The sequence below is a fragment of the Ursus americanus genome, chromosome 19 (assembly GCF_024610735.1).
Source record: "Ursus americanus isolate L20-20 chromosome 19, mUrsAme1.1.p, whole genome shotgun sequence".
In the NCBI taxonomy this organism is placed as follows: Eukaryota; Metazoa; Chordata; class Mammalia; order Carnivora; family Ursidae; genus Ursus; species Ursus americanus.
The window spans coordinates 41,313,319-41,385,407 of record NC_142145.1 but is presented as its reverse complement, the minus strand read 5'-3'; the positions used below and the strand labels follow the sequence as shown (position 1 = coordinate 41,385,407).

Sequence of the window (72,089 nt, the reverse complement as noted above, 5' to 3'; positions counted from 1 at the left end):
AAATTCCACTTCACCTTCCTTTTGGGCAGAGCAAAAAAAAATAGCTTGATTGCTATCTTTGCACCATTGCCGAGAGTCCAGTTTCTCCTTCTCCCTCTTCTTCCTTTTGACAAACTTTTGCCCTCAAGTGGGAACAGAGAAGACTCCATTCTATACACTATAGATTATAGAAATGTCCACTGGGGAGACTCAGGTTTCAGTTACTTAGGGTGCAACAAAAAGATGAACACTGTTGGTAAGAGTTTTATAAAGGAATTGGGCTCCAGGGGCCCAGCTTGAAATGCTAAGGGAGAATAGAAATGAAAGTTGTGAGGGAGGGAAGGTGGAGGAAGAGTAGGGTACCTGCGTTTTATCTGGTCCCTTGAATTCAGCTAGCTATGTATCAAATCATTCTGAACACCTGAGATCTAAGAAAAGAAATGCTGCAACTCTACAAACAGAAAAGTGACCACTTTTTGCAAAGTAGGAGATGCATAGACATGAATCTGAGAGGATATTGAAGGATAAACCCTGGGGGGAGGGAGCCTCTGGCAGGCTACCAGAAACTGATACAGCAGTGGAGCACAAAATTGGAACTTTTGAAGTCTATTCTGGGGAGGCACATCCCTGCCTGAAAGATGCTCAGGTGGTGAAGGGGACCCGAATCCTTGGTGGAACAGTGTGGTCTCAGGATCTCCAGGGTCACAGAAAGAATAGGAAAGACTGAGTGCAGCAGAGTTCCTAAGCATTGGAGCAGAGAAGCAGGCTACAATTAGTGAACCCCAGAGTGGCTTCTCAGCTAGATGTTACCATAAACCATGAGCCACAGCATGATTGAACCATGCATGATCGGGGGACTGCTTTCCAAGCAGGGGCCCAGGAAGTAACAACCCCTGAGAGATCCACCTCCTTCCCCTGAGAAGAGTGGTGCAGGTGCACAGACTATTGGGCAAAGGCTCCCCAAGCAGCGGCCCAGTGAGCAGTGGGGCCACCATGAGACACTACACCCTCCCCTGGGAGGATTGGTGCGGGGGTACATTGCAGGAGTCTGGGGAGTTTGGTGCACATGAAAGGAATTAACTGCCTTTCCCTGAGAGTGCACTGAAGAGTAGGGGCTGCAATTGTTCAACTCCAGGGCTGGAGATCAGGGAGCTGTCATTTTTAATTTTTTTTCATCCTCTAAAGCTTCATGAAGAGCCTTCAGGGAACAAAAGCCACATAGAGCTACCCAAAGCAGCTTACACTGAGCCCAGCCCCCTGGCAAGGGGTGGTGCAGCTCTGCCCAAGCAAAGACATCTGAGAATCAGTTCAACAGGCCCCTCCCCCAGAAGACCAGCAGGATCCTCAGGTGAATACCAAGTTTATAGATCACTCAGAACCAAAGAACTCCTGTAATAGGGAAAAATAGTATATAGAATCAGAGGTTTTCTTCGCATGAGTCTTGTCTTTCAGTTTAAAATTTTCTTTTTCATTTTTTCCATTTCAACTTGTTGTTATTTTATCAACTCGTTGTTTTTAGGTCTTTTTTTTTTTTGAATTTTCATTTTTACATTTACATTTTATGGATATAGTCTTCATTGTTGGCTTCCTTTCACTGTATTCAATTTTATTTTTGTGTACACACACACACACACACACACACACACACACACACACATATATATATATATATATATATATATATATATATATATATATAATTTACAATTTTGGGATTTCGTGTCTTCTAACAAAGAGCCCGAGATACACCCAGGACCCAGTGGATAACCCTGTTTTGTCTGCCTATGAAATTATATTCTCTCCTTCCCTTCTTTCTTTCTTTCTTTCTTTCTTTCTTTCTTTCTTTCTTTCTTTCCTTCTTTCTTTCTTTCTTTCTTTCTTTCTTTCTCTTTTTTCTTTCTTTCTTTCTTTCTCTCTCTCTCTTTTTTTTTTTTTTTTGGTTTCTGACCTCTTTTAATTTGTCTAGTGTGTATTTCGCTTGGGTCATAGGTGATATTTTTGATTTTGTTCTTCCATTCATCCATTCTTCCCTGTGCAAAATGACTAGAAGGAGGAATTCACAACAAAAGAAAGAACCAGAGGTAATATTCTGCCACAGATGTAATCGATATGGATATAAGTTAAATGTCAGAGCTAGGATTCAGGATAACAATTATAAAGTTACTAGCTGAGCTTGAATAAAGCATAAAAGACACTAGAGAATCTCTTAGTGCTGAAATAAATTCTAATAAGTCCAAAATTAAAAATGCTTTAACAGATGCAGTCTAAAATGGGTGCTCTCACAGCTAGGGTAAATGAAGCATAAAAGAGAGTCAGTGACATAGAAGACAAGATGACGGTAAGGAAAGAAGCTAAGGAAAGGAGAAAAAAAATGACTAATGGACCATAAGGGGAGGCTTTGAGAAAACAGCGATACCATAAAGCAAAACAATATTAGAATTATTAGGATCCCAAAGGGAGAAGAAAGTGAGGGACAGAAAGTATATTTGAGCAATTCATAGCTGAGAACTTCCTTAATTTGAGGAGGGAAATAGGCATTCAGGTCTAGGAGGTAGAGAGAACCTCTTCGAAATCAATAAAAATAGACCAACACCCCAACATAAAATAGTAAAGCTTGCAATTTCAGAGATAAAGAGAGTATCCTGAAAATAGCTCCAGACAAGAACTCCTTAACCTACTGGGGTAGGAACATTGGACTGGCAGCAGAGACCTGGCTGGCATGATATAATCAGGGAATCAGAAAAACATGCAGCAAAGAATACTTTATCCAGTAAGTCTGTCATTCAGAATGGAAGGAGAGATAAAGAGCTTCCAGGATAAACAGAAACTAAAAGAATTTGTGATCACTAAACCAGCCCTGCAAGAAATACTAAAGGGGATCCTGTAAGCGAAGAGAGAGCCCAAAAGTAACTGAGATAATCTACAGAAACAGGGACTTTACAGGAAATACAATGGCACTAAATTCATATCTTTAAATAGTTACCCTAATGTAAATGGGCTAAATGCTCCAATCAAAAGACACAGGGTATCAGATTGGATAAAAAAGCATGACCCATCCATAGGCTGTCTATAAGACTCATGTTAGACCTAAAGTCACCTCCAGATTGAAAGTGAGGGGGTAGAGAACAATTTATCATGGTAATAGACATCAAAAGAAAGCTGGGGTAGCAATCCTCATATCAGACAAATTAGATTTTAAACCAAAGACTGTAATAAGGGATGAAGAGGGACACTATATCATACTTAAAGGGTCTATCCAACAGATAGATCTAACAATTATAAATATTTATGCTCCTAACTTGGGAGCAACCAATTATATAAACTAATAACCAAATTAAAGAAACACATTGATAATAGTACAATAATAGTAGGGGACTTCAACACCCCACTCACAGCAATGGACAGATCATCTAAGCAGAAGATCAACAAGGAAACAAGGGATTTGAATGACACACTGGACAAGATGAACTTCACAGTTATATACAGAGCATTCCATCCTAAAGCAACAGAATACACATTCTTCTCAAGTGCACATGGAACATTCTCCAGAATAGATCACATAGTGGGTCACAAATCAAGTCTCAATCAGTACCAAAAGATTGGGTCCTTCCCTTCACATTTTCAGACCACAATACCTTGAAATGAACTAAATCTCAAGGGGAAATTTGGAAGGAATTCAAATACTTGGAGGTTAAAGTGCATCCTACTAAAGAATGAATGGGTCAACCAGGAAGTTAAAGTAGAATTTTTAAAAATTCATGGAAACAAATGAAAATGAAAACACAACTGTTCAAAATCTTTGGGATACAGCAAAGGTGGTCCTAAGAGGGAACTACATAGCAATACAAGTGTTCAAAAACTTAGAAAAGTCTCAAATACATAAGCTAAACTTACACTTAAAGGAGCTGGAGAAAGAACAGCAAATAAAACCTAAACCAAGTTGGAGAAGAGAAATAATAAAGATTAAAGTAGAAATCAATGAAATAGAAACCAAAATAACAGTAGAACAGATCAATGAAACTAGAAGCTGGTTCTTTGAATGAATTAATAAGATCAATAAACCCCTAGCTAGACTTATCAAAAAGAAAAGAGAAAGGACCCAAATTAATAAAATCATAAATGAAAGAGGAGAGACCATGATTAACACCAAGGAAACACAAAGAATTGTAAGAACATATTGTGAGCAACTATATGTCAACAAATTAGGCAATCTGGAAAAAATGGATGCATTCCTGTAAACTTATAAACTACCAAAACTGAAACAGGAAGAAATGGAAAACCTGAACAGACCCATAACTAGCAAGGAAATTGAAGCAACAATCAAAATCCCCCAAAAAACAAGAGTTCAGGGCCGGATGGCTTCCCAGGGAAATTCTACCAAACATTTAAAGAAGAACTAATACCTATTCTTCTGAAGCTGTTTCAAAAAATAGAAAGGGAAGGAAAATTTCCAAACTTGTATTATGGGGCCAACATTACCTTGGTCCCCAAACCAGACAAAGATCCCACCAAAAAGGAGAATTACAGACCACTATCCCTGATGATTATGGGTGCCAAAATTCTCAACAAGATAATAGCCAATAGGATCCAACAGTACATTAAAAGGATTATTTACCATGACGAAGTGGGGTTTATTCCTGGGCTGCAAGGGTGGTTCGACATTCACAAATCAATCACTGTGATACTTCACGTTAATAAAAGAAAGGACAAGAACCATATGATCCTCTCAATTAATGCAGAAAAAACATTTGACAAAATACAGCATCTTTTCTTAATTAAAACTCTCCACAGTGTAGGGATAGAAGGAACATGCCTCAATATCAAAAACAATATATGAAAAGCCCACAGCAAATATCATTCTCAATGGGGAAAAACTGAGAGCTTTTCCCCTAAGGTCAGGAATATGGCTGGGATGCCCACTCTCTCCACTGTTGTTCAACACAGTACTATAAGTCAGCCTCAGCAATCAGACAACAAAAAGAAATAAAAGCATTCAAACTGGCAAAGAAGAATTCAAACTCTCACCATTTGCAGATGACACACTTACATGGAAAACCCAAAAGACTCCACCCCAAAATTGCTAGAAATCATACAGGAATTCATCAGGATATAAAATCAATGCACAGAAATCAGTTGCATTTCTATACACTAGCAATGAGACAGAAGAAAGAGAAATTAAGGATTCTATCCCATTTACAATTGCACCAAAAACCAGATGATACCTAGGAATAAACCTAACCAAAGAGGAAAAGGATCCGTACTCTAAAAACTACAGAACACTTAAGAAAGAAATTGAGGAACACACAAAGAAATGGAAAAACATCTGATGCTCATTGTTTGGAAGAATAAATATTGTTAAAATGTCTATGCTACCCAGAGCAATTTACACATTCAATGCAAACCCTTTCAAAATACCATTGATATTTTTCACAAAGCTGGAGCAAATAATCCTAAAATTTCTATGGAACCAGAAAAGACCCTGAACAGCCAGGGGAATGTTGAAAAAGAAAACCAAAGCTAGTGGCATCACAATGTTGGACTTCAAGCTCTATTACAAAGCTGTAATCATCAAGACAGTATGGTACTGGCACAAAAACAGACACATAGATCAATGGAACAGAATAGAGAACCGAGAAAGGGGCCCTCAACTTTATGGTTAACTAATCTTTGACAAAGCAGGAAAGAATATCCATGGAAGAAAGATGGTCTCTTCAATAAATGGTGCTGGGAAAATTGGACAGCCATATGTAGATGAAACTGGATCTTTTTCTTACACCATACACAAAGATAGACTCAAAACGGACGAAAGACTTAAAAGGGAACAGGAATCCATCCAAATCCTAGAGGAGAACACAGGTAGTAACTTCTGTGACCTTGGCTACAGCAACTTCTTGCTTGACATGTCTCCAAAGGCAAGGGAAACAAAAACAAAAATGAACTATTGGGACTTCATCAAGATAAAAAGCTTCTGCAGAGCAAAGGAAACAGTCAACAAAACTAAAAAGCAACCTATGGAATGGAAGAAGATATTTGCAAATGACATATCAGATAAAGGGCTAGTATTCAAGATCTATAAAGAACTCATCAAACTCAACATCTGAAGAACAAAGAATCCAGTCAATGGTCAGAAGAAATGAACAGACATTTCTTCAAAGAAGACGTACAAATGGCCAATAGGAACATGAAAAAATGCTCCACATCACTTGGCATCAGGGACATACAAATCAAAACCACAATGGGATACCACCTCACACCTGTCAGAATGATTAAAATTAACAAGACAGGAAACAATAAATGTTGGCGAGGATGCAGAGAAAGGGGAACTCTCTTACACCATTGGTGGGAAAGCAAGCTGGTGCAGCCACTCTAGAAAACAGTATGGAGGTTCCTCATGAAGTTAAAAATAGAGCTACCCTATGACCCAGCAATTGCACTAGTAGGTATTTACCCCAAAGATACAAATGTAGTGATCCAAAGGGGCACCTGCACCCCAATGTTCATAGCAGCAATGTCCACAATAACCAAACTGTGTGGAAAGAGCTGAAATATCCTTTGACAGATGAATGGATAAAGAAGATACATTGGAATACAATGGAATATACAATGGAATATTTCAGTGGAATATTACTCCACCATCAGAAAGGTTGAATACTTACCATTTCCATTGATGTGAATGGAACTGGAGGGTATTATGCTGAGTGAAATAAGTCAATCAGAGAAAGACAATTATCATATGGTTTCACCCATATGTGGACTATAAGCAACAGCACAAAGAATCATAGGGAAATGGAGGGAAAACTGAATGGGAAGTCATCAGAGAAGGAGAAAAACCATGAAACTCTTAACCATAGGAAACAGACTGAGGGTTGTTGGATAGGAGGTGGGTGGATGGATGGGGAACTGGGTGATGGGCATTAAGGTAGGCATGTGATGTGACGAACACTGGGTGTTATACACAACTGATGAATTATTGAACACTATCTCTGAGACTAATGATGTATTATATGTTGGCTAACTGAATTTAAATTAAAAAAAAAGGAAATGAAAAGTGGATCTAGATGTGGAGTTGGTGAGAAATGGAACGTCTGACTGAAACAACAAGTGATTAAATAGATTTACATTTTAGGAGACACCTGAAAAGAACAGAGATGAATGACATAGAGGTAACTATTTTAGTGTAATTGAAGGAACAGTATTCGGGACTGAGGCAAACACAAGCGGGATGCTGTTTAATAACTATATATAACACTGGCTAGTTGTTTAAGCTTATGAGCCACAGTTTTATCTGTGAAATTGGTATTAATCAATTAATTTTAATTGATTAGAAGAATTCAATCATATTATGCACATAAACACTTAGCAAGGTGCCTATTATGTTTTAAATCATTACAAATTTTCTGAAAGCAAATCTGATGGTTGTCTTCTTAGCAGCTAGGCCAGTGCCATGCAATTTCCTCACATGTGAAAGGAGGATCTTGGCAGATATTATTCTTTGTGGAATTAAAATTTGATGGCTTTCAAATCAGTGTGGCTCACTGAATTGTCTTTCTGCCAGATATCCCACCTGTTTTCATATCATTTCTCAGTTTGGGCCTCATTCTAATACATATGTAAATGAGATTGACTGCTCAGAAAAGAGAAATGGATCATTCAATCATTCATTTACTTAGTAGGTATTTATGGAGTGCCTAACATGCACTAAGAACCCTGTTGGGTAGGAAGACACCATAGTGATTAAAACACACATTTTCTCTGTTCTCACAGAGATTAGACTCTAAAGTTGAAGAAAGACAATCAAATCATCACATATGTTAAATTGGTTTTGTGATTTCTCTGAAGAGAAGAGCACAGTGTTTGGGGAACTCTAGGAGAGAGCTGGATATCCCATTAAGGAAGTCAGGGAGGGATCCCCGGGGGCTGAAGCCGCAATGCTTGAACTAAGATTTGAAGACTCATTTGGAGTTTACTAGGTGAAGACAAAGGGGAATTTCAACAAGAGAGAGCTGCATGTGAAAAGGACCCGTATAGAAAGTAACATGAAATTATGTAGAAGTGGCTGACAAGCAAAATATCTGAAATTTGCAGAGCAACATAGTTTAAAAGTTAAGAGAGGAACCAGGAGAAGGAGGGCAGTATAAAAACCACTGTATTCTGAGAGCATCAGAAATGGTTTAAGCATTTTAATCAGAAGTGGAGGATTATTTTTTCTGGCTTCAGTGTGTGGAATGGAATAAAGAAGGGTGCAGGGGGTATGCATGACAAGCAGAAGGCCATTTAAAAGTAGAGACAGCAACCAATGGAAGGGTGAGGAAGATGAAGATGGACATGGTACCAATCATGGGAATTAGAGTTTGAGACCCCTTTGGAAGATGCAAGAAGAGTTGTTAAATAGGCAACTATATCTATAAAATTGGAAGAAAACTGGAATGGTGATGGAAATGCAGAAGACATGCACATGTAGGTGGTATTTGAAGTCATGTGCATAGATGAGAATGAATAGTGAAGAAACAAGAGTAAGAAAAGGAGAAGGGCTGGACAACTTTAAGCTCTCACGTTTAGAAGCAAGAAAGAGGGCGTTGAGGGTGAGAGACAGGGAAAGAATACAGAGGTAGGAGGGAAACTAAGAGAGTCCAATGAACTTGTCTTCCAACGTCTAATAACCATCTGAATACCATTTCTGGTTAAGGCTGATCTAATTACGAGGAAGCCAGTTAAGGGTAAATAGCAAATTTGCTATAGAAAGTTTCTATATTCTTAAGGAAACATCTTGTTGGCATCAGCCTTGTATTTGCAACTATTTAGAAAACTTGACTACATGTAATGAGGTCTATGTGATAATGAGAAATTTGGAATAGAAGGCAAAATTTCTTTAGCAAAACTATATTTAACTGAATCAGTTTCTTGCCTATTATATATGTATTTTTATTATATTGTAAAATGTGTTTCTTTTGATGAATCTGTTATTTCTTCACTCTTCAGCATGTTTGATATCATAATAAACCTACGCAATTTTGAGCTTACCTTTCGTGACTGATTTAAATCCTACATTGTTGGGAGAATTTGGCTAATATATATTGTATATATATAAAACCAGCCATTTCTTCAAAGATCTCTGGTCCCTTTTGGTGGGGAATAAAATTTAGAATCCAAAAAGTAGGCGATAGGTATGTATATTAGGATAATTTTAATGCCAATCTTTGTTCTAGCCCATGGCAAATATATCAACCAACCAACAAATAAACAAAAATGCTAAATCTTAATTGATCTAATAAAAAATGGTAGAATTGAGGTAAACATTTTACATTTGCAAATGTGACAGGACATTCATTATTATAATTAAGCACATCAAAAAGTTTGTCAGCCTTGACCTAATGCTTATAAAAATCAAACTCATTTTCAACTTACATTTAGGTAGTTAGATTTTGAAATACTTAACCAGGACTTCAAAATTTTGAAAATTGAGTTTCTTCTCACCTTAACTGAATTAAAAAATGCTAGATAAATGTAAAGTTTTGTTAAAAACTTAAAAATACCATTTTTCTAAGAATCTAAATTCTTTCCAAGGCATGAACCAATTGTGGCATTTAAAATTAATAGCTTGGCTATACATATCTTTTGCAAATAATTAAATGTTTAAGTGTGTGTAAAATGTTGAACACATTTTTGCTAAGATCTGCACTGTTAGACTCAAACTAGCCTTTGCACTGAGATGAGAACATGAAAGTTGAGTTAACAAAATCAAAAATCTGGTTATAAAGTTAAAAACTCATTTATTAAAGAGGAATACTTTATGATAAATTGTTATTCTCAGTCTCTTAATATATCCCACTAACCAAGCTTTTATTGTTGTTGCTTATAGCCCTTAGCAATACTTGATAATATTCAATGATTACATTCATTTTTTATCACCTTTTTTCTCCATTAAAAGGTGTGTTTCAGGAGGGCTGGGCCTTTTATTTGTCTCCAGCACCTAAATAGTACCTGACCTATAGTAGCTTTTAAATACATAGTTGTTTGATGAATGAATCAATCATAATAGTGAAAAAAAAAAGGAAATTCTGGGTTGACTATGATCTGCTGTTGGAAAGATATGTAATGGGAAACTGTATTATGGAAGATCTGGAGAGTCAAAAGAAGATTAAGGGAGTGGGGTGAGTGTGTGGGGAGAATAGTTCAGGATATGAAGTTCAGGACGAATAGGTCAGGATATTTATCAAGATAAAGTAATGACTCAAGTTACTATTCTTTTGTATTCTCAAACGAAGTGTTCATATAGATAGAAGAGTGAAGATTTTTACTTTTAGGTTAGATTACTTTTTATCTTAAATAAGTAAAGGTTTAAACTGTAATTAGAAACGTAGTAAAATTAATGTGTGAGCATGAAACCATTAAGTACTTAAGGGGATTCTGGATCATAAGTGGAGGTCAAATTTTTAAAAAGAAAAGAAAAAAAGACTAACAAGTTATAACATCATGGTGCTACCATAATAGTATGTAATCTTTTATACATGCAAAAGAAATAAAAAAGAATGCTATCTATATACATTGCACTGCGTACACACACACACACACACACACACACACACACACACACACACAAACACACTTACGCTGTTGGGATTTTATATATTTTTTATAGAATTTAAATCTTTTGTTTCTACACGCATCTAGTCACCATGGCCAATTTTCAGGCAGCCATAATTACAGTTTTTCGCTCTTACTAAATTTCTTCCTACTTCCGGAAGACCAATATCTGTACCTCAGTGATTGTGAATATACTATTTCCTATAACTGGAAACAGTTTTCTTTTTCCTGTTTTGTTTGTTGGTTTTGTTTTTAATCTGGTGCCTTCCGAGGAGGATGCAGTGTCATCAGAGGATTGATATCTTTCCGAGATTACAAATAAGAAATCATGGCATATGTCCAAACAAGTCATCCCTGCACAAGGGGGATCTCAGCGCATAGGCAATGTTCAGAGACTAGGAAGAGCACTCATGAGAGGGATTTCAAAGGAAGTTGCTCAAAATAACAGCTCTGGCTTTATATAGGTTGTCTTCAACCTACAAAAATGGAGCTGAAATAGAGCAAATAATAGAGCTAACAGTAGCCTAGCATGGTCCAGAGCAAGTTTAATCAAAAGTAGGCAGTTGAATCATGGTGTACAGATGATTCTCAGCATTCCTGCCTGCTAGGGAGGAGGTTGCTGAAAGAGGGGGAGAAATGTCTTTGGCTGAGGTTGCCAAGGTGGAATTAAAATTTCTAAACCCTGAGTATTAGAGAGGAAAGTTACAGATTCTTTGAGTGTGTGTGGAGTTCTTCATTAATAAAGCAAACAATATATGGAAAATTGTTATCTTTTTTCCTGTTCATTAAAAAGTAATTACATCATTTCAGAGGCATTTATGGAAGGGAAAAACTAAAAACCCTCTTTGTAAAGGCATCCCTCTTCCCTTCATACCGCTGCTGGTCTGTGAAAGCTACAAATGCTTCTATCATGGCATTGATCACATTGCATTGCGATTATATATTTATATGTCTTTGTGAGATAGCACTGACCTTGCCTTATTTACTTCTTTTTAAGTTCCAGGGCTGAGCAGAGTACCTGGTACATAGAAAGCATTCGATGTGCTTTTGCTAAATCAATGAATTCTGTTTGCAGATATAAAAAAAAGGCAATTGTGCAAGAGGAAAGGTTACTTTTAGAGATGATGTTGTTTAAATGTTATGAGAATGAAGCCCAGAAACTGTCACTGTCTTTCAGAACATTTGGTATCAGGGAATCCTGATGATTTATAAGAGTGAGAATGCCAGAAATAGCTTTATATGAACAAGATGCAGGTATGAATCTTTCTGTGTTTGCTACCTAGTTCATTAACAGTTGTGAGTAGAAGAGGAAGGCTCATGGGGTACTTTGTAATGATAGTTGAAAGAAAAAGCTTCCATGTAATTTTTTCCCTCAAAGTACTATTTGAAGGTTACTGAGGTTTTTGCTAAGATTATAGAGAATAGCATGTTTCCTCTAGAACTGTGGAAACACTGGCTTGATATTGCTGGAAGCTCTTCCATGAACTTAGAGAAATTTCCTTTTGTCACTGCAAAGAATAGAATAAAAGATTTTAAGTAAAGAAAATTAAGTACTGAGAAGTATTTCCTGAGATTTGATGCCATGAGACATTCTGATTCCATAAAGTTCTAGCAACATATTCCCCAAATAAAGGGATTATAGTTACATCTCAGGGCATTTTTTCTTCTTTGGCATACCAGAATTTTCTTTCTCCCTAGTAGTATATAAAGTGTACTATAATTAGATATATAGCTTTTAGCTTATTATTATTGTTAATTAGATGCATTATTTTATTTGAACATAATTCCTTTTCACCAAGATTGGAAAATCCTCATTTGGAATACAGAACGCCCTTTCTCTGCATCTACATGATTCCCAAGACATACCTTAATTAGGCATTGATTCAACAGATCTTTATTGAGTGTGTGCTTTGAGTGTGTGTGTGTGTGTGTATATATATATATCATATATATAATTTATATTATTTACTATATAGAATATATATTACTATATATAGTACATATTGTAAAATATAATATATATATATATATACACAACACCGTACATATTATTGTCAGTTAATTTTTAGTAAGATATTCTTTAAAGAATGTGTGGTTATTAGAAGAAACAGATCTTAGTTTTTTTAAATAAACAAAATTTGAATTATGTAAAATGGTCACTAATTAAGAAAATATTGTTTAAAATGTAAAATGTCTGGATAAATTGTTTTCATCTAATTTGACAGAATAATTCCAATCAGCAAAAATCATTCTATTATAGAAAAAAAATCATACTAGCAAGTTTTATAAATGACTCACTGGAGCTATGTAAAAGCTACTTTTCTCCCGAAAGTCCAACATATTTTCCAGATATATGATCTGAATAAGAACAAATTAACTATCTGATAACAATGATTGGCAAAAAAATTTTGGATTTATTTAGGTTTCAACTCATATTCCTTTGACAGTTGAGACTATTAAAGAAATCTAATGGTAGCAGTGGATATATTTAACTTCCTCTCTATTTTTCTCTCACTCTTTCTGTAATAGCACTGGTTTTGAACAAACCTGTGTTGTGTTGGGACTGAACTACCATGGCTTATTTTCATCGTGCTACATACCTAGCAAGAACATGTTCACGTTTTTATCCACAAAATGAAGTATACTACGGTACTATTTAAAGCAGAGTAGTTTGAATACCAACCTGACCATTTCATAACTGTGCCAGGCCATAAATAAACCAACGTGTATGACCAAGAGAGCATCACCGAACCTCTCTCCCTCAGCCTACGGTACCTAACTTGGGCTTTATGAAGTGCTAAGATTTGGTCCTTGGCTGCTGTCTGAATGCCTTCAGTGACAGACTACGTCACAGTTTTAGAAGCAGCACTAACCTTCCAGCAACCCTGGGCTAGATGTTTATTCTTTTGAGCCCAAATGTATTTCTTGGTAATTTTCCCCCCATGGTTTCTAATGTTATCCCTTAATTCAGAGGCATGTTGAGTGGGTCTAACTCTCTGATTCAATCCACACGACAGCTTCTGAGATATTTGGATATGACCTTGGTTCCCTCTGGAAGGGAGCGGCACTGAGAGTGATGACCCGTCAGGAGGCCACAGCTCGTGTGTAGTTCTTGAGGTATGAGGGCTTGGGGGTTGGAGGAGGTACCGAGGGACCTCTGGGAAGTGGGAGGGTAATGTGAAGATCCTCGCCACCTGGGAAGGTACCATAAGGATAAGTGAAAGGGAACAGAGACTGCTAGGTGAGATGTTTAAAAAGCATACTTGGCTGACTTCACAATGTGTCTAAGACTATGTGTAAACTTTATCATGTTCAAGTGATAATGCATAATGACATTATGCATTACTATCTGTCTCTTCTTCCAATAAGAACACCCTAAACACATTATCAGAGCTCAAGGTAGAACCAAATATAATTCAAAATTGGCTACAAGGTCCATGTGTCATCAAGAAAAAGATAGTGGTCAAGGGATTGTACTCGGGGGTCAGGCTACCTGAATTCAAATCTGAAATCTACTATACAGGCTGTTTGATCTGTGGGTCTTAATCTCATTTATAAAAGGAGGATAATGATAGAACCTCTTCATCTTATAGTTGTAAGGGTTAAATGAGCTAATATAGTCACTGTCTATTCATTTCTTTCAATGTTATTATATGTCTTCTGTAAGCCAGGTATCCTATAGATAGGAAGGAAGCAGAATCATAAATTTGCTCTTGAATGTTAGACAAATGATATTATACCATACTTCTCTGTAACATTCTCCTTGGTTAATACTTTCAGTAACTTTATATTAAACCACAGATTTATGGAATGAAGTTAACTGGTTCCAGAATTTGTGATGAATTAATTTAGTTAACAAACCTTTCATGGCTCCATCAAAGTATTGATGCATTTTAGTTAGGAAGTGAAGAGAAGAAGTTTTTTTTGTTACTGAATTTTGTGTCAGATTTTCTTTGTTGTTTACTAGACTGTCTTTTTTTGAAAAATAAATCCCTAAAAAACCCTTGCTTTTAACATTACATCTTTTATAAGGAATGCCAAATATTTAAAAAAAAAATCTAGAGCTGAACCTAAATTGATTGAAATACATAAAATACATGAACAGTTTTTACAGTTTTTACCTTGTGTTACCAAGTTCATTTATTTCAATTGCAATGAGGTTCTCTCTCTTGTAAACAATGTTTCTGGAGTTGAATGACCTCTGTGGAGAAAAAGAAGAAAAAAAACCCTGTACAAACGCAGTTTATGTCCTTAACTTCTCCAGTAAATACCACATTTCATGAATAGTTCAGTATTAATGCCTCTTGGTTTTGTTTTCTTAACCAAGAAGTTGAAGACAAAATATCCTCTTATTGGCTTTCTTATTGTGTTAGACTGAACAACTTTAGTATTTGTGGCTTAGAATATCACTAGATATTTTTAAAATTTCAAAGACAACCCTTGTGATTGTTATTATTATTATTATTATTATTATTTTGCTAAGAAAATACATGGTTACCAGGCTTAAGTATGTATTTCAAGTATAAAGAATAATTGGGTACTAAGGTTTGCAAAAATTTGTGGAAAATGAAGAAAGGAGATCAAATGTGAGACTGTACATTCTCATGTTTTTGAGTGGATTTAAACCGAGGAAAGGGCAATTTCCATATAAGTGCCAAACAAGAGGCCAATAGTCCTTGCCCTCTACCTCAACCAAGACCCAGAAAACTACGGTAAATTGTATCTTACTGTTTTCATAGATAGAACGTAAGTGTTCATAAAGGTCCATAATATAGACATTTGCCCTTATGTTGCAAAAGAACTCAAATATCTGAACTAGGGAAGAGAATTTCATATTTGAACATGAATGTTAAAAAGATGATCCAGTTAAATCTTACAATTTTTTAAATATGACATATTTATTATTGTTTTGGAATGCTTTCTCAACTCATTTTGGAAGCTTGCCTTGAAGACTTTCTCCTTGCCCATAGAGAGAAGGGCACCAGTGAAGAGTTCTACTTAGAACCTTGTCAAGTCTCATTGTACCTTTTTATCAGTGTCCACAGTCTTCTATCCTTGCAGGACTATCTCACTTGACCTAGGATATCTTGAATATACAACTTTTTAGAGCACTGTAAGAAGCTTTCAAAATCACCAATTTCAACCATAATGTGGTCAAAGAGTCAAGTGAGCTCCATGTGCACAACGTAGCATGAATGTAGGGGCATGGGTAATGTAGTAGGTGAAAACTTGCACTACTACCTAGACATTGACTTGGGCAAGGCTACTTTTACAACTCACTAGGCTTCCGTACTCTCCTTATTTACTTAATGATTCATAAGAGCCAATGGAATGTCTCTAGTTTAATTTTTCCAAAGGCATAAGATGGCAAGCATAGAATTTCATAAAATCAAAGAAAGACAATGCAGTCCTAAAAACATCTGTGATCCAGATGTTTGTGAAACAATTCTTCACAGAGTCATAAGACTCACGGCCTGTCACTTTTGGAAAAGGTGTTTCTGTGAAGAAGTTATTGCTATTGTGACATAAGGGATTCCTAGAGAAGAGAAACAAATATGTGCCATTAAACCCAGAGATGCCTCTTTGTTCAACCCTTCTGTAATAAAGGGCTAAAGGGCTTTTATAGCTACCAACGGTAAGACGGATTTTCACAAGCAATCACAGGCACACACACAGGCACATACAAATAAAAATAGAGTAGTTGTGAAGTAGACAACGAGGTCAATATCAGATGTCTTACAGTTCTCAGAATGCGTGCTGTGGAATAGAGCATTGTAAAATTATGTGATGAAGCAGGCTGCGTGTGTAGAGTGCAGCACCCTCGGTGTCAGATAGAATGGGTCCTTTGAATAAGGGAAGTAAGATGAACAGGACTTAGAAAGTAGTAGGGAACGAGAAGTCATCAAATGTGGCAGAGGGGAAAACACAAAATCATCCATGTGTGGATTTGTAGGCATTCCAATTTCTACTAGATGCACATGACTGCTAAAGGCTTTCTTCTTTTTTTTCTTTTTAAGATTTTTATTTATATATTTGGCAGAGAGAGAGAGAGAGAGAGAGACAACCAGCGAGAGAGGGAACACAAGCAGGGGGAGTGGGAGAGGAAGAAGCAGGCTCCCAGCGGAGCAGGGACCCCGATGTGGGGCTCAATCCCAGGACCCTGGGATCATACCCTGAGTGGAAGACAGATGTTTAATGACTGAGCCACCCAGGCACCCCACGCTAAAGGCTTTCTAAGATAAGGAAGTGGCATGAGGCAAAATATAACTTAACTATACATTAAGTCTGGAGCTATTTATACAATAAGATAGATTTCTAATATTTATCATTTATCTTAATATTAACTGGCTATTTTATGCACAGCATACAACTCTGAATCATTCAAAGCGAAAGCCAAGCACCTTTCCTGTGCGATGTATATATAGTATTGCCTACTCACTGGCTGACGGGTTGGGTTGAGCTCCCTGTCGTTTCCTTTATGCTCTCTTGACAGTGAAGAAAAGCAAAATCTCAAAAAGAGTAAAACACTACCTCTCAGATGAAGGTTTTCCCTCCTCTCTCCCCTTCCCCCAATAAATACTGCTTAAACCACAACTGGACTAGTTGCACTCAAATATGTCAGAATACTTCTATATTTCAAACCATGTACATATTCTCAAGATGAAAATCTGTAAAGAATGATTTGTGCAGCAGCCCTTATAATAGCCCCCAAACTTGACAATTTCCTTTTGACCCAGGATCCAAAGAGTTGCATAGCTTTTCAATCTAATCAGACTCCTGGATGCCAGGGGAGACACCGCATTCCACCTTTAACTCGGACTGTAACTTGAATGCCAGCTGGGAGCTGACCCTACTTCTTACTCTCTTCCTCCGTTTGCATGATTCCAGAGTCTAGTCCTGAAAGCCAGTCCTTGATAGTTGCTTTCGCACTCTGTCCTGTTTTGTTTTGTTTTGTAGTATTTTGGCAAAGGATTAAACTCATGCAACCTCTAGAGACCTGTCCAGCCAGCTCACACGTAGGTCAGTATAGATCAGGAAATAGCAGCATCCAGAACTAGCCTGTCAGTGGTTTCTGCACCCAAATTTGTTGAAACCTATGCCCACGTCAAATTGTATGAGGCTTTGATCTTGGTTTTGCCTTGTGACATAAAAACATTGTATAACTGTGAGAGCATGTCTGGCTATATTCCTGTGAGTTTGTCATGTCACACATCTGCTAATACTGAGTATTCAAGAGGATTGGAGGTTGTCTTATGACCATTAGGTACTGTTGTAAAAAGTAAATTTCGGAGATTGAAAAAATTTTTTTGGTGTACACTACATCTTCCCAATCATTTGGGAAGCACATTTTATGTAAAATAGGATCAACCTTAGTTTTTAGTTCTGTACTGTCATATTGTTAGGTTCTTTTCAACTTTAATTGACTTTGAAGTTTCTTTGTGTTCTTTCAGTGTTCAAAGTAGAGAGAGTATTTTTCTTATTCATTAAATAACATTAATACATCTTTTTCTAAAAAATATAAATATAAGTTGATTAGCAAGATACAGAATATTAAGTACAACTTCTACACTAAAACATACATGGCATTAACAATAGAATTGTGTTTTCTCACGGAAGGATAATATTGTTTATTTAAACACTAAGTGGGAAAGGAACTATCCTTACGTACAAAAAAAAACATGAGGAAATAGCCTCTAGGTTACAACTAAATATCTATGAAATGTGAGTTAAAATAAACACGATTTTTTCAACAGGCATGCCCAATCCAGCCATAACATTTACAAATTGTTACCGTTATTTTGAACAAACTTAAGTTCAAAACTTTCTGTTTACATTTTGACACTATGGAAAACAGAGGTTCAGTTTTTATTAATAATTCAAATCTGAGAGACATTATGCATACTGTTGCTGGGTTCTTACAAAGTATGTTTACAGCACTATGTCATATTAGTGCTAAAATGTTATGCATAATTCACATGAAGATAGACATATACGGTCACTTTAAAGGTGTTTGAAACAATAATGGACAAGATTCTTTAGATGGGATATGTTCTAAAGAGTCAGGACTATTGTATTCAGTCTGACTCTTGAAAAATTTATTCAGTGGACATGATTGCACAACGTCTACATGCCAGGCTCTGTGACAGATGAAGAAGACATAATCTCTGGCCTTGATGAACCCATAATCTACTGGAATAGCTATGTACAGGAGCAATTGAAAAAAAAAATAATGCTCTAAGAGCTATTGTAGAGGTTTTCACAGGGTCTTAAAAGATGAGCATTAGAGAGAATGGCCTGAGGATGGTGATAAAAAGATGAGAGACAAAAAACAATACTGAAAGAAATTAAAGATTTCAAAGAGGGTGTAATTCGTCAAATGAATGCCATTGGTATTGGAAGAGCAGTTGAACAAAACAACAAAAAAGTAGCTGAGGCTGCATCTCTCACTTCATAGAAGTGATCTTGGAAATAGCAGGCAACACTTTGAGACTTCTTATTTGTAAATTGAGGTTAATACTGGTCATATCAATCATTCATTATAAAGATCAAACAAGACCATTAATACAAGTTGCCTAGCAGTAATCCTAACACATAGTAACCAACCACTAAATAAGTTTTTTTTTCTTTCCTCTGCCACTGAACATATGAGTGAATGAGCTTTCAGATGATTATAGCCACCAACCATGGAATCTTCCAGATGAGACAGATGAAGCCCCAGACCCTCTGCAGAAGAGAGACACATCATCTGTTATGCCCTGTCCAGTTTTTGACACTCAGAATCCATGGACATGGTAAATGATTGTTCTGTACCATACATTTTAGGTAACTTGTTATCCAGCATTAGATAACTATAACACTTCCCAACCACAAACCTTAACTCTAACCCTGGATTTATTAATAGAGACTGGAGATGAATAGGATCATTCAACATGAGTATAGTTTTGTAAGTACAATGTTCAAACAAGACTGGAAAGGTTGAGGTGCCTAATAGCAAATGGCTTAAATATGCACTTAGAGTCTCAGATCAATACAAAGAGTATAAAGTCAGGACTTGGAGAAAAGGCATGAGCCAGGAATGGAAGGTCTCCGTGTCAGTGCAGTAAGATTTAGGATTCTGTGGTCAGAGAATAGGATATTGAAGATTAAGACTTAGTGATGAACTAATTTTACCTAATCAAAAGTTTTCTTATCTTTATAAGATGCTGTGAAGTTAACTCAATTAGAGTTTATAAGGAGTTTTGAATACATTAGAAAAAAGTTATTGAAGAAAAGGGTATTATTAGCAATGTAGATTTTGTAATGGCATTTATTATTGCTCAGAGTAACAAATAATGATAATATATCTCTCTTAACTCTTTGCCATAGTCAAAGCTGTTCAGCAGAATATTTTTCCTTCTTTATTGTTCAAAAATAATTGAGATGAAAACACAGGAACAACGCCACCAGCATCAGTCTCCTGTCATGATAATCAACTACAACACATCAGGGAGTAGCCGAAAGCATGTTCTTAAAATAATGATTCTTGTTGTCTGTCTTTAGTGTGGGGAAAACAATGCCAAAAATAGCTGATATTTACAAAAGTGACCTGAGTGAGATATTTAACAACCTGCAATGAGTGCCAACTAATTTTCAGACTATGCATTATGAAAAAAAAAAAAAAAGAAATTACCATACAATATACCACCTAGTGACTAAAGTTCTTTTTCACAACATCCATTATTGTACAATGCTAGGAAAAAAAATCTATCAAAAATAGGAAAACATGAAGTGCAGAGGCCAGTTGAATCCAGTTGAGCATGTATGGTAGTAGATAAGAACAACTGATGAATTAAAACAAAAAGGAAAATTCTGGAGAAAAGGACCGATGTTAACTGTGGGTGTAAGAGTCGGTCAGGAAAGAGGAATGGATGATGGAGGATAAACGTTCAGGGTGAAAGCTTCACACTGGACAAGAAACTATTATTCTTTTATGTCAGTGAACAAAGAAGAGCTGTAAATGAATTTAATACACTGAGTGAAGAAGTTGATGGGAGTGAATCACAAATGCTGTCCTCTGTCATCTCAAAAAGAATGTTAACAAACATGATTGAGCAAAAACTACATGCCAGGCTCCGTGATTCAATCGCAAAGGTTAAGCATTCTGCAAAAGCTCTTATGTGTCAAGAAGACCATCAAGAATAATCTCAAAACAGGATTGTGTAAGAAATTCTATGTGATCAATAATATATAATCCTCCAATATCCAAAAATATATTGTCAAACTGAAGTAAATGCTTAAGACACGTTTCTAAGGGAAAAGGAAAAATAAAAAGAGATAGTATGTAGTGAGAGGTAATACACTAGCACATTTCAGAAGATAACACATGGGAATGTTGTGCATTCTAGAAAAGCTTGTGCAACTCTAAGTGTTGACCATGCCTACCGCTGAAAGAAGGTCCTTCTAGTCAGTTTGAAATTCTGTGATTTTGAGACACTTGTGTATCCTAAAGAGGGTCAGAGCCCTAGCCAAAAGCATTATCTGTCAGCTAAATATGCAGATACCCAATGACCATTGAGATTATCTCAAGACAGCTACCCGATAGAAGCCCACCATACAGAATGATCCAGCCAATTTTCTCTCAAATAATTTGATATCAAGAAATAAAGAGGAATCGTGGAATAGATATAGTAGTAGAAACAAAATGTTTAGCCACAGAGAAACAGAAGAAAAAGAAATAGAAACTGATCCAGAGATAGGCTGAATCATAAAAAAGCAGAGTCACTTGAAGAAGAGGCCACCCCCTTTCAAGCTGAAGACCTGATGGCAAGTCACCTGCCAGGCCATGGGTGTATTTAGGTGTCACTATTTCCAAAATGACAATCTGTGCCATGCACAGACTATGGAGGTGTGTGGGTGGGTGTAAACAGGCACATAATGAGGTTATCAATACAAAACTCCATAACCTGGGATAATCTGCAGTACCTTCAGTGTACGTCAAATAGTAGGGTTTGTGTCGAATCAAGTTCTTGATTGAATAACTGAATTACAAAGTGCAAGATGCCCAAGAATCATGAGGTTTGGATCCTATGCATATTCTGGCTGCACAACTATTTCCTGCTACATGAAATTAACTAATGAGTTGCTTATACCTTTCAATCCAGTCCTTCCACATTCTTTTATAAGGACATGAGCTGGCCTTTGAAAAACTATAGTCATTTAAAGTATATTTATATTAATAAAAATGATAAGGTGATTTTCAGCAACTATGGGATGGTTAAATAAATAACAACGTACCCAAATGATAAATTTTATGCATATGTTAAATCAGGTTTGGGAAGTATACCCATTGAAAATGGTATCATGTTCACAATATAATAGTACATGAAAATAATGAATATAATTTTGTTACAAGTTTGTAAATATATAGAGATAATAATAGAAAAACACTGATGCTAATTAATGGTGGCAAATCCTGGACAGGATAATAGGCAATTTCCTTTCTTTATTTCTTATGTGTTTCCTTAACATTCTGTTAGGTACAGAACATATTTGATAATTATGAAGTACTACATAAAGTCACTTGACGCTAAAACTTGAAGTGCGAAAGAGAATGTCTTGCTTAAAGTACATGTTTCTAGCACAGTGGAAATTACCTGCTCAAATCCAACACGAATATTAGTTTCAATCTTTCTTCATCTCAGGATGACGTATCTCAAACTAATGTATGGTTTTAGGAGCTCCACTCCAGTTCTGCTAGATGGCCAGCAGTCCATTACAGTTTTCAGAGTAATCTTGGTTCTTTCTTATGCAAATCTTTAATTGGTGGACAGAGATTTAACATATAGGGTATCAAAATATTCCCAATGCATTAAAACCCATTAAAGGTCAAAATGATGGTAGACAAAGCACATTTCAACCACTGTTGTCATCAGCATGAAGGGAGTAACACTGTCTTCCAAGTCAGCGTCATCTCTTGTCTGGTTAGCACAATAACCTCTTATTTGACCTCCCTGCTTTGACGTTTGGCACCCTATGATCTGTCTCGACATGACAACCAGTGATTCTTTTCAATTATAAGGATTATTTCACTTCTCTACTCCAAACTCTGCCAAGGTCTCCCATTTCACTAAGAATAAAAACATGAATGCTACCAAAAGGTTTTACATGATCTGGCCCCTGTTTCTTCTCTGAACCATCACCTGCTCTGCTTTTTTTTTTCCTCACAGCTTTCTAGACACTCTGTGTTCCTCACTATTCCTTGAACACACTACGTGAACTCCTACACGAAGACGGCTGCCCTGACTGTTCTCTCTGCCAGGAATTCTCTTCAGCCAGCTGTCTGCGTGGCTGAAGCCTCATCTACTTCTAATTTTCTTTAAATGCTAGCTTCTCGATAAGGCCTTCAATGATAACCATTTCATAAATTTTAACGAGCCCCCACATTTCCTACAGTCCTGATTCCCATTACCCTGATCCACTTTTCATTTTTCTATAGAATTTAATAATTTTGATATTCAGAATAACTCATTTATTATGTCTACTATTCATTGTTTATCTCTAACTACTAGAATATAAATTCACAAAGGCCGTGATTTTTGTATGTTTTAATCACCAATGTACCCAAGTATGTCAGTGCATATCTGGCATTCACTAGGCACTTAAGAAATGTTTGACGAATAAGAGAGATATATCTTTCCGTGATGCTCCAAATAAAAGGAAAAATATAAATTTATTCAACTAGAAATAAGAAGGCACAGGTTTCCCAATGATATATTTACAGCTTTTGAAAAATATGTTATCACTTCGTATTCAAGATTATCCTAAATAACCTAGAAATTCCATTCCAACTTTTTGGAAGAAATAATTGCTGTGGCAGAATATCTAGATAACTCTAAAGTCTGTGCTCTCTCTGGTTGTGGTTAAGAAGAAACTGTTCAGCCAACAATTACGCTACTTTGCCATGGGAAAAAGTACCGGTGGAATTGGAGTGAAAGTAATGTGTATCATTTCCAAAACAAGATGGCTAAGTGAGTGCCCTTATTTCCAAACCATCTCTTTACTTGTTTGTCAGCTAGGAGTAGAGAACTCTGAGAGACTAAAGGATAGTATGTGACAGGATAAAAGGTCCTGGATCCCTGAATCACTACATAGAGGAAAACCACATGTCAATCATTAATACCTGCATTTCAATATTAGATAAGTGAGGAATATATACCTCTTGTGTTAAGTCATTGAAATTTGTGGATTTATATGGTATACCAGATGGCATGACCTTAAAGGCAAAAAGAGTTTAGTTAGGATATAGAGTTGGGCATTACAAATTTGTATATGATTACAATTACAGAATTCTCCATCTTTTAGAACTATGCAATTCAAGTGCCTAATCAGAAAAAAGAAATTTCCAGGATGACCCACTGTTGTTTAGTGATATTTGTACAATCAAATGGTTATGAAAGTTATTCATAAGAACAGGACACGTAGAAAGTCTGATTTTACAACTAAATTAATATGGAATATAAATATAAGGAAAAATAGATGTAATAGGTGAATTAGATGAGTGTGGTTGTTTGGAGGTCCTGGTAAAGGCTTCAGCCATGTTTAGTACACATTAGTAAAAGATTACATAAAGAAGCTATGTATGAAAGAGGCTCTAGTTTATGACTTTGAAGAGAATAATAGAATACTTCCATGTTACACTATCAGAAGAGAGTGATATATCTTCTCAAAGGCTGGTGACAACAAAGAGAGAAAAAGATTAATTTTAGTAATAAAGTGTATTTTCAATATAAATATTACAATTATTGAAAAGAAACATCTCTTTATGATGAAATAATTTTAAAAGAGTGAAATTGGTGTGGAATGGCAGAATTCTGTCATAGCGATTGCTAGGAAAAGAAATGTAGAGTGACTTATTTGAGTGGAAAGAAGCAAAAAGAAGAAAACTAAATGAATGGAAATTTGCCTGTAGAACCAGAAGCAATTAAGGTCTTGATTTCTTCAACTGAAGGGAGTCAAAGTTAGTTTTCATGAGGTAAAATATCTTCCACGGTAACCTCAAATTTTACTTTCTTTAAGATTTTATTTATTTGAGAGAGAGAGAGAGCAAACACTAGTGGGGGCAGGGGGAGGGGCAGAGGGAGAGGGAAAAGCAGACTCCCTACTAAGCAGGGAGCCAGACATAGAGCTTGATCCCAGGACCCCTTGATCATGACCTGAGCCAAAGACAGGTGCTTAACCAACTGAGCCACCCAGGTGCCCCTCAAATTTTAATAAATGTAATAAAATGAGTGTAGCCTCACAATAGGATTTTGCTTTAATTATTTGATCATGTCCCCAATGCACTTTTATTTCCTTAACAAATGGAACCTATTATGTATTATTGTAATTATATGTTTACTTATGTCTCCAATTCTGGACTATGACATCCCTTTGTGAACATAATAGATGCTTAGGATGTATTTTAAAAATAAATTAATAAATGACTAGAAGGACATATGAATGGATGAGTGTCTCCCAGAACATGTGCAAAATGAACTGATACAGATATTATTCTCAGACATATACAAAGAGAACTCATAAACTCATCTTTCAGATTCTAACCTGGGTCCCTTCACTCTCTGAGTTTTAAAGTTTCAAAAAGAAAAAGAAAAAAAAACAACAACAACAACAACAACAACAACAAGAGCTCCCCCCGCCTCAACCTAGCAAAAGTATGAACACTTTTTCTCAATATGATCTTCTGCTTAAGAGATGAAACTCTTGACCTTTTGTAGAGGAATGTACTATAAACAGAGGAATTAATTTGAATAAAGACTTGGGGATGCCACAACTATTTATAATTTAAGAAGACAGAAAATATAAAATTATATGGTAACTAGTTACTGTTTTAGAAACATCTGTAGATCAAAAGTTAGAAGATGTGAATTCTAGATATTGCACCAGGTAATTATAATGACATTTCACCACTTAGAGCTTATATGTTTTTAAAAAAATGAAGAGAAACAACACGGCAAATATTCTGCCCTAGTAATTTTCAGGTAATTAACCTACTAACAATAATTAAGTTTGTTTTATGATCTGAGTGCCATGAAAAACTCTTCAATCCAGTATTTAATCTAGTTTTGAATAGTAACCAAGTTTTATCATGCCCGCTGTTCTATAGCTATAGAAACTGGAGCTTACCAAGTTAAATAACTAGGCCAAGGCAATGCAACTAGTGATGCGGGATGAAGATTTGAAGTCAGTCTCTGGCATGAGACCCTGAGACTTTAACCGCTTTACAGCACTGCTTCTCTAATGCTAAAAAATATATGTGAAGATGTTCCTTCTCAATCTATGTACTCATGGTAGCCACATTTAAATCACCATAGAGAGTTACCTGCAATTTAGGTACTCATTTTTCTACTTAAACTGTTTCCAAAACCAAAACCAAACCAAACCAAACCAAAACAACTGTTTCCATTGCCTCCATCTCTAATGTCTACCTATATAGACATTAAATAACGATAAATATTTATGTTTCATATAAATATAAATTTTTTATAAAATTTTATTTAAAATTTATATAAAATTTTATATAAATATAAATAGTTTATATAAACTTTTGTATTTATTTATAAATAAATATAAAATATAAAAATAAATAACGATAAATAAAATGATAAATGCTATTTATCGTTCAAGACTTATGGCAAATACAATCTCCTTTATGAAGAAACCCCAGTTCACAAATCCTTAAAAAAAATTATCTCCTTAAATAATCACTACTAGCACTTTAAAAAATAACTTCTATAAAAGTAGTTCCTCCTTTGGCTAAGAGATTTTAGCCAAATAGATGTCTATCCAATAGGACTGTGATTGCCTAGAGGTCAGGAAAGGTGTCATGGGCAACCTTTTCCTTTTTTCCAGGTTTATTGAGATATAATTGACAAATAAAAATTGTATATATTTAGGCATACAACATGATGTTTCGATATACGTATACACTGTGAAATGATTGCCTCAATCAAGCTACTTAACGTATCTGTTACCTTAGTTACCTTGTGCGTGTGTGTGTGTGTGTATGTGTGTGCATGGTGAGAACACTTAAGATCTACTCATAGCAAACTTCAAGTATACAACACAGCATTATTAACTATAGTCACCAAGCTGTACGTTAGACCACCAGAACTTATTCATCCTACATAACTGAAACTTTGTATGCTTTGACCATCATCTCCCCATTTCCCACTACTCCAGGCCCCTGGCAAGCACCATTCTACTCTCTGCTTTTATGGATTTGACTTTTTTAGACTAGACATAATAGGAAATCATGTAGTATTTGTCTTTCTATGTCTGGCTTATTTCACTTAGCATAATATTCTTCATGTTCATCCATATTGTCACAAATAGCAGGATTTTCTTCTTTTTAAAGGCTGAATAATGTTCCATTGTGTATATACACACACATTCAATGGAACATACATTATGTATGTAATTATGCATATTATTATATACACAATGGAATATATACATATAATTTTCTTTATCCATTCTTCTGTCCACAGCACCGAGGTTGTTTCCATATCTTGCCTATTGTGAATAATGCTTCAATGAACACAGCAGTGCAGATATATCTTCAAGGTACTGGTTTCACTTCATTTAGATATATACCCAGAAGTGGGATCGCTGGATCATATAGTATTTCTAGTTGTAATTTTTGAGGAAACTGCATACTATTTCCATAACGGCTGTACCAGTTTTCATCCCCGCCAATACTATACAAAGGCTCTTAGTCATCTTTTTCATTATGTGGGGCTTTGCTCACAGTAGATAGGTGCCCAATGAATAAGTATTGAATAATTTTGAAAAAGTGTAAGTCCTAAGTAAACAGTAGATATTGTCAAGTCATATGTTTATTAATGGTTTAAACTATTCCTAGAATTCAGAATTTTAAAAATATATATTATGCATATTCCATAAAATGAAGTATATGCTATTTCCATTCTGCCATAGAGAAAAAGAAAGTCTGATGAAAACTCCCTCTATAAGACTATCGATTTACAATCTAAATATTAAGACAAAAAAAAAATCATTGCTCCACATCCTAGTTTACAGTCAATTAAAAAAAAAGTCTTCAGTTATTGAATAAAAAAAAATAAGATGCTCTGTCTGCTAATGCTAGGAAAATTGGCTTCACAGCTGGCTGACTGGTTCATTCAGCAAGAAATCGGTCAACTTTCAAAGACCTGAAAAATACATTTATACAGTGCCAGGAATAATAAAGTTGCCTCGCCAACTGGGAGTAAAGAACTCAGGCAATTAGAGTAACTTGGAAAAATAAGAACAAATCATATCCTCACTGACTCTCTCAAGCTCAACTAATACTACATCTAACACTTGGACCCATTTTGCTGAATTGTCTATTGTAAACTTTCACATTGTCATAAACATTTTGTCTTAAAACTCTTCACAGTCTATTAGCCTTCTCTTCAGTCATCTGTTCTTGATGTCCCTCCCAGGTTCTGCCAAGCTAATTCACCCTTGCAGCATACATGTTTCTTTCTTTTTTTCTTTTTTTTTTTTTTTTTGCCTTCAGGGGAAGGGAGTGCTTGGTGTTTGTCTAGGATATTATGACTACGATGTAGGATGTGCCTCCTACCAGGTGGGTGCAACATAAAATGTATCCTACTCTGTCCTGCTGGGACGTTGAGAGGAAGTTTGCCATTTATAGTGTTTTATATATTTCCTGTAAATGTGTAGGAAATGCTTGTTTGAAGTTCTGAAGCAAACTACCTTGATGTTCACACGGATGAGATAAACTATTTGATGAAAGAAATCATATTTGAGAAAGAATCCTATGAGAGGAAGGCAGACTCTTTATTTACATGAAGATCAAAGAAGCTTCACATGAATTGAGACTTCATATTTTTTTTTCACCTGGGTGATGTGGAAAGAATAATCTACACGGATGAAAGAGAAAAGTGCTAAGTCTTTAATGACTGTATTTTGGTTTTATGGATTAAAAAAAATTACTAAGCAAACTAAAGTAGTATACTTGTAAAATTTGGGGGGCTTTCTTCAGGAAATACTCTATATTTTCCATAATGATCAATATTAAATCGTAAGTGAATATATTAAGGTAAAATATGTTAGATATATTAAAATTGTAATTAAATATATTAAAATCATTGATATTATGTCTTTTAGTTTTTACAGAATAACCAACAATTGGGCTTATATGGAAAAAAAAAGAAAGCCACACTTAATAAATAAATGCTATCAATGATTAAAGACCTTTATAATCAAAGCCAGTAGAGTATTGTGCAGATGCCAGGATAATTTAATATAACAAACAGAATTCCTCTAAATGCCCAACACCATAATGATTTGCTGCCTAATATAATATTCTTTACTTTATAAAAGAATTAATGTTGCCCCCAAATGAGAAACTTAAGAGTGATCATTCATGTGAAGGGAAACCACACATTCTTAAATCATTAGCTTTTTTCTTCTGTTATGTAACTTACCTTCTTTTTCTCCCTTTTAAGGTTGACTGAGCTTTAAAGAATAGGAAGGAAGGCAAAAATGCAATCAACTTCAAAAATCGCCTTGGCACAGCAGAGCAAAATGCATCCAATTAAAACATTAAACAGTATGCTAATAATTATATTTCCTTTAGTGCCTTTTCATCAAGGATTGCAAAGTCAAATTTATAATTCCTCAATTATGCTTTGGACATCTCTAATTCTGATTGCTGGCAAGTCTTCGGCCCTTCCCCCTTCCTCATCTGCCCTGGAAATTCTAACTGAATTTATGGATAATCATTCTGCTTCCAAATCTGCAAGACTTGGGTTCTCCTTCATCTTCTTTGCCTTAGCCCAGCTAGCTGAGTGACTAATTCCTGGTAATTTGTAAGCAGAAGTTGGCCAATTTGAAAATGTTAAAAATTTGAATTATGGGCTTTTAAAAATGAATGAACTTTTATGATTTTCAGGCATAAGTGCTTAACTTGAAGTGCACTACCAAAATTCTGCCTTCACAAGCGAAAGGTGATTAGCAGGGAGCATTAGCAGTTAAGCATGCAAATTAGTGCTTTTAGGGCTCTTATAAACAATGGTATCTCTAATAGATTATCTGTAAATACGTGCCACTTCTTTCATAAATGTTCTTTAAAAAAAAACCCACAGATTTGTGAAGTTGTATTTGGCTTAAGCACTGTACACATTATCAAATTCCAAATTAGTTGAATCTAAGAAAATTTCACTGAATAATGTAGCCTTCTATATTGTACAATATATGATCTTTAATTTCTCAACAGGCCTTTCGTGGACCTCTATGACTAAATTTATTGTTCCTGCTTTAAAGAGCAATAATTATCCACATATATATTTTCTTCCTTCAGAACAAGAATTTTGTCTGCTCGTTTTGTTATGGCATTTTATTCATGAGGCTGGTTTTCAAGTATCAGAACTGATACTTCTTTTTTTCCTTGAAATTCCTTTACATGATTCAGATATTTGAAAAGCTTGCCTTAAACGAAATTAGAATCCTTTAAACCATAGTTTAAAAACAACTAAATGCAAAGCCCAAAATTATCTAAATTCTAAGTCCAAACCTATCATTAGCTATTCATGTTATCATTTAGCAATCCAGATAATGCACTGTCTTTATTTTTAAAACAAAGTGAATGACCTTAATATGTCTTTAAATATTAAAAGCCATACAGTTGAAAGTTAAAGCTTAATGTTATGTGGTTTGAGGTTCCTGATGCCTCGGTAACCAACAATCGTGTGGTATGCACTGAGGGCCATATGCTAATAGGACAATAAGCAAGAAATGGTCCTTCTTTCATTCATTCTTACATTGGTACGATTTTTACCTGTCCATCTATCTCTATATTATCTTCTTTGATTGCTCATAACAACTTACGAGACAGAAAGGAAAACTATTATTAGCCTCATTTAAAAGATAAAAGCAAGTAGTTTCAAAGAGATCAAGCATTTTTTAGAAAATTCTAGAGCTAGTGAGAGAGGCAGAATGAAAATTATGTAAGATGTTATTATTGTTACAAATTGATTAGCATGCACTGTTCTTGAATGACATTCTCTAGGCCTCTCTTCCTGAACCACATAATACTGTCCCACTGTGAAACAGGCATTACAATTTTGTATTTACTTCTAATGTATCTCAAAGGGAACCTTGTTTAATGATATAACATTTGTAAATCTCTTTGAATAAAGAAATCATTTAAATGCAAAGTACTCCTGAACATTATCCCCTTTACTCCCCCACTGGGTACATAAAAATCAAATAGGGCTGACTGTGATCTTTTAGGAACATAAAAGTGTCATAAATTGACTCCTTGCACCTTGCTGCACCACCCGCCGGAGAAACCACGCACCTCAGGCAGATCTCTAAGTGAGGTTACGATACCCAGGCCACAAGCCCTCCACAGAGCATTAGCGGGGGAAATTGACAAGCTGAAACACCGATCCTAAACTGGCACTTAGTCTCAAATCAGCAGGCACTGGGAATTAGTTTCTCACGCAGCTCAAGCAAACGCACGGACAGAGATCAGACTTGCACAGGAGGGGAAGGTATGGCTCTTGGAATCAAAAATGATGTTGCACAATTTCACTGCTCCTGCTGCCAGGGGCCATTGTACACACCTCCTCTCCCTCGTTTTCTCTTACTTTCTATTGCCACTTAATGTGTTGTTCCAGTAATCTAGTAGTGGCTTCCTAACGGGTTTGCAACTTGAATTTCTTTCCTTAATAAACGAAATTTCCCCAAATCCAACTGCCGTTGATTCTTTCGTTGTCTGGGATATTCCCCATGGAGCATCCAGTGTAATCCCAGAACTTCGGTTTAGGGTATAAAGAGCTTGACCAGCTATGCCGGACTGTCCTTTTTCACTCAGGCTGTTATTTTTGTTGCCCTTGGCTTATCAATGTTTCTAACGGATTGCTCATGCTTCCTCCATACTTATCTCATCTTTATCTACATACCAAATCTCCTACAAAGCCCCGTTTGGACTCATCCTTCATAGAATTACAAATTTTTAAACTATTGATGGAAAATGTATGTGCAGTGAAAGGCACAGGTCTTGAAAAGCTCAGTGAGTTTTGACAAAGGTATACATCGTATAAACAAGGATGCAGAACATCCCACCAATCCAGAAGGTTCTCACCCAGTAAATCCTCATAACACAGTAAGTTACCACTGTTCTGATTCTTATTTCCACAGATAATGTTTTCCTGGCCAACAACTTCATGAAAATGAAATCATAGATTTTTTTCTGTCTGCTTTTTTTTTTTTTTTCAATTCCATATAAATTTTAGATACTGTTTATCAGGTTGAGGACTTTTCTTCTATTTTTGGTTTGTGGAGGGCATTTGTCATGACTACACTTTAAATTTTGTTAAATGCTGTTTCTACATCTGTTGAGATGGTGACATGGTTTCCCTCCTTTCTTCATTTAATTTTTTATCATTTTTTTTGAATATTAAACCAATCTGCATGTATGGGATAAACCCAATTTTATATTGCTCTATTATCCTTTTGATTAGATTTGATTGTTGGATTTGATTACCTAAATTTTAAAAAATTTTTGTATAAGTGTGGGGCGCCTGGGTGGCTCAGCCGTTAAGCGTCTGCCTTCAGCTCAGGGCGTGATCCCGGCGTTATGGGATCGAGTCCCACATCAGGCTCCACCGCTGGGAGCCTGCTTCTTCCTCTCCCACTCCCCCTGCTGTGTTCCTTCTCTTGCTGGCTGTCTCTCTCTGTCAAATAAATAAAAATAAAATCTTAAAAAAAATTTTTTTTGTATAAGTGATCCATATGTATTTTTTGTTTGTTTGTTTAAATGATCCATGTATTTGTATAACTGATTCATGTTTTTTTTTTCTTGTATTGTCTTTCTCCAGTTTGGTATCATGGTAATCCTAGTCTCATAAAATCAGTTGGGAAGTGTTTCTTCTCTCTTCCTCTACTTACTAAAAGCGATTGTGTAAGATTGATATTATTTCTTACTTAAACATTTGACAGGAATCACCAGTGCTATCTTACTGGCTTAGAGTTTTCTTTGTGGGAAGGTTTTTTAATTACTGCTTATTTTCTTTAACAGATATAGGGCAAGCAGATATTATTTATTCTTGAGTCAGTTCTGATAATTTTTTATTTTCAAAATTGTTCTAATTGCATTGAAACTCATTAATATATTACCATAAAGTTGTTTGTCACATTCCTTCTCAATCACTTTTCTGTCTTTTTTAATTGTAACAAGGCCCCCTTTTTAATTGTGATATAGGTAATCTATGTTTTATCTGTCTTTTTATTAATCATTCTAGCGAGACCTTAAGCAATTATGTTTAAAAAAAAAAAACCCAATTTTTGATTTTCCTCATTGTGGTCCATTTTCTATTTTACTGATTTACAATCTTACCAATATTATTTTCTTCATACATAAATTTTTCTTCATATGGATTTAATTTGTACCTCTATTTTTAGCTTCTTTTTTTTTAAAAAGATTACATTTATTTATTTGTCAGAGAGAGAGCACAAGCAGGGGGAGCAACAGGCAGAGGGAGAAGCAGGCTTCCCGCTGAGTAAGGAGCTTGATGCTGGACTCCATCCCAGGACCCTGGGATCATGACCCTGGGATCATGACCTGAGCTAAAGGCAGACGCTTAACCAACTGAGCCACCCAGGCGTCCCTATTTTTAGCTTCTTAGTTGGAAAATTAAATCTTGATTTTGAACCTTTCTTCTTATCTCATGTAAGCATTTAAGATATAATTTTCTTTCCAAAATCTATTTTAACTGCAATTCACATAAACACGAGATTTATGTGAATTACAGATTATGTATATCATACATGCATAATATGTAACTATTTAATACATCTAAAGTATACTTTGTATTTTTATTTACATAAAATTCAAAATATTTTTAATTTTCCTTGTGATTTCTCCTTAGACCTTCGATGGTTTTTAAGTATTTTTAACACCTTACTATGTAATTCATATACCATATACATCACCTATTTGAAGTTTACAATTCAATGACTTTAGTATTATAAGGGTTGTGCATCTATAATTAGAAAAGAAACCCAGGACTTTTTCACTGCTACCATTGATTTCCCCTCCCAACAGCTCTGGGTAACTACTGATCTGCTTAGGATATATTTATCTATCTTTAACATTTCATGTGAATGGAATCATATAATATGTGGACTTTTTTCACTGGTTTCTTTCACTTAGCATGTTTTTAAAATTCAGTCATGTGATGGCTTGGTATATTTTATTTATCCATTCATCAGTTGATGGATACTTAGCCTGTTTCCACTTTTCAGATGTGATGAATAATGCTGCTGTCTACATTTGTGTACCATTTCTGCATATACATATATATTCATTTCTTTTGGATAAAACTGGATGTAAAATTGCCAGATCATATGGTAACTCCATGTTGAAGGAACTAACACACTGTCTTCCAAAAAAGCCAAATTATTTTACATTACCATCAGCAGTGCCCTGGGGGTTCCATTTCTCCATAGGTTCACCAACACTTGTTATTTTCTATCTTCTCGATTTTGACCATCCTACTGGCTGTGAAGTAATATCTCACTGTGGTTTTGATTTGTTTTTCCCTGATGATTAGTGATGTCTACATCATTTCATATCCTTATTGGTCATCTGTATACCTTCTTTGGAGAAATGTTGATTCAGACCTTTTGCTCATTTTTAAATTAGGTTGTTGTTTTTACTGAGTTATAAGAGTTGATATATATTCTTGATATAAATGCCTTATCAGATATATGATTTGTAAATATTTTATCTCATTCTGTGGGTTTTCTTTCATTTTATCCTTTGAAACACTGAAGTTACTAAATATGATGATGTCCAGCTGATCTGTTTCTTTAGTTGCTTGTGTTTTGTGGTGTCTTGTCTAAGAGTCCATGGTCAAATCTAAGATCTTGGTCTCTAGGTTTTAGTCAGTGGACTTCGGGTAAAACAAATTGCCCTCTATAATGTGGGTGGTACTCATCCAATCAGTTGAATATTTGAATATAACAAAAAGTCTGGATTCCCCTGAGCAACAGAGAATTTTCCAGAAGACTGTCTTTGGACTTCATTTGCAACATCAGGTCTTCCTGGTTCTCACAGCAGCTTGTCATCCTTCAGACACATATGGTAACATTAGCTCTTCTTGCTCTCCAGCCTACTGGCCCACCCTGCAGATTTTGAATTTGCCAGGCTCCATAATTATGCAAGCTAATTCCTTATAATGAAACTGTATATATGCACACACACATCCTATTGGTTCTGTTTCTCTGTAGATCCCTGACTAATACAAGTTTTGGTACAGAGAGTGGGTCTAGAGGAATAGAAATTTTGGGATGAATTTTCTGAATTGATTATGGGGCTTCCAAAATAGCTGTCTAATTTTATCAGCTATAAAGATAGTAATGTGCTGATATTTCATGGCATGATTTGGCAAAGGAGAGAAGTTCTTCTTTATCACCACTGGACACTTCCTTTTCTTTCTGTCTTTCTTTCTTTCTTTCTTTCTTTTTCTTTCTTTCTTTCTTTCTTTCTTTCTTTCTTTCTTTCTTTCTTTCCTTTTTTTTTTTTTTTGACAGAGAGGAGTGAGGGGAGGGACAGAGAGAGAGAGAGGGAGAGAGAGAATCTTAGGCAGTTTCCACATCCAGTGTGGAGCCCTTAAATAATGGCCTGAGCCGAAATCAAGGGCTGGACTCTTAACTGACTGAGCCGTGCAGGCACCCCACTGCTGGACCCTCCTAATCAAACACTTATAAGAAGCAAGGATCTGGGTGACAGTGTATTTTATATTTTTGAACATTTTTGTCAAACTAACAAATAAAATGAGACTAGCTAGTTGCTCCGAATGTTTCTGAACAAGGTGGGTAAGGAAAAGGATGTACTCAGGAATTAGAATTCCTAGCTCAAGCACCACATAAATGACCTAAGAGTTTCCATGTGGCCTGAAGAAGACCCTTATCACCTGTAACCACAGGGCTGAGATTGCTGAAAATCAAATCCAAAGTCTCAAACTGTCAGTGGCTAGATTACAAACTCGATTGGAATTCCCAGCCTCACAGGGTATCTACTTTTATAAGGTGAGGGCACTGATAGGGAAAGAATGGGATCCTCAGAGTTGGAGTTGGGATGTGTAAGAAGAACCCGATGAAGCTGGGGACACTGAACTCCTAAATGTTGATGCGTTTTCTTTGTCAGTAGAAGTATGCTGCCTGACCACTCTCCTCTGAGGGAATTAGCCCTGCATTGCCTGAGGAAACTGTGATGGCTCCCCTGAAGGAGTCACCTTACAAGAGATTGCTCATTCTCCTCAGAACTCATCTCCACAACCCATCTCTGCTACTGGACCAAGAACTAGATTCAAGTCCCATCAGGCCCCTGGGTGAGGTACAACGTGGGACCTATAAGGGGCTGTGCTACACTTCGAAGCAATAACTTGAATTTTCTAATTTGTACAAACAGAAATTCAGAGAATATGTACAGGAATGAATATTAAGGGAGTGGCATAATGTTGGAAGAAAGAAAGTTAAATCAGGCTAAATTTATTGATATGAACCCCACTAAGCAGAGATTATGTATTTAATATTCCAGCTCAGGGAGTTAGAAAAACTTCTAATTGCTTCATTGGTTGACTGAAACATGGAACAAAACGTAGCCCATAGTAAATGATTTAGAAATGCCAGAACTGCCTTGGTTTACTGTCAAGGAAGGGATTCAAAGATGCTGGGAGATAGGAATGTTAGAGGAGATTTGTCATTTAAGGCCTACTCACCCCCCTGAGAGGATTTAGAAGATTTCACCATGACTATAAAAAATGATTTTTAAACATTCCTACAATAGCACCCTGTAAGTCAGATCTTATAGTGGAAACTGTGGTCACTGAACTGGGAAACTAAAATGCAATAGAAGTAGAAATTGGATCCAAGGGTAGGAGGGGCCAAGTGGTGGCACTCAACAGCAAAAGGCAAGGTAGATATAGTTACTGTAATGGGACAACAGAGTCAAAGCAACAATCAAAATAGTATGACTCAGGCGGATTTATGGCACTGGATAGTTGATCAGGTTATTCCTAGAAGTGAAATTGATAGGAAGTCTACTAAATTTTTACTTGATCTGTCTAAGTAAAAGAGTTCTAGGTTAAGCGAAGAAAAGTCTAACCTGAATAATAAAAAACATTCATGACCCCATTAATCCATTCCCAGGCAGGAGCCAATTTACAGACCCAGAACACCTTGAAAGAAGGGGGAGATCAGGTCTCCTTGAGAAGGTTCCTGATACACTGACAAAAATGTATCCTGTTAATATTTCTCCCAACCTTTCCCAAAAGGACCTATGTTCTTTTACTAGGGTAACTGTACATTGGAGGAAAAGGACATAATTAGACATTTCAGAAACTACTAGACACTGGCTCTGAACTGACACTAATTCCTTGCAATCCCAAATGTCACTATGGTTCACCAGTCAGAGGAGGGGCTTCTAGTGGTCAGATGACCAATGGGGTTTTAGTTCAGTTCTGCCTCACAGTGAGCTCAGTGGGTTCCCAACCATATCCTGTGGTTATTTTCCCCCATTCCAAGACAAATATTTGGAATAGACACACTCAATAGCTGGCAGAACCCAAACACTAGTTCCTTGACCTGTGGACTAAGGACTACTTTGCTGAGAAATGCCAAGTGGAAGCCATTAAAACTGCCTTTACCTAGGTTAGTAGTAAACCAAAATAGTTCATTCCTGGAAGCACTGAAGACATTAGTACCAACATCAAGGACTTGAAAGGTGAGGGAGACTTGCCTATTTGGCCGAGAAACAGTGGATTATCACAAACTTAATTAGGTGGTAACTTGCAACTACTGTGCCAGATGTGGTTTTGTTTCTTGAGCAAGTTAACACATCCCCTAGTAACCGATGCACAGCTATTGATCTGACAACAGCTTTTTTTCTCCATCCCTGTTAATTTGAAACCACCAGATACAATTTCCTGGCAAGGTCAAGAATACCTTCACTCTTCTACCCAAGGAGTATGTCAACTGGATTGATCTGCTACAGCTGACATTAAAATATATATATACCACAACCTGGGTGGCTTAAACAGTAGAAATTTATTTTCTCATGGATCTGGAGGCTGGGAGTCAAGGTGTCAGAAGGTTTGGTTGCTCTCAAGCCCTCTCTCCCTGGCTTGCAAATGGCTACCTGTGTCCTCACATGGCCCTCCACCAGTGCTTATGCATCCTTGCTCTCTTTCTCTCTCTCTTTTTCTCTTCTTATAAGGACACCAGTCCTATTGGATAAGAACCTCACCTTAATGCCATTATTTAATCTTAATGACTTCCTTAAAGGCCATATCTCCAAATATAATCATGTTGGAGGTTAGGGCTTAAGCATAAGGATTTTAGAGGACGAAGTTCAGTGTATAACACCAATTCTCTATCACATGTCAAAATTTAGTTCACAGGAATGTTGACCGTCTTTCCATTCCACAAGATACCACATTAGTCCATTACATTGGACTTAGTAAGGAAGAAGCAGCTTATTGGAAAGATATTTACATGTTGACGGTTGGTGGGGGAACTTACAAAAATGTAGAGGCCTTATACCACAGTAAAATGTCTAGAGGTCCAGTGATGTTGGGCATGTGAAGATCTCCTTTCTAAGGTGAAGAGTAATTTTTTGCATCCGACCCCTCCTACAATCAAAAAAGAGGCACAACGTTTAATGGACCTCTTTGGATTTTTGAGGCAACATGTTCCTTATACAGGTGTGTTGCTCTGCCCTATTTACCTCAGTGACCCAAAAAGCTGTTAGTTTTCAGTGGGGTCCAGAAAAAGAGAAGGGTCTATAATAGGTCCTGACTGCTATGTGAGCAGTTCTGCCACTTGGGTCATATAATCCAGCAGATCCAATGGTGCTTAAAGTGTCAGTGGCAGATAAGGATGCTGTTTGAAGCCTTTGGTAGGTCCCTGCACATGAATCACAGTGCAGGCTCTTAGATTTTGGAGCAAAAGCCTGCCACTACTCTCCTTTTGAGAAATAGTGTTTGACTTCCTACTGGGCCTTAGTAGAGACTGAATACTTAGCCACGGGCCATCCAGTTAACATCGAGCCAACTTCCCATCATGAACTGAATGCATCTGACCCACCAACCCATAAAGCTGGGTATGTACAACAGCCCTTCGTCAACAAATGGAAGTGGTGTATACAAGATCAGGCACAAACGGGGTAGATTATAACCGGAGTCCTGGAGATAAAAAGACCTGTTAGGATGACCTATTGGTACTCAACAGCCTAAGAGTGAAGAGATTGATAACAGTTGGGAGTGAAAAAAAAAAAAAGATAAATAAGAGGGCTATGTGTGCATAAATGCTGCTGAAGACAGAAGAGTAGAATGGAACCCGCTGAAGATATTCAGCAGATAAAACAAAAAGTCCCAAGGATAAAACCTGGAGAAACAACGAAATGATTTATAGAGACATTGGGATATGACGAATGAGCAAAACAACATAAAAAAATACAAGAAATGGCTATATGAATAGGTACTTAAAATCACTGTAGATAAGAAAAATACAGATTAAAATGATAAACTATTAATCGTTATCTATCAGATTTTCAAAAATTATTAAGTTGAATAATGAATAGTGATGGCTGCCATACAGAAAATCAGGTACTTTTACATACTGATATTGAAAGTATAGACTTTTATAGTCCTTTCGCAGCATAATCTCAGTTCTCACGCAGTTCAGGTATGTGTTTGTAATTCAGTAATTCCACTTCTGAGTTTATTCCAGAGAAATGTTTGCCTGATACTTATGGGACAAGTAAGGGATATTTATCAAATTGTTATCTGTGAAAGAGAGGAGTTAGAGACAAACTAAGACCAAAAAACATGAGGCAATGGATAGTGTGGGAAGTACGTAGCATGTGTGGCAGATGTATTATTGTTAAAATATTCACTGTACTCATAAGATCCTCCTCATTGGGCCCATCCTGTGAAAAGATTATCTTCCCTACCTAATTCTAGCCACGCCGGGAAATGTAACGTACGTCGGCCATTGACATACGAGTGGAAATGGCATGTACCCTCCCTAAGTAGACGCTTTAAGAACCAGAGCATGGGTCTTCCATGTCTCTTTTTCCTTTGTCACAAGAATGGCTCTACTGTAGAGAGGAGCTCTTCCATCACCTAGATCCTGGTGTGGAGAGAATATAGGACAGAGACACAAACAACATGTATTGCAAATAAGAGTTAAACTTCTGTTTTTATAAGTCACTAGAATTCAGGTGATGTGTTTTCTTGGAGGGCAATCCCTCAAAAGCTGACTGTTACTTTGTGGAATGCCTCATCGTGGTTAGAAGAAACTCATATTTGGATCTAAAATAATTAGTGGTGATTGAAAGACAGAAATACATGGGGCATCTGGGGACACCATGGGGTGCGCCTGCGACTGTTGGTTTTCGGTTTCCACAGGTCTTGATCTCACAGGGTCTTGACGTGGAGCGCCTGCAGGCACTCAGCTTAGGATTCTCTCCCTCTCTCTCTCTGCCCCTACTTCCACCCTACTCGTGGACTCTCGCTCTTAAAAAAAAATTTTAAAAAGAAAGAAATACAGTATGAGCGGTCTAACACAATATTAGTTAAGTAAATTCAAAATATAACAAATGAGTCAAGTTACATATTTTAGAAGAATACATACAAATTCAATGAAACATGAAATACATTAGAACATTTACCAATGGAAGCGAAAAAGAATGTGAATGGGGAACAGAGATAAAAAGATATAAAACAATATGTGAAAATTAATCTACATGTGAGTATGCTTACATGCATAATAGATAAATCCCTCAAAGGAAAAAAATATTTTAAATGTGAATAATAATAAGAGGAAAGTAATTAATGCAACCCTTTGTACCTAAGGACCAAAACAAACAGACAAAAAATTAAAATATTAAAGAGAGGGAAAGAAAGTGGAAAAAGAAACAAATATCAGGGAGGTTTATAGGGGAGAATGTTTCACCAAGTAGGCAGAAATTTAACAATATCAAATGCCATGAAAGGTCAAAGATAAGAATCGACAAGTGCAACTATACTCAAATAAAAAAAAAATTGATGAGTGGCTATTTGTTTTGCCTGTTACAAAGTCACTAATGCAATCCTGTGTTTCTATAATTGTAGGTATTATGAAAGCATGGGATGACTTAGAATGGAAATTTGGAAGCAGTTTGTCAGAGAACTATGTAATTGTATCTATCCCTCCCTCCTAAACTTTTGCAGGAAAGAAGAGGATTGACAGCATTAATTGTATGTCTAATCTGGAAAAACATCCCCCCCCCCCACTGGTTTTGTACCTAGAGGTGTTGGCCAAAGTCCCTTTGGCATTCCACAAAAATTGTCAGATGACTTTCAGTCTACTCTTTGAGAGATTATGGTTGTCTCATTCCAGAACACATAGTAGTTACTTTTAGGTTTTGTACCTAGAGGTGTTGGCCAAAGTCCCTTTGGCATTCCACAAAAATCGTCAGATGACTTTCAGTCTACTCTTTGAGAGATTATGGTTGTCTCATTCCAGAACACATAGTAGTTACTTTTAGATAAGCTTTTGTACCCTTGCTGTGATTTTTATTTACTGAGCCCATTGAGATAGTGTTTGTGAGCTCAGTACAGAAGTAGGTGCCTAGCAGGTATGGGCTGTCTTCAATTTCACTGTAGTCTCCAGGTGTGCTCCGTGTCCTTGGCAGAATATTGGAGGACATAAGCCTTTGCACAGCAATACATGTAGCTTTTCCCTCCTTCTGATCTCATATTTTCCTTAAAGAATTGAATTTGTGGTAAAATAGAATATTGTTCTGTAGCTTATCTCAAGATCCCCATGATCCAAATTTTTGATGCCTACATTATTCTACAATTTTTGTGACCTTAGAGTTTCCTGATATGAAACATACTTTTCTCTCCTTCTCATGCTTATTTTATTGAAAAGATGTTAGGGAGTTTGTGATAAGGCAGGAGAATATTAATTTCTCAAAGAAAGCACTTTTATTTTTAAATTCCCAGTAAGGAAAATGCATGAGAGAAAGGAAAGATAAGAAAATAATACAGAAATTAAAGGAGATAATTATTTTTAAAATCCGAATCAGAAAAAATTAAAATTTTAAATAATGAAAGTGGATGATTGTGTATGAATAGGTTGAGAGATAGAGGCATGTAAGTCTTATCCTCAAATCACTTCCATCTCTCCCAAGATTCTCCCAAGATGCAGTATGTTTTATGTAAATTAGCTTGAGTTCATGATAAAACAAAATTTTCCTCAAGTTTGATCCAAAGAACAATAGTCCTAAGAGGTATCCTTTGAAATACGAAGGGAAAATTCTGCCTACTATATTATCTTGGAGACTCCCCAGTCACATTAATATATTAAAAGTGCTAAGACAAACTGACTTAAAGAAACTTGTTTAACTTGATCTAATACAATTTTTCCAAAGTTTTTGAGCCCATAATTTTTTCTATAATACCTATTAATAGGCTTTAGAACTAAAACTTTTTGGATCATGCTTTGGTAAACATGACAAAGGTATTTGAATGGCAAACCTTTTAGACCTAATTAATACAGTGCTTGATAGATAATATTCATTTAGTAAATATTTATTGTAAATTTAAATCCAATGAATATACATTATTTCAGCTGATTATCTGAATACCACCGTAAGATAATCAGAATATATGTTATCATCTCTGGTGAACAGAAGAGGAGATAAAACATAATGGGTAAATAATTAAGGGAGATGTGTTTTCTTTTCAATCATTTTTTTTTTGCATTAATGTCAATTTGTTGTGCAAATATTTAATTTATTTAATGGCTATATCTTACCATACCATATAAATATTCCCCTAAAGAATTTCAAAAGCAATATTATGACAGCGTATAGTAATAATTAAAGAGAGTTCACAATCAAATATTGGTCCAAGTTCCTAGTGTATAGCGCAGGTATCAGAAAGGAAGTAAGAGTTAGAATAAAGGTAACATTTTAAATTAAGGAAAAGGCAAAATAAGTTTTAACTGTTGTTGCCTTTTTAACTTAGACTTTCAAAAGAAGCCAAATACTGTAATCATGGCATTCATCTTTGTATAAGACATAATGAGGCCAGAATATACTATTTTCCTTGAGCAGTAAAAATGGCACTCTGAATTCCTTCAAATATTAATAAATATTATAATATATTCTCAAATTCCCAGCAGCCCAAAATGACCTATAAATTGACATAAATTCTATAAAATTCTACAGTCTTGCTGGTTCCTACACCCTGCAGCAACCACACTTTGGAGAAATGAGCTCTAACTCATAAGATTAGCCTATAGGTAGTGAAAGCCGCGAGAACAATCTTCTCGGACAGGCATGCAGACAGGGCAGTGCTGAAGGAGCGAGTCCCACGGAAAGGCAGCATCCCCTGAATCCTGCAGAAAGGCACATGGCTTGTCCATTGCTTACGAATATTTGATCAGCGTAGACCCATGAAACACAATTTACATCTATATTTATCTTCATTAATATATCCCCGAAGACCTCAATAGTCCAATAAATGTCCACTATCCATGAGGGTCTTCAGCTCATTGTGGAGAAGAAACAACATTAGCTTAATATTATTCATGAGACATGTCTGAGTTTTTCACTTCATGACTCTTTAATATTAGATTAAGATGGGGCAAAATTGCATTGATTTCTTAATATTAAAACTAGAATTCTTGCCCAAGCAAAGCTCAGCTACAACACTTTATTGCCATACCATTTTATAAGCTTCAAAGAATCTAGTATAATTTCTACACCTAGCAGGCATTTAGTAGCAATGAATGTGGCAGCACGCTGCATGTTGTCTAATATCCATTTTTCCTCTCTTTCCCTGTAACGGTTTTATCCTTCTTTGTGAAGCCAGCCTTGGAAGACACTCTAATTTCCAGCATCTTTCGCACCTTTCTGTGGTCCAAATTTTACCAGTGTTATCAATGGGATATGAACAGGAGTTATGTTTAACACTCTTCAGTTTTACCCATAAAAAACTGGTCACACACACACACACACACACACACTCTCACACACACAAATTGGTCACACGTTCCCCTGTTTCCTTTCTCCGTTCCTACAGCTCAGGCATAGGGGAACTTGACCCTGAGATGGAGGCTACATAGGGAGGATGGCAGAGTTGTTTCTATGGGCGGGGCTAGATACCTCTGAGCTGGTACAAGAGGGAGAAATAACTGAACTTCTTTAGTCTCTGTATTTTGAGATCTTTTGTTACCGCAGCTTAGTGAGGGGCATGCAACACATTCGCAAAAGGAAGCAGACGTGAGTCTTTCTCCAAAACCCAATGCCAACCACTAACCAAAGGAGGAATAAAATAATAATAAGGGAACAATACTTCCCCTTATTCTCTCGTGTTATGATTTAAGAAGAGATCATTTTAAGTACTTTCATATTTAGTGTCAAGAAGCAACAGCTTTTTTTCACTTGCCACATCTGTGCCTGTGCTTGTCACATAAGCACTCTATGCTTGTATTTCTACGTGTGTTCAACGAGTATGCTATCTTCCACACAACATCGCTTTGAGAAATACAGGAATACCAGAAAAGTTGTATTAGGTAGATAATAGTCCCATTTTATATAGAAAAAAACTAAGATTCAGAGTTACTCTGGGATATCTCAGTAATAATTACCATTGCCTAGGCTAGAACTCTAGTCTTTTCTCGTATATTGCCCCGTCTGTATATGCCAGAGGGCTTTAGTTTCCCTCAACCTGGGGTATCTAGAAACCGAGGGGTCCAAGGACATATTCTCAGAAATATGTGATTTTTTAAAAAAGGATTCAAATATTACTTAGATTTTAAAACCTGGTTTAGTAAGTAAACTGACCAGATGAAGAGATTATGTTTTATTTATCTTTGTATCTACCATTGTATCTAATGTTATGATATGCATATAGTTAAATAAATGCCTTCAAATTCACATTGCATTAAATACATCACCTTTAGAAGCTATGACAATTAGCTAGTGCTTTGAATTTTTTTTACCCTTTGGACATTTTATAATGTTTTTGAGAAGAGATTTAATTGCTACTTAAAAATATGATTTTAGTGTTACTGTCTCATAAGCAACTAATTGAGGCAAATAAATAGTCTGAATAAAGTAGATAAACTAGCTCTATCTTCAATAGGTTTTGTTTTAGATTTGGTGTTGTTATTTTATTTTGACATGTGGACAAGTCTCTCAGTGACTCACTGAAAGATTCTTTAAGTAAATATTCTATCTGAAGCATATGGAGTCAGTTTTAAGCTATGGGCAGAGGATACAAAGAACACTGTTTTAAAATTTATTGTGATTATATTGAATTTTAATAGTTCATTTAACTCAGTATAATTTGTTTCTTGGATTACTAGATAATGGTTTTGAGGATGAGGCAGTATTTTATGCTTTTTTTGTATTCCATCATTTGTATAATGCCTGGTAAATGGAAGAACGAGTAAATGAATGAATGGCTAGGAGAATAATATGCCATTAAAATACTTGTGCTTTGAGTTACTAGGTGCTGCTTCCAAAGCTGGATGTATAATGAGAGCATACCCCCTCTTTTCCTCACCCCACAATTTTCTAGGAATTACTGAAATGGAGAGCCTGCTGTGCTTCTTTAAGAAGTCTGAGGTTTACAACGACTATGCTATGGTCCAGAGTCAAAGATTACTATAGAATGAATGTCCGTGTCCCCCCAACATTTATATGTTGAAATCTAATCCAAAATAATGGTAGTCGGAGGTGAGGCTGTCTGTTGGAAGTGATTAGATCATGAGTGTGGAGCTCTCGTGGATGGGATTAGTGCCCTTATGAAAAATAACCCAAAGAGCTCCTTCACCCCTTCTGCCTTGTGAAGTTACAGTGAGAAGACAGCAATTTATGAACCAGGAAGCAGACCCACACCTGAGGCTTAACCTGCTGGTGACTTGATCTTGGACTTCCCAGTCTCCAGAATTGTGAGAAATAAATTTCTGTTGTAAAAGCCACCCAGTCTATGGTATTCTGTTCTAGCAGCCTGAAATGACCAAGACAGAGACCTCCCTTCCTTCACTGCTGAGGGGAATATATTCCTTTCTCCCATGCACTTACACGAGCACTGGGAACCCTTCCCTTACTGTAATTGACTGGGAGTTAATATGAACTTTGTTCACTGAAAATCAGTTATGGAGCCTCATTGTCTGTTCTGGGAGCAGAAAATCTAACAATCTTGATTTTCTTTCCTTAGTCACACACACACACACACACACACACACACACACACACACACACACAAAATCAGAGGAAAACAAAATAATAGAGTTGTTCTCAAATAAAATATCAAAAACAATTTAAAATAACCTCAAACATAAATGTTTTTACATATTAGCCCACTTTTTTTTTTGCATTGCAAATTTTTGCAACCCATCAGAGATACAAGGGAATTAACTTTTTTAACTTTCAACTTCAGTTGGCGACTTATCAGAGATGTGAGGAAATTCCTGTTTTTCCCAAAATTTTCTAAAATTTGCTCCATTTAAAGGCATTTTAATCAAAAGTTCAGGAAAAGAAGATTTTTAAACCTGTGGAAGCCTCATAAAAGTTATTTTAAGACATTTTGAGGGAACCGACTAAAATACACATTTCCACAAACCAACTGGAAGCAGGACAATCAGGAGGTCTGCAGATATGTGTCCAGAGACTGTTCTCATTTCCTTCTAAGTGAGACACAATCCTTTGGAGCAGCGAACTACATAGAACCCCAAGCAATTTCTCCTGGGAGAAAGGATGTGCCAGATAAGCAAGAGAAGTTGAAATATTCTGGAAACTAACCACAACCTTGTAATTGACAAGATATGGAGATTCAATGGCTAGGTGAAGCTATTTAAGTTTAAAGACCCTTTGAAGCTACCACTGAAAGACTTTGGGCCAAAAACTAGTCTAAATCACCGAAGTGCCAAAGTTACTGAAAGCTTGTATGTTTTTGTTCTCAGTTTTAAGAACGGTTTTCTACTCAGATACTAGAGAGTATAATGGTTAGGAGAATCTTTAAAACTCATCAAATAAAATCAGAACTGTATGCAATTTCTTCTTAGGTGCATCCGTTGCTAATATTTTAAAAATTTTGCTCTTTAAAAAAAGTTCCAGCTTATTGATACATAAGTGACATATAAAATTGTGTTAAATTTAAGGTATACAGTGTGATAATTTGATATACCTATGTTTGCCAAATGATTACCACAACAGCTTAGTTAACATACCCCTTACCTCACAAAGTTACCATATTTCTGTGTGTGTGGTAAGAACTTTTAAGATTTACTCCCTTAGCAACTTTTAAGTGCACAATACAGTATTTTTAATTATACTTACCATGCTGTACATTACATCCCCAAAACTTATTCATCTTATAATTAGCAGTGTGTACACTTTGACCACCTAAATCCATTTCCCCTATGCCACCCCACCCCACTCCTAGCAACAACCAATCTACTCTCTTTTCCTATGAGTTCAGTTTTGTTAGATGACATGTGTAAGTGAGATAATATATTTGTCTTTCTATGTCTGACTTATTTCACTTAGCATAATGCCCTCAAGTTTTGTCCATGCTGTGCTAAATGAGAGGATTTCCTTCTTTTTTGTGGCTGAATAACATTCCAGTATGTGTGTGAGTGTGTGTGAGTGTGTGTGTGTGCGTGTGTGTAATCACATTTTATTTTATCCATTTATCGGTCAACAGACACTTAAGTCATTCTCGTGTCCTGGCTATTGCAAATAATGCTGCAATAAAACGGAATGCAGATATGTCTTCAGGATCCTGATTTCATTTCCCCTGTGTTTGTACTCAGAAGTGGAATTGCTGTATCATATAGATAGTTCTATTTTTAATTTCTTCAGGAATCGCCATATTGTTTTCCATAGTTGCTGTACCAATTTACATTCCCACCAACTGTGTACAAAGTTCCCTTTTCTCTACATTTTAATCAGCATTTGTGATCTCTTGTTTTTTTTTTTTATAACAACCATTCTAACAGCTGTGAGATGATATCTCATTGTAGTTTTGATTTGCATTTCCCTAATGATTAGTAATGCTGAGCACTGTTTCATGTACCTATTCACCATTTATATATCTTCTTTGGAAAACATTTATTCAGGTCTTCTGCTGATTTTTTAATCTGGTGATTTGGGTTGTTCTTTTTTTGTTTGTTTTTTGTTTTTGTTTTTGTTTTTGCTACTGAGTCATATGAGTTCCTTATATGTGTTGAATATTAATCTCCTATTAGACATATTATTTGTAAATATTTTGTCATAGTCCATAGGTTGCCTTTTTGTTTTGTTGACTTTTTTTTTCTGTGCAGAAGCTTTTTAGTTTGATGTAGTCCCACTTGTTTATTGTTGTTTTTGCAGTTTTTGCTTTTGGTGTCATACACACAAAAAATACCCATTGCCAAGACCAATGTGTAAGAGATTTTCTCTGTGCTTACTTTGAGGGTTTTTGTAGTTTCAGGTCTTACATTTAAGTCTTTAATTCATTTTAGTGAGTGGGGTAAGATAGCGGTCCAATTTCATTCTTTTGCATATGGGTATCCAGTTTTCCGAAGACCATTTATTGAAGAGACTATCTTTTCCACACTAAGTATTCTTGGCTCTGTTACCCAATATTAGTTGATCATATATGCATGAGTTTATTTGTGGCCTCTCAATTCTGTTCCATTGGTCTATGTCTCTGTTTTTATGCTAACGCCATACTGTTTTGATTACTGTATCTTCATTATATAGTTTGAAATCAGGAAGGATGATGCACCCAGCTTTGTTCTTCTCTCTCAAGATTATTTGGGCGATTCTGTGGTTCCATACAAATTTTAGGAATATTTGTTCTATTTCTGTAAAAAATGCCATTGGAATCTTGATAAGGATTGTATTGAATCTATAATGGCTTTGAGTGGTATAGACAGTTTAGAATATTAGTTCTTCTGATCCATGAACATTTTCACTTATCTGTATCTTTTTCTATTTCTTTTTGATGTCTTACAGTTTTCAGTTACAGACCTTTCCCCTTCTTGGATAAACTTATTCTTAAGTATTTTATTGTTTTTAATGCTGTTGTAAATGGGATTGTTTTTATTTCTCTTTCAGAAAGTTGTTATTAATGTCTAGAAATCCTGATTTTTGTATGTTGATTTTTGTATCCTACAATTTTACTGAATTTATTAATGCTAGCAGTTGTGTGTGTGTGTGTGTCTGTGTGTCTGTGTGTGTGTGTGTGTCTGTGTGTCTGTGTCTGTGTGTGTGTGTCTGTGTCTGTGTGTGTGTCTGTGTCTGTGTCTCTGTGTGTGTGTCTGTGTCTGTGTGTGTGTGTCTGTGTGTGTGTGTGTGGAGTTATTAGGATGTTTTATATGTAAGAACATGTCATCTGCAGGAACCATTTTACTTCTTTCTTCCTTTTCAATTTGGAGTTTAATTACTTTCTTACACTATTTATTTATTTTTTTAGTTAGTTAATTAGTTATTGCCTGATTGCTCTAGATAGGACTTCCAATGCTATGTTGAATATAAGTGGTTGGACTATGCATTCTTGTCTTATTCCTAATTTTGAATGAAAAGTTTCCAACCTTTGACAGTTGATATTATTGGCTCACTACCTAAGCAAGTCCATAGGATGGGCTCTGTGGCTGTCAGGGTTCTCTCACCAGGTTTTCTGGTCATGTGGGAATGGAGGTGAGGCTTAGCAGTTAGGTGGGGCTGCCAATTTGGCTTCTCTGCCCAGCCTAGGGCCCCATTGGCTTGGTGCCCAAATCAGACAGAATTGCCATCCAGGCTGCCTGTCCAGAAAGGGCTACTGGTTTGGTTCTGCAGATAAACAGAGCCAGTTTCTAGTATTTCTGTTCAAGTACTACTGCTTGTAAGAATGCAGTCTGCCAAGATCTGAGATCTGATTGCTGTAAACCCAACCCCTATCTTTGTTTCCATCCGCTCCCCAGTTGTCAAGGCCCACAGATTCCCCCACTGGTCCTCTTGGAAAGAGACCCAAGTGTGCCTCCCAGGAAGCATTTGATAATGCTGGGGAAGCTGAATATTCGCCTTGGGCTCTCCTTTCCCACTGGAGAAAACAAAGCGCCAGGGCACCCCTCTCAGTGTGGGTGCTGTTCAGGCCTCAGGGAGGATCAAATGGTTCAGAGTAAAACCACACTTATTACTCTTTTAATGCACTCCTTCTCAGACTCTGTGGTCCAAGGAGGTGTTTCAGCCTCACCCCTGGGGTTCTCAGATTTTCCCAATAGTGCTTCCTGTGAGGGGCACTGAAGTTAGGAAAGACTTATGTCAACATCTTGATGCTGTCAGTTCAAGAATTAGAATTTGGAGGGTCTGCCTCTGATCTTGTAGTTATGGAGGCTGGGAAGTCCAAGATCATAGTACCAGCATGGTTGCTTCCTGGTAAGAATCCTTTTCCTGGTTCATTGCCAGGAACTTCTCACTCTTTTCTCACATGGCAGAAATGCTAAAATCTTGGTCTTAATTGTAAAGTTTCTTAAAACTATTAAACTAATAGCCATAGCATTAAAACTATTTGTGTAAAAAAAAAAAAAAGATTACATTGTTTAGATTGGGTATATGTTTATGGTGACCACATACAGAACATTTTTGTATGAGTCTTAATTTCAAAAATACAGTTTGATTTAGGTTTCAAAAGTATGGCTGACATGATTGATATTACTTCCTCTTAATTATCTCACTTGAAGGAAAGTTAGTAAGGTAATCTTGGCTAACAACATTAGGCTTCATTCTTCCTTTCTAGTACCAGATATACAAATTAAATTCTTCCCAGGAAGAATTCGAAAGTTCCCCATGAAGCATTGGCCTTGTAATTTGAGAGCCAAAATAACAAACAAATGTCATAAGCATTAAACGAAAAATCCTCAGAATATTTGATTTCTTCCACTTATAATTTAATTTGTCACTGAAAATATGACAATTGTTATTATTACTTTTTTTTTTTTTACAAAATGTGATAATGACACTTATTAGAAGAACAAATATTTCCCAGTAGCAGATAAAAGTACTATCAGCCTGGTTTCAATCATATTGGTAAATGATCCAATGTAATTGGGTCCCAGAGCATGGCTACAAAGTCAAACATGTAGCAAACACTCAGGAGTTATAAAAAGATTAGATCTTCTGTTTCCTCTGTCACTTTAATTCTGTGTTTCTATTCCATGCCTCCTGGTATACGTATGAGAGAACAAATCCCAGATACATTTTTTTGTGTTTTCCCAGATAACTTGCTCTGATGAACTCTACTTCATTGGGCTGCTGTGGTCTCGGGTACTGCCTGAGTTTTACAGATGGCCTAGTCATATAGCTAGACGAATGTGACTATGTTAGGGCAGATAATTTGCTTACTACAGAAAGTTTTACAAGATAGGAAAACACTTCATGTGCTTCAATAATGGTTACCAAAAAATCCTGCAACCTAAGAAAACAGCTTTTATTTAGAAAAAAACAAAAAAAAAGAGCCAACCCTCTCTTATCAACCACCAACCAGGCACTATAATTTTAAACAGCCATTCAGCACAGTATTTCTTGTCTGCACAATGATCTGTTGAAAATGTTGCTCAGCCTATGGACCAAAGCCTCTTGATTAGCTGTGTCAGATGGGTCCCCTTGGAAACAGTGCACAGTTGCACTCTGACGCTTCCATTTTGACATATCCCATCGAGGGTTACACAAAGTTACCTGAAGAGGTTAATGATGAAGAAGGATAAGGAGGAGGAGATGAAAAAGACTGCCAGATGTTGAAGAACTTAACGAGGAAACGATGGCTTCCTGTGGTGGGTCTATTCTTTGGAATGGGGGCAATGGTGACAGTATTGGAGAGCTATTTCATCAGTTTGCTTGTTATTTTTAACATACAAAAAAGTCAATTTTAGCTATTTCAGTGCTGGGTAGTAGATTCTGCTTATGCCTTTCCAAGTGAGAGTTATAGGTGAAAAAAAAGCTATTATTCTTACGTTACATGTGTATATCAAGGTTTTCGTTATATAAAAAGAAATTAAATCACAGGAATAATTGTACTAAGGAGCTATTATTCTTTCACAAACGTCTTTGGGTATCCCGCTCATTACACTAAAAGGCTGCACTGTCACAGTTTTGCGAATGAATATTTATTCTTATATCAGCTACGCCCGAGAAGTTTTTAGTCTACAATTTCTAATTTTCTTCAACTTTATCTATAAAACCTATTTTGATTTTCTTTCATTTATCCTTCTTCCCTTGCTTCTTACCATTCTTCCTTTCTCCCTTTCACTTCCTTCCTCTTTTTCCTCTCCATCTTTCTTACTCCTTTTTCCTTTTCTTTCTTCCTTTGCATAAAATTAAAATTGAATAAACAAGGTGATTCTTTTTAGAAACTTAATCATCGTGACTCCTATGATTATAGCCGAGATAGTTTTATTGTTTGAATAATTCTTCCTAGATATTTCTAACTAAATACCCACTCAACGATATCCTGCAGTGTTATTTGATTTATAGATACATTCCTCAATTATCAGATGAAAAAAAGTAATAAATGCTTAAAGCAGTCCATGGCTTTAACATGGCCGTACTAAAAGTCTTGAAAGATTAATCAGAGTCTAAAGATAAGTACTACCCTACTTGCTGGACATTAAAAATCGTTAATGATTTGGCATCTGCCTACTCGTGTTCAATTTTAGCAGTGCCCCCCCCCCCCCCCCCCGCCGAACTAGAACCACATTACTTAGTTTGCAAAACATCAAACGGAAGAAGTTCTTCTAGGACACCATGCCACTTTTTACATTGATATTCTTCTCCTACCCATTTGTCTCTCTGGGAAACTTCTATTTATTTGTAAGACTCAGTTAAAGAGGAAATTTCACTTCTCCACCTAGGAAAAATAACTTCTGCTTCAGCCCTGGCAGCTGTGGTATCTGCCTCTATTCTAAGGGTTTCATTGTACAATTTATATATCTGAAGCTCTCAGAGGGCACATACTTGTCTTGCTCATCTTTTTATTCTTAAGGGTTGAATATTACAGTGTCTTGCATATGGAAAAGGGCTAATAAAGTGTTGAGTGACTCAAATGATAAATAATAACAATTATTCCAAAAATGGATAGAGCACTCACTTAATGCCAGGACATCTCAGAGCATTTTAAATATTTTAATTCAATAAATTTAATCCTCACAATCACCATATGTAGCGTTTTTCTTATTTAACAGATGAGAAAACTGATAAATTTAACAGAGACGTTAAACCACGTCCCTTGGGTCACACTGGGAAAGATCCAGCATTGGAATCCTGGCAGATTACTTGCACAATCCAGATTCGTAAACCTTGCTAATCCACTTCCTGATTTAAGAATATTCAGTTTCTCCCCATCTTCTACAGGACAGAGTCCACTCTGACTAGCAAAGCAAAAAAAGTCTGCTTCATTGTATGGCCCCTGCATAGATTTTGAGATACTTATTTTTCAAATTCCCAAAGCTGCTCTCATCTTGAAATATTTGTCATTCTTCCAACACACACTGTTTTATCAAACCACTATGTATTTTTTTCTCTGCTTGGAAGGCTGTCCACCCCAAACTCTTCCTTCATCTGACTGGGAAAATCATTGCTATCTTGTGAGAATGCACAACCTTCACTGTTTCTTTGAAGAGCTAGAGAGTTCCTCCCTGAGATTCACATTCCTCAGTGCGAAAGAGTATGAAGAAATGCTGGTTCGACAGAAGCAAATTTTAAGAACTACTGCACGTCATTGTTATACCCATAGATGGAATTATTAGGAGTAGAATTCAGAGAGGCAAGGCTGGAACTTAGATTCAGTACAGCAGAATAAAGACTTGTTTTGTGCAAAACTGCAAGTTTCAGTTAATTCCCTTTGTTGCCTTTGGGCTTAGTTTATTGGAAACACAGATTTTTGTAACAGGTATGTTAGAATAACAGTAAAGATCAAGTTATCAACATATGGTTTCCTACCTAGGTAGTTTGTGAGATTAATGCATCTGCCTATGGGTTAGGCATTGCCAACTCCAGCTCCGCAGAAATGAAACGTCATGAGCAGCAATGTGTGCTTTATTACTTAATTTGTGGCCTGTGTTTGGATGGGACAGAAAATCGATGTCTTTCTATTAGTTTCCATATTTTGCTTTATGAGTCCCATTCCCAAACAGTCCAGTCATTGATGACTACCTCATGTTAAATAGCTGGTCATCTGATGAAGACAGCTGGCCACCGGGGATTAGAGAAGTGATGCCAGAGGTGAGGGTAATTAAAGGTTCCATGCAGATATTTTGCAACCCACATAGAGAGGAGAGCAAGACTGTAATGCCATTCTTAGTGGCAGGGAAAAGACCAAATGACAGAAATAAAACAAGACAAAATCAACAAAGTATTAAACAGAAAAATCAACTTGCTTTGAAAAGAAGACACAATTGAAGTTGTTATTCTAGAAAACTACCTTCATTCAGCCATGCATACCTCTTCCATGTCAGTTTCTTGTTCTCCTTACAGCTCTCAGGAATGGAAATTGTTGTCTTACAATTACAGCATTTCTGGCTAATGGAAACTCCTCCATCACAAGTGTAGGGGAAGGAAAAGAATGATGCTGGTGATGATGAATGTATAGGAACCATTTCTGGTGCCAGTTAAGGGTCATAGCGGATCTTTCCCAGTGCGACCCTTCAATAAACCAAATTCAGAGCATCACATTCCATTCCTAAGGACGCTTATCTATATAATAAGACTCCGAGCTTTAAAGGTAAGGGTATAAATTATTTTTAGTTTACATTTAAGTTGTCACCCTAATTCAGTAAGTAGGAAAGAGGTAAGAAGTCAAGATAGAATCTTTCATGAATAAGTTGGTGCTTTGGAACACAATATGCTTGTACTTGACTTCTAAGAAATCTGGACATAATAGGACAAAGAAAATGGAGATAGATCTCCATTTATGAAATTCATGAAGGAAGATTTGTCTTCATACATTCTGAATATATTTCATATATCCAGAGTTTTAAACAATGTACTATTCCTCTTTTCCCATTTGTTCATTTATTCAACAACTATTAAACTATACTTGTATGACAGTTATTGTGCTAAGCACAGATAATTCAAATAAGAAGTTTCAAAATGCAAGGAACTACTGAGAATATTGGTAATAAACCAAAAGTGACAAATAGTGTAATAGATGATGTAATAGCCATTTACACAGGATCCATTCTGAGTAGATGGGGGGAAAAATAGATGTGATGGGAGGGAGAGCAGAGGAAGGCTTCTTGGAACAAATGAAGATTGAGTTCACCCTTGAAGGACTAGAAAAAAATATTTAGGGAGGAGATATGGGAAGGGAAATGTGAAAGTACATTTCATGGGAATGGTAATATGTTCTGAGACACTTAAGATAGTGAATTTGATGTAGTTCAGTATATCTAATATAAATATATTTGAAAATAAGCCCAGAGTGGTAGACAGTGACCAGGCTATGGTGGTTCCAGGTATAAAGGAAGTGATTTTGAATGTAATCCTGCCCAAATGGGGATGGATACTTCAAAGGACTAAAAATAGAGGAATCTCCTGATCAGACATGTTTTAAAATATTATTCTGAATATAGGCCACTATACCTCCATCCCTAATTTAAAGATCAGAAATATAATCTTACAAGGTCCTAGGTAACTACCCAAAGGTGTGCAGAATAGTCCTACCCCTTTCTAAAACTCAATAACATGATACATATAAATAACTCAGATATGTGTCAGGATGGTACCTTACAATATGTTTGGATGGGGGGGTGGTGGGAATTAACAAGGAATAATGAAGCACCCTGGGGTAACAATGGGGGAGACCCATCGCCACAATTGGAATCAAATGATCGCTGATATTCAGTTTCTCATAATTGGAACTGAGTCTCTAGAACAAGGAAAATTTAAATTTAAAATACATTAAATTTCCTTGGGGTGGTGAGAGTGTGATCAGGAAAAAAGTCGAAAATGGCTGAATGGGGAAAGCAGAGATCATGCAAAATAAGTTAATATGCATTGGCCAGAAGAACCTCTTAGCGGCCATGCCTAATGGGAAGCCAGAATGCAATGGAGTCCAAGTGAGAGCAACCATAGGAGTCAGTCCAGAGTTCAAGCAAGCTCATCTTATGTCTTCCATAGAAGTCAAGCTCTAGAGCAAAGAGCAGGATGGAGAAAGTTGGAGAGTGTATCGAGATGGAAATGAAGGTTATTCAGCATAAGATCCAAACTGTAGGAGACAAAAAATAATTTTCCTTCCATCCTTCCGAGTTCTGGGCTAAGATCCCTATAATAAAAGATGGATTAACAACAGAAGAGCGAACAAGTTTATTCACATGGACTCCACATGCATAGATGTGAGACACCCAGGGAAAAATTAGTAACTCTTCAAATTGGTTTAGAATTCAGAATTAAATACAATTTTACCAAGGAAAGGGAAGGGGGAAATAGGATCCAGCAAGTTCACTCCTGAATTTTGCTTTAAAAAGTAAATACCTTCACTGTCATAGGTGATAAGAATGGTGTAGTGAAATGGTGTCTATGGTTTCCCACAAGAATGTGAGATGCTTTCAGTCACAGACCTGCTAATCTGTTACATTGGGCAGATGTTACTGGAATGGAACTTTTCTAACACTAATAAATAATGAAGATTGATATGACAAAGGTCGCTTAAAGACAGGGACCCCTTATGGCAAGGTTCCCTGACATCAGGCATAGTTGGACAAAGACAATGCTGGTTCTCAGATCCACAGACTGGCCATCCATCAGAAGCATGCTAGTACCTGCACCCTCCAGATGGCAGAGACCAGAGAGAATGTTCTCACAGGTCACAAAGCCAAACTCTTGAGACACAGAACAAGATGAAAGGAAGACTTCATCTGACCCATGGTTCTTTTCTTTATGACAAACGGCACAAAAGACAGAAATAAAAGAAAACAATGAGCATTTCTGGGAGGCAAAGGATCTATAGAAAACAGGAGTTCTCACAACAACTTTTTACCAGAGTCATCCAAGGAAATAGTTCACACAAATATTTTCTCCTGCTAACCTAAATTTGGAAAGGAAGGGACAAGAAATTTTTACCTTTCTCTTTCAACCAGTCAGAATAGAGAGAGATCAGGGAGAGCTGACTTTGGTAAAAAGTTCTTACCCTTCACCAGCATCGGCCAGTTTTCAGGATCCCGTCTGTAGGCTCCGGAGACAGTATGGTTTTGCAGAAAGTTCCTTTGTGGTCAACAAACTATGAAGGAGAAAGAATCATTTTTCCTTTACCTTTCTAGTTTCTTGGCTGGGACACCCCAGTAATAAAAAACAGACTAACAGGAGAAAAACAAACAGAAGTTTAATAACATGATACCTCGTGTAAACATGGGAGAGACCCAGGAAAACTGAGTAACTTTCCAAAATGGCACAAGGTACCGCTTTAGACAGCATCTCCAGCTAAAGACAAAAGACATTGGGGGAAGAGAGAGTGAAGAGAGTGATATAATGGGAACGAAGAGCAAAAAGTCAGGAAAGAATTCTTGAGACTTTTTGGTGCAAAAAGGTATTTTTATTAAAGCATGGGGACAGGACCCATGGGCAGGAAGAACCACACTGGGATTTGGAAGAGCCATTGATTATATACTTTTAAATTGGGGAGGTGGGGTAAAGACAAAGGAAGTTTCTATAAAGATTTTCACATGTTAAAGAAGATTTATAGGATCCTGGTGGTCTGGCTATCTTCAAGCTAAGGTTGCTTTTCACCTCTAGCAAAGCATTAACATTAAGAGAGTTGTGAGTTCTTTAAGGAATGTCATACTCTGCCTGTCTCAAGTATTCGTCAATGGGCTGCAAGTTATAAGGAAATTTACTTTTATCTTCATTTCTTTCGCCTTTGTTCTCCTCATCAAGGGGAGGCCTGTTATGGGAGGTTACCAGGAAAAGTACAGTAAATAAGGGTCAGGTTGTTATGCAGGTTCAAGTCCTTGCCTTCTTTATTGATAAGAGTTTCTAGAGATTTAATCATTCTCTTTCCTGGTACAGAGAGGGAGATACCCTTACAAATAGAGATTTTCCCTATAAATGTAAATATTTCTTACAAAACAGTAACTTCTTTTCAGTTTTTAGAGTTTCTCCTGTGTCTTCAGTTTTTCAAGAACGACCTACTCAAGAAAATCCTTATGCCAAAGGACATCTTCTGGAGTGGCAAACTCTGCCTCCCTTCAGTATAATGGTTAAGGGCATTGGGGTTTAGGGCATGGTGAGTAAGAGCTGAGGAGATAGGGTTTGGTGGGTCCAACTCCTGACTGAATCCTAGAGAAATGGCTAGGTCTGAGAGGATTGGCTGCTAGACCCAAAGCACAGGTGTTTCCAGAAACGAGATCCCTGTCATCCATGGTGGCGGTCTTTTAAGTGACCAGTATGTAAGTTACTGTGTAGGTTTCATAAAAAGGAGGTATTACTGAAGGTCCAATGATCAGAAGCTTTTTCTGAGTTCTCCCATATCGAGACAAATTCCCTCAATTTTTTTATGACCCTAGGGAAAGAAAGAGAATGACAACAATTGAGACTGGGTTTCCTGGCAAATCAGATTGGATTTCCTGGCAAGTGAAGGCATCAACATTGGCTATATACTTGGGACTCAGAATCAAGCCCTGTTGTCACGAAAATTGCAAAAAAAGCCAGAATCCTGAACCACACATTAATCTGCCTGGATTTAAACCTTTTGAGTATTTTATGTGTGCACACATAATTAATGAAGTCTCACTGAATTTTTTAAGTGCTTTGTAACGATAACCGTAGGAATTATAAAAAAGAGTTTCAAGAACTGGCCCAGCAAAAAGCTGAGCAAGAGGAATTTGGTTCAGTCTGTAAAACGAAAAGTCAATGTAAGACATAAACATCTTACTGAAGCATCATTCACAGGCCCTTTAAGAGAAGGAAAGACTTTGTGCTTCTCCTCACACCAGGATCCCTCTTAATGAATGCCATACTTTAGTTCAAAATTTGTATTTTACTCAGTGAAATGGCAGTTCCTGAAGAGTTAATATTTTGAAGGAAAAACACCCGAGAATAGAGAGAGTTTCCTATAGAAATTATTTGCAGAAATAAGTCCCATTGTAAAATGTAAGGATTAATGTATTAATCAGAGCTTTGTGAACTCTCACATTAAGCAGCTTTGTTATGCTAATTTACTTGTAAATGAAGAATGGAATGATTCTCCTATTATTGAAAATCATTCTTAAAGGCCTGATTTAGAACAATAAAGATGTCCTTTATGCTTGTAAATTTTGCTAAGTTTTAGATCAGGAGTCTATTTTAGTGAAAAAGTCACCTTATTTTTTCAAGTTGCTACATATCCATTAAGCTTTATATTTTAGTTTTATTCAGCCCATGAAATTAACAAAAGAAATATCTGCTCGGGAAGGAAATAATACAAGACAACCTTGGGAATTTATTTCCTCACAGTCTCCCATTAAAAGGCCAATAACGCATAAAAAGTCAAATGATTCATCTAACACCAGGGGTCAACAGGACTGACTTGAGGGTTAGAGTCAAAAACACTTTCGTTCTGCTTTGCTTTGATCTTTAAAAATTTAAATTGTTGTAAATATTTCAAAATTGAGAGATTATATACAAAACTCTGATATCTGGATTTCTTGTGCAAAATTAGAAGATGTGACTAGGGCAGCATTCAGCACTGGCAACAATCATTTGGGGCTGACCCGCCCCTATTACTATTAAACCGGCATTCTTGTCAGTTTATGCCTCAAAATACTCTCACTAATCTTACTGGCAAGGTAGCTGAGGATCGACCAAACAAGGTGTGAGAAAAAATAAAATCATTCTATCACAGTTAATTAGAAAGTGAACATGAAAAATACCACCCACTGATCCATATTTCTCCTGTTGTAGTGAAAAGAAGTCAATGTTTTGGTCATAGAGCTTATGAGAAGCACATTATCCAGCAATGACTTGCTTTTTGTCTGCTGAGAATTCTTCAGTCATTAATTAATCGGTTAAGACAAGGAAGCAAGAATACAGATGCTCTTCTAGTAATCAGTAATAACAGATTTGATATGAGCACTAACACCGGTGTGGCAATGTTTTTCAAGACGATGATGCTTAAATCAGTTTATTGCTTTCTGAAATTCCTTTAAGATAAAACATTAACATGGGGTACATAGCACTTGACAATTAGTAATATAAATCAAACACTCAGCAAATCATCTTTACTCTCCTTGATTAATCAATGGTACAAGAGAGTAGTTCACAGTGCTGCCTAGAGTTTAGGTAACTTGGTCTTGACCCCATTAAAGAAATTGACTCGCACATGCCATTGAAGGGAAAGATCTCCACCTTTTCATCAAAAGATTGACTCAAAGATTTAGACACTTTGGTTATTACAACCAATCTAATTTTTAATAATTTTTCAATCCAGTTATTCACAATCAGTAATACAACTATATGATTAGAGTCATCAAGTTCTGGTTAATTTGGGTCTTTAAGAAATTCATTTGGTAAGAAATATAAGAAATAAGAGCAACCTTTTTTTTCCCTGAAATCACTTCTCGAAAATAGCAATGATGAGCCAACTACATTTCAATACTCTGCACCTCAAGACTGAAGTCCAATGAAAATTTTCTCATTTCTGACTGTGAAAATTAATGTGCACTGCTTAATTAGCTTTTCATAATTAACATTCATAGTTGATGATATATACAACTCGAAGTTATTGATTAATATGCAATGCGATGAAACTAAGTATGACATGACTTACTATGACTAAACATGACAACATTAAAATAATAGATTTCAGCAAAGATCTTTGGAGTAATCACCCTAAAAATACACACACACATACACACACTTATGTACACACTCGTATGTATCACTCTGTGGGACTGAAAAATGATCTTGGGCCCAGTCAAGGTATAAAGTTGGAACTAAACACCCTGTGTGATACCTGGACCTTCAAAGATCTCCCAACTCCATAGCAGGGCGTAAAGGAACCATGGCCCTTGGCAGAAGCAATCTCAACATCTAACAAGTCTAACAAAATTCAGAAAACATGACAAAATAAGCTACCATGAATAAGAAAAAAAACAGAAAAAAACATAATAATGTTATCTTTTGATAATTAACTCTCAGAAATATTAATTTAACTTTCAGATATAAACTCTTAAAAACTGTTAAGGATGAATGAAGAATGAAATAAGTAATCATGATAAAAGAGTAGGAAATAGTGGAAGAATATAAAATCTATTTAAAAATAATAAATTGAAATTCTAAAAGTAAATTATATATAATCATTGAAACGAAAAATATGTAAATAGGCTAAATACGTTGAACATTGAATTAACAAACTGCAATAGAACCTTGAAGGGCCACTACATGTCTGCACCAAAACAGAAAACAATGACTTATTTGAGCCACATTCTGATAGAGTGTAAAAAATTATTAAATGTGTATTGCCTGCATCTCTATCTCATAAAATTTTTGATAAACTATTTCTTATAAATTTTATATAAATCCCTCTCTTACTAGGTCTTAGAGAAGAATATCCAAAGAATGGTCACATATATATGAAATTGATATACATCATAAAATGCTTAGAGTTTCTTTGCCCATTAACTATCTAAAACATTGTTATTGTGCTACAGTTATCCTATCCCCAAATTTCAGTTTTCTGTCAACAGGTGTCTTCAGCCAAATCATACACATTCCACTGCCCTAGCCAAATAATTTCCAGCCATGACCCATGTATTCCTCAACCCCAGTGCCAGAGCTCAATCTAGTATTTCTTGTAACCAAAGTAACTGGTAGAGTAAATGTATTTGTATTCTCAATGACTAAACATTTAGAATAGCTTTATAACTTGAATACATTTTAATAATGTTGTTGGAATTTAAAGTTTAGAGCTCACCTGGCATTTTTCTACAGGATCTTAATTCTGTATAAGGCACTTTTTTTTTTTTTTATTTAAACTTAGTGTCCCTACAAGTATTATTAATTCTGGCTTTACATACACTAACCAAGAAAACATCAACAGTCATTAGAGTAAATTCCATTCTTCAGTCATCACAGAAATGATTTCTTGTCTTTCTCCATTGTAAAAACTCTCCAAGGAATGTCCATATTTGTGAGTTTAATCAGAAAGTGGTCAGGAGCACAGACTCTGGGAGCAGATGTTTTGGTTAGAATCCTTACTTTGCCATTTAAAAGTTGTATGACCTTGGGCAAATCATTTTACCCCCTCTTCACTAAGTTTCTTCGTTCAGAACAGGGGATAACTATAGTATCTGACTTATTGTTGTCAGGATAAAATTAATTTATATACAAAAAACATGTAGGTCTGTTCAGATAAACAGTAAATACTTCATAAATATTACAATTAATATTGAATTTTCATGCATTAAATTCATACTATTCTTGCATTAATTTTCATAACCATTAAGACTATACCTACAACATGTATTCTTCATGTATCAAGTGACTATAGACTAGGTAATAATTCTTCTATCCATTCATCCATTTATCCATATATTTATAACTATAGTAACCAAATAAAACACCCTTTTCCAGTCTCCTTTCTAAGTTAAAATAAGCATACAATTTAGTGGAAGGGTAAAGTCATAAAATAAACAATTAGAACAGATTTTCAATTAAGACTATGTTAACAGTACTTAAATTTACCTGAAGGATTTAGGAAAGTTTTTACAGGAAAAATAACTTTTGACTTGAAACATGAAGTAAAATATGTCAAGCTGCTAAGAGAGTGTGAGGGATCATATGTGAAAAGCAGAAAGAAAATTGGAAAATCAGCCCTCCCTTAAACAGTAAACAGAAGCTATCCTAGAGAAATTAAAAGCCTGTGGAATACTGAAGGTGCTAGTCCAATTCCTGCCTAGATTAATTCAAATTCCCACATTAATGTCTAGCATAAGGAAGAAACGTTTCCAGGAGTAGCAATCGTTTACCTGAATCATTACTGACCTACTTAAACTGTCTAGCTTTCAACAAAGATCTACGAAGCGTATAAGAAAGAAAAAAAAAAATCAACACACTGCCAAGCCACCAACCAACCAACAGAACAAGACTTAGATATGATGTGGATGTTGGAACCACCTGATAAGAAACTTTAAATTAAACTGTGATTAATATATTAAAGGACCTAATGGAAAAGATAGACAGCATGTAGATCAGATGGGTAACTCCAACAAGGAGATGAAAACTATCAGAAAGAATCAACAGATGTGCGAAACACACAAACACTCACACACACACGCAACAGAGAAGAAAAATGCTTCCAAAAGGCTCATCTATGGCTCATCTGACTTAAATAGGCCAAATAAGGAATCAGTGAACTGATAGACAAATACAAAATTATAATTGGAGAACTCAACACTCCTCTCTCAGTAATTGATAGAAGTAGACATAAAATCAATTAAGGACATAAAAAAAGTGAACAAAACTACCAGCTGACTTTACCTAATTGATATTTATAGAAATCTCTACACAGCAAACACAGAATACGCATTATTTTTTTAAGTGCACATGGGACATTCTTTAAGATGGACCATATTCTCAGCCATAAAACAAACCTTAACAAACTTAAAACAATAGAAATCACATAAATAATATTTTTGAATGATAACAGAATTAAATAAGAAAACAATAATAAGATGTCTGGAAACGCTCAAATATTTGGAAATTACACGATATATTCCCGAATAACCTGAGTCAGATAGAGGTCTCCAGGGAAATTAAAGATATTTTAAGCTGAATGAAAATGAAAATACAGCAGATCAAATTGTTGGTATGCAGCTAAAACATTGCTTAGAGGGTAGTTTATAGTAATAAATATTGATATTATAAAATATGTCTCAAATTAGAATTCTAGGCTTTTACCTGTAAGGGCAAATTGAACTTAAAGCTAGCAGAAGGAAGAAAATAATAAAGTTAAAAGCAGAAATCAATGAAATTGAAAACAGGAAAATAGTACGGAAAATCAATGTACTAAAAGCTGTGGGTTTTTTTTTTTTGAAAAATTCAATTAAATGGCTAAGCCTTTACACAGGCTGAATATTAGATAAGACAGAAGATGCAAATTATTAATAAGAATGAAAGCAGGGACATTATTACAACCCCATAGACATAAAAAGGATAATAAATAAATACTATGAACAATTCAGTGCCCATAAATTGAACAACTTAGATGAAAGGAACCTGTTCCTTTAAAGACAGAATCTACTAAAACCTATTCAGGAAGAAAATAAGTTGAATCATCCTACTTCAATGAGAGAAATTGAATTACCACTTTAAATTATTTCAATAAGAAAATTCCAAAGCCAGATGATTTTACTACCTAATTATAGCATTAATAGAAGAAATACAAATTCTTTAAATTGTGTTAACATTTAGGGAAAGTATGTGAAAGTTATTCAGGAACTACCTTACTACTTTGGCTACTTTTCTTTAATTTCAAAATTATTTCAAAACAGAAGTATAAAAAAAGCGGAGGGAGTAAGATAGAATCTTTAACAGTTTCATTTTATGAGAAGAAGCATGTTGATGATTTGAACTATTGAAATTTCAGAGACTTAAGTCTTCCAATTTTGATTTTCTTCAGGATTTTCTTTCCAAGACTATTTTGACTAATCAATACTAATTAAGAGAGTAAAGTATGACCATCGAGATAGACATATAGATCAAGAAACAGAATAGAGTCTAAGAATAGAGCCACACAATTGATTTTTGAGAAATCTATCACTATAATTCATTGAGGATCCATAATAGTGTTATGGCAACTGGATATCTAAATTGGGAAAAAAATAAGCCTCGATCCTCACCTCACAGCATACACAGGCATTAAATCAAAGTGTGTAACAGACTTCACGTGAAACCTAAAACAAAATTATTTTAGGAGAAAACAGAATGTTTTCAGGACCTTTGGATAGTTAATATTTCTAAAATGGAAATAAAGCAAGGGCTCTAATTTATTACAAAATTGATAAAACTTGATTTCATCAAAGTAAAAAAAAAAGTTATGTATTGGAAACTATAACATTAAGAAAGTTAAAAGGCAAGCAACAGACTGAGAGAAAATTTGCTATAAATGTATCTATCAGACTTTTGTCCAAAATATATAAAGAAGACTTCAAGAAAAAGACAAAACAATTCATTTAAAATTAGGCAAAGTCTTGAAGAGAAATCTCACATGGGAAGGTATCCAAGTGACCAATGAATATATAAAAATAGTTTTAAGTCATAAGTCATCAGAGAAATGCAAATTAAAACTACAATTAGATACAACACACTAATTAGACGGCCTAAAAGTAAAAAGATGGAAAACACTAGATGATGGTGGGTGTTTGAAACATGGCTCATAATTTGCTGATGGGGGTGTAAAATGGGAGAATCACTTTGGAAAACATCTGACAATTTCTATTGAGGTTAAACATAACACCTCTAGAACCCAGCAATTCTACTCCTTTCAATCCTGAAATTCCTGAAAGGAATAAAAAACACATGTCCTTAAACATATGTCCATTACTTTCATAATTTGAAAGCCACCCAACAGCCCAGCAAGGTAATAAATGGTTAAACAAAGTGGTATATTACACAATAAAATATTACATAAAAATGGTGAGAACTAGAGCCAGACACATTGTATTGAGAAATACATGGAAGAGGAAAGTGCGAACTTTGCCTTTTATACAATTTGTTCTCAGTTGGACATTACCACTCTCTAGGTGGTACTTTTGATGCACATGCCTGCTTGTGTGGTTTCACATTCAGTTGAAGGTACTTCTGATATTTAGTACAGAGATGAGTCAGGGAAGCTAAACTTTTGGCAATTTACAGGACAGTACCACATAACAAAGGTTTTTCCTACATTTGGACCAGCTTTGGAAATATCTGTGAGATCGTTGTATAGTTTAAAATAAACATTAAGAATTTTCTTTGCCTAAAACCCTACTTCATTTAATGTAAACAAAAATGTTTTTGTGTAGTTTTAATACATGCTGTATTTTCCAACAAAGCAACTGTCATGTAAATTAACAGAAGTTTTACTATGCCAAGAGTTGTTCATTACTTTAGGAAACAGAACACTAATAGCATCGTTAATGCTTGAGATTCCAGAACAACACATTTGTATCAGTCTTCTTTGTAGCTGTTGAATTAACAAATAGTCTACAAACCAGAGCACGTACCTTATTATTTCATTATGTCCTCTCTGTGAGGACGTATCCAAACATTCTCATACTGAAATGTGTGTTGTTATAAGGTATTTTTATCATATTTGCATTATATTATATTTAGAGATTTGTACTGATTTTTAAAAATATATGCAATATGTAGGTTTTTATCTATGCATTTCATTTTAGGATAGAAATTAGGTGTTAAATAATTATAATAAAAAGAAGGTGTTAAGTCTGATAGAGTCTAGAATCCCTGTTTTAGAAACTTGTGAAAAGAAGAAGAATGGGATGGCAATTAAAAGTATATTTTTAAATATTTTAATTTAATGTAAAATTAGGAAGTTGAGATAGTCTTAGGTCTATAGACACAAGCAGAAGTGGCAGTGGAGAAGAGGCTAAGTGTACAGGACAGTATGGGTAATATTAACTTAAAGAGATTAGATGGGATGGCTACAAATATAATTTGTCTTAATATGCCTCATAACAAGAAATACCTGATGTCTCCTACACCAGTTTTCATCTATATCAGAGAACTTTTAGTATGTATTTCTGAGTCATTTGTTCCTATTTCCTGTTACTATTGTCTTCCCTAATTGACTCCTAAGTTCTTAAAGTAAAGGGATCAGGAAATGCATTCATGTGCATTGCCAAGACAATAAGTGTGTCAAATGCTCTGGAGCCTGATCCAGACTCTGGGTGTGGAATGCTGATGGGACCGAGAAAGGTCTGGGCGAGACAGAACGCAGAGCCAGCTTTGTTGCTAATAATGCAGCTATCCTCTTCTCTACCTACATCTTTTATCTCTGATTTCAAAATTTCAAAGAATGGATGAGAGTGGGATCCCAGCCAAACATAACAGATGACTTGACTTTGACCTTTGAAAAAGTCAAGCTTTAAGTAATAGTTGTGGCTTGTGGGATAAATTACTTTGGCAATGGAGGGCAAGTACCCCATCGGCCAGATCAGGTTAAAGTTAACAGTATTTTATTATACTGTCTTACCTTGGCCTGATTCTTCCGTACACCAAGGCTTTAGAGCTATTCGCATTTCGATTCTAACAGTAACAGCAAGAAACTATTCTTATCTCTGCTTTTCAGATGAGGAAACTCAAGCAGGAGGCTATATGACTCCGGTAAGATCAGTCAAGAAATCAGCAGGTTGAAAACAAACATCAGATCTCCTGAGGTCAAAACTTGTGTTCCAAAAAGACATGTTACCAAATCATGCAGAAATGTAATAATTGAAAGAAAATATCTCTGAATTTATTCTTCCAGATTTTGATCACTTGAAGTCAGGGTAAATGAAATAACAGATGCTGTAGAAACTTATATAACTTGAAAAATATTTACTTTACAATATTAAATGACATGTGGAGCCCTCAGTAAGCACCTTCTCAGTTATGTTCAAGTTGTGTTTGGCACAGTTGTTGAAATTAAAAGATATGAATTCTATTTCTAGATTTAACTAACTCATTTGATGTTGCCTTAATCATTTTAATTATTTAGATTTTAAATGCTCAATTCATACCATAAGTGTGTGTGTGTGTAATTATTTTCCTGTTTAAAACCAGTGCATTTTTTAAAAAAGATTTTATTTATTCATTCGACAGAGAGAGAGACAGCCAGCGAGAGAGGGAACACAAGCAGGGGGAGTGGGAGAGGAAGAAGCAGGCTCCCAGTGGAGGAGCCTGATGTGGGGCTCGATCCCAGAACACCAGGATCACGCCCTGAGCCGAAGGCAGACGCTTACTTAACAACTGAGCCACCCAGGTGCCCCTAAAGCCAGTGCATTTTAAGCACATTAGAGTGTCCGTTTCATAGGACCCATCCATCCAGGAGTAGTTACAGGTCACTATGATTTTAAGGATAAAGATTAAAAGGGAAGGCACATAAGCATCTCAGGAAATAAACAACAACATTTATGATGAAAAATGTTCAGGATTTTATAGAGTCTGTTGTATACTCGTTCATAACATAAGACCTTAGAGTATCAAATTATGAGAAACATCATCATTGTCATCCTCTGGCACCTTATTGTTCCTTTCCAGATTTATTTTTACACCTAGCACTTGTCATAATTTGACCTTCATATATTAGGATTGTAAGAGCCACAAGAGAGGAGAGTTACATTTATTTTCCCTTTTTATGGCCCCTGCACTTACAAAAATGATTTGCATATAGTACATGTTTAAAAACATTGACTATGTGAGGTGAATATAAGAAAATCTGATAGATTAGTTTAATCAAAACTTTTCTGGGTTCATATATTTAAGAGAACCCCATGTAAATTACCTATGTGTATGGCTACGTAATGAATGCCTATGCTGTGCTTAGGTGCTATGCCTACTAACCTGGTCAATCTTTGACCCTGTCTTTGCCCTGTGTGGTCTTTGCCCTGTCCTTGAGGGGCTACAATTCCATACATGAGATAAGGAAACAACCGAACCAAAATACAACTGTTGAAATTTGTGGGCTAGACAGTAATAATGAATCCATGTAGAGAAATAAATGCATATTTTATTGGGGTAAGAGTTAGCATCCATGGGGGAAAAATAGAAGGAAACAAGGTAAGAGCTCTGCCACATACACTTTTGGAGCTAACATATATTTAGAGCTATATCCCTATTTAGTGTTTCCACATAACCAGCTCACAGACAACTGCATTTGTATTTGGACATAATCTTTCCAATATAGAAAATACTATTTAAAGTCATTCCAGCAAGCATTGAATTGATATGGCCATACATTCTTTTTAATAAAGAAAGCCTATTATGCCATTTTTCCCCCCTGAAATCCCAGATAAGGTTGTAAGTCCTAGAATTCAATTCAAATACTCTTATTCTTAGGGCCATATCCTAGAAAGAAGCACAGCATATGATTACTAGGTGTACAATAAATCCTTTCCACATAAACGAATTTTAAAAAGCTAAAGAAAGGAAAAGTTCAGAATTTTCCCCAAATATTATGCACAAATGCAATTATATTAATATATTTCATTTTTACTGCTAATGTGTCTACATTGTTTCAATCCATAGAGTAATTATAATTAAAAACATCAATTACGCTTGCTATGTTATACTAAAAGACTTAAACTCTGTCATTCATCTAGTCAGCCAATATTTTCTAAGTATCTATGGATATGTGGCATTGACTCTGCCTTCAAAGAAAGAGCTTTCAGTGGGGAAAACATATTGCAATATAGATCAACAAACAAAAAATTAGGGAAACAAAGACACTTAACCTTTTCTTTGGGAATCAGGGTATTAGTCAAGATAGACTAGACTTCAGCTACATGTAAAACAAACCCTGACTCTCAAGGCTTAACATATAAACGAATTTCTTACTCATGTGAAGTTCACTGTAAGTGTTTAGGAGGGCTTTGCTCCACGTGGTCTTTCGGAGATCCAGTCTGAGAGATGCTGGGCCATCTAGAGTATTGCTGGTCTCCTAAGCATAAGAGAGACTGGGGAATCACTCGAGCCTTTCTGCTGCCTCTGCCTGGATGAGCCACACATCACGTAGCTCACATACCACTTCCCAGAGATGTCCAAAGACAACTGACAACTTATTGAACAGGACAGAAAGCAGAATCAAACTAGTCTTAAAAGAGATAAGACATTGACTCTACAGTAAAAGAAGAAAAAAAAAAAAGATAGAAAATAGTGCTAAATAATTAAATAAATGCTCCGAAATTTAAAACATGATGTCTGATAGGTGGGACTTCTGTTTATGTTCAAGATAGAGTAACAAAAAACAGCTTTACTCTCCTGCTTAAAATAACTAAAAAAATCAACATGATAATGGCACAACAAATGACAAGACATTGGACATCAGACAGCAAAGGGCAACTATTCCCAAAATTGAGAAACAAATAAAATGAGCCTTATGTGAAACCCAGCGATTGCTTTGAGAAGATTCCAGGCTGTAGCACAGGGAGGAGGAACTCAGACCCCCTGACTTGGAATACGAAGATGAGACTCTGGAGAGAATAATCCAGATGTAACTGAAGGACAGAGCTTAAACAGGAGAGAGAAGCTCAGAGAGAGAATCCTGGAGACATGCAGAGGATCTCCTCAAGTGTTTGGCTAGGTACTGAAATGCTATGTAAGAGGAGGTGATCTGTAATCAGGGAGAGGGTTCTCTTAAAGGATGAGATGTAACAGGGCCCTGCGCTCATACCGGACTAGAAATAGTAACATCAGCTCCCACCATTCAGATGGGAAAACCTCAAGATTTGTAGTGAACTGAGTACACAGAGAATCTTCGGTCTTACCTTAGTAATGTAGTACCTTAGTCCTAGACTGAGCTTTGCTCCAGTCCTACTTAGCAAACCTTATAAACAAGAAACGAAAGGAAGCCATTTCTAAGTAATGAGGCCATGTCTTAGATCCAAGTCTAAGCATGTAAGACAATCATATCTTGCATCCAAAAAGGTAAAATTCACACTGTCGGGTATCAAATAAAAAATTAACAGGCATGAAAGGAAGTAGGAAAATAAGCCCCATAATGTAGAGAAAAATTAATCCAAGTTGACTCAGAACTGATTTAGATGTTAAAATTAGCAGACAAGGATATTTAAACAGTTATTATAACTGTTTAAAAAGTCAAGTAGAGACAGGAGAGATATAAAAAGACCAAAACCAAACTCCTAAAAATGAAAACCAAAATACCTGAGATGAAAAAATACACTTGATGAAATTGACAGTAGCTGACATACTGCAGAAGAAAATACCAGTGAACAGAAGAAACTATCCATAATGAAGAACAGAGAGAAAAGAGAATTTTAAAAAATTAAAGAACATTAGGGAGGCATAGGACAACTTCAAATACCTTAATTTGCCTATAATTGAAATTCCTGAAAAGATTAGGGGGAACAGAAAATGTCTTAGGAAATAATGGCTGAAATTTTTCTAAGGTTGGTGAAAACTAAAAACCCACAGATCCACAAATCTCAATGAATCCTATGCCCTAAATATTTTCCTCCTGCAACATAGAGGGAAAAAAAGCTAGACCACGGTACATCATTATCAAATTTCTCAAAACTAATGATACAGAGGAAACCTAAAAACAGCCTGAGTGAAAAAACATGCTATCTACAAAGAAACAAATAGAAGCATGACAGCAGATTTACTGTCAAAAGCAATGCAATCAAGAAGATAGTGGGGGAACATTTTCAAAATATTAAAAGAAAGAAAAGCTTGTGATCCTAAATGTTTTCAGAAAGGAAAGGAATTAATCACATACAAATAACTAATATTAAAAAAAAACCCTCTCTATTTCTCGCTGTCACATCTCAAGTTGGAAGACAGTAACATTGTCCTCCAAGTTTTGATAGAAAATGATTTCTAACCTTGAATCTGCACCCAAACCACTGACCAATTTGGAGAGTAAAAGAAAGATATTTTCAGCCATCCAAGGTCTCAAAACTTTGACCTTCCATGTTCTCATTCTTAGGAACTCATCGATGATGTATTGTACTATAATACAAAAAAGTGGGGGGGAATGGGATGCAGCAAAAGGAGGATTCATTATAGGAGAAAGAAGATTCCAGGACAATGTAGGTAGAATGTCCTAGAATGTGTACAGCAAATCTAGGAGGCTGTAAATCTAGGCTCTGATTGAATTTAAAAAAGATACTGATAATTACCTTCTAAGTTAAGAAGGAATTCAGTTGGAGATTTTGGAGTTAAATTAAGAGAAAACAAAGCAAATAAGTAAGGCATTTATTAACTCCAGTGAAAAAAGAAAGTTACAGAAGAAATGGTTATATGATCATAATATACTACCTTGCTCAATGGTAAACAAGATTTGAAGTCATAATATGAACGCTGATTATTAATTTAACAAAATTATTATATAATTACATTGGAGGGACATAATTATGCATATGCATTATAAGAATGCAGAATCCTTGCATTTTATATTAGTGTAATTAATGAAATTTAATAGTGATAAAAACGAATGAGTTTGTTTCATATTATTTAGATATTCCAGAAAAGACAGCTCAAATAGTTGAAAATAGCTGTTCCTGTGTCCATGCTGGCTTCCCATGAAGCCATGTGATTCCCATGTAATTACTTGAGGGGTCCTATGCTTGATTTAATGCTCTGCTGTTGCAATCTTTTTAATAATTTTATCTTTGAACTTAAGTCTTGTAAAGTCCAATAAGACAAAAAAGCGCATGTGTAAGGAGTAGATATATTTATGGGTACCCAGTTTTCCTTGCTAGCCCATGTGTACATAATGCTTGAGATGCCTCATGAGCTC

General features: G+C 35.9%; 1 long non-coding RNA gene across 1 annotated transcript; it reads left to right on the top strand.

Annotated features, from left to right (window-relative positions):
- The first annotated feature begins 18,648 nt into the window (after positions 1–18,648).
- LOC123782087 (uncharacterized) lies at positions 18,649–28,657 on the top strand. The gene is made up of 4 exons (XR_006776907.2): positions 18,649–19,355; positions 27,090–27,165; positions 28,121–28,186; positions 28,285–28,657. It is a non-coding gene; the product is annotated as an uncharacterized LOC123782087 (long non-coding RNA).
- Positions 28,658–72,089: the final 43,432 nt, after the last annotated feature.